Here is a 72,089-nt window from a genome sequence, read left to right as displayed (position 1 = left end):
ACCCTCATTTTTATCAAAGAGCCCAATCAAGACCTATTCACTTACTCTATTAATTCCAGTTTCAATCTGGTTTTAATTATTTGCATAAATAAAACAAGAATATCAATTATTCACATAGACTTTTCAAGCCACACCATTGCCATAGGCTTTGCCTGTAGTACCTTCAGATTTAGGTGAGGTTTCTAAGTTCTTGAGGTCCCTAAAATATCTTGAGGTTCTTCCCATGCCATCTTTCAGGAAAATAACCTTTTTTCTCTTACCTGGGAAGACTGCCATGAACTTTGTGACCAAGGAAGGTACCAGGCCATTTCTCCAAAGGGCTTTTATTGGCTTCAAAGTCAATATTAATTCCTTATGGCATTCTTTTTAAAGTATATTTTATTGATTATACTATTACAGTTGTCCCAATATTTTATACACTTTACCTCCCTCTTCACTGCACCACACCCCTCACTCTTTAGCACTTCCCCCACCCCACAGTTCTTGTCCATGGGTTGTATATATAAGTTCTCTGGTTTCTCCATTTCCTATACTATTGTTAACCTCCCCCTGACTATTTTGTGTCTATCTATTTGCTTCTTATTCCCTGTACCTTTTCTCCCTGTTGCCCTCCTCTCCTTCCACAGTGATAATCCTCCATGTGATCTCCATTTCTGTGACTATGTTCCTGTTCTAGTTGTTTGCTTAGTTTTTTATTTTTATTTTTTAGGTTTAGTTGTTGACAATTGTGGGTTTGTTGTCATTTTACCACTCATAGTTTTTTATCTTCTATTTCTTAGATAAGTTCTTTTAACATTTCATAACATAAGGGCTTGGTGATGATGAACTCCTTTAACTTGACCTTATCTGGGAAGCACTTTATCTACCCTTCCATTCTAAATTATAGCTTTGCTGGATAGAGTAATCTCGGATGCAGGTCCTTGCCTTTCATGACTTCAAATACTTTCCAGTTCATTCTTGTCTGCAAGGTGTCTTTTTAGAAATCAGCTGATAGCCTTATAGGAATTCCTTTATAGGTAACTGTTTCCTTTTCTCTTTCTGCTTTTAAGCTTCTTTCCTTATCTTTAATCTAGCATAACTTAATTATGTTGTGCCTTGGTGTGCTCCTTCTTGGGTCCAATTTCTTTGGGACTCTCTGGGCTGCCTGGAATTCCTGGAAGTCTATTTCAGGAATAGACTTCCTTTGCCAGATTGGGGAAGTTTTCCTTCATTATTTTTTCAAATAAGTTTTCAATATCTTGCTCTTATTCATCTCCTTCCAGCACTCCCATGATTCAGATGTTGGGATGTTTAAAGTTGTCCCAGAGGGTCCTAAGTACCTCCTCATTTTTTTGCACTCTTGTTTCTTCATTCTGTTCCAGATGGATGCTTAGTTTTTCCTTTTGTTCCAAATCTTTGATTTGAGTCCCGGTTCCCTTCCTTTCACTGTTAGTTCCTTATATGTTTTCCTTTATTTCACTTTGTGTAGCTTTCATTTCTTCTTTCATTTTGTGACTGAGCTCAAGCAATTCTGTGAGCATCCTGATTACCAGTGTTTTGAATTCTGCATCTGATACGTTGGCTATCTCCTCCTCCCTTAGCTCTTTTTCTGGAGTTTTGATCTGTTCTTTCATTTGGGCCATATTTCTTTGTCTTGGCACACCTGTTACATTGACACACTCCTTACATGTAAGGGGTGGAGCCTTAGGTGTTCACCAGGGCTGGGAAACCCTCTTTGCTGCTTTGTGGCACTGTCTGGGGGGGGGGGTGTCAGAGAAGGAACAGTGCCACTTGCTCTGTTCTTGTCCCACTTTCTGCCACTTCCCTCACTTCCCACAAGTGGTTTGTACCCTTTAGGTGCTGATTTGCTGGTGGGTGGGTTTGTGCCTGTTTTAGGACCCTGTGAGTCTCTCCAACATACTCTCCTGTGAGGCTGAATTACTCTTTCTGCCACAATCCCCACAGATCTTTTCCTCAAACTGTGGTTTTGAGTCCTTAGTTTACTGTGCTGAAACCCAGGGTTTTGTGGTCCATCTCAGTCCCCCAGTTTCCCCCAGGCTTGTCTTCATGTGACTGTGGGATTGCCTGTGTGTTCCACCAGCTGCTGCCTTGCCCACCCCATCCTCCAGCTGCCACCTTATTGCATCCTCTCCAACCTGCTGCCCTTCTCTGCCCCTCCTACCTCTGGCTGAATGCTTCTTCAACTCCTTGGTTGTTGGACTTCTATGCAAATGTTTTTCTGGCAGTTCTGGTTGTTCTTTGTTTTTAAATTGGTTGTTTTCCTTCTTTTGGTTGTGCAAGGAAGTGAAGCATTTGTGCCTACACCTCCATCTTGGCCCTCTACTGTTCCTTACAGCTTTCTGATGACACCCAAAGTTCAGGCAAGACTCCTTTGATCATGACATTCCAGACAAAGTCTTAGTTGATAAAATCACAACTGGAAACTGGCTTTATGCACCTTGTTATGAAGAAATCAGGTTCTTATTCGGATTTATGCAAACATATTCATTGGAAAGAATAGTACTCATTAAGAGCTTTCAAATTCCATAGAGATCAGGAAGGGAGAAAATATAAATGCCTCAATATTGCTTATGAAAGTATACTTTACCAAACTGTTTTAAGAAACATAAAGTTTTCTTATGTCTGAAAGGCAAATGTTTAAAAATCAACAATATTTCTCATCAAAAAGTTATGAGTCACAATTATCTTCAGTTCATTATGTCCCATAATTAGTTTCTGTTTATCTTGACCACCCAGAAGCACCTCTATAAATCCAGTTATTTTACAGAGCTCCAGCAATCTTAATTCAGTTCAAAGGTATCAAAAAATCCATTTTCAGAAATATGCAATCCAAAACAAGTCAGAGTCCTCTCCATGAACCCTTCCCAAGACATAATATATTTTGCAAATACATTAGAGGAAAACAATGACTGTTTATAAATGACAAAACTTAAGATGACATGGTTATAAAGTTGAGTATAATGCAATTGACAAAGGAATTTGTTTCCTGCAACATTTTAAGATAACTAAAATTACAAATGAAAGTATATCAGAATTTATATAATCTCTAAAATATCTACTTTAGCAATAAAAATATGTGTAAATGAATAGAACACACTTATTATTTCTTTATTTGACAAAACTTCCCATGTACTTTAAGTATATTAAATAGGCCTAATTAGTTCCAAAACTTCTCTTTTATAAAGGAGGGAGAAAAAATTCTTGAGGTATTCCAAGGTCCTATTGGAATAACTGAAATTCATTTCTCAATTAAAAAGTCTCTTAAAATTTAAACTCTGAGAAGGCTGTCAAACTTAACTAGGATTATAACATAAACTTTTTGTAAAACAACGCATTTTATGGTAGTAACTTTAACAGACATCAGTTAAATTTAAAACCAGTTTTAACATCAAATAATTTGTCTAAACCATAAGATAATGTCTAATTTATGTGTGTTTACTTTCTTTAGGCCAATAAAATATTACACCCTAAATATGCCATCTGGAGGCAGAAAACACACCACATATAATATGCAGATGAACACATATCACATAAAGGTCATACACATGAAAAATGAACACATAAAAACTATACACATAATTTTACTTACTAATATGGGTAGAGAAAGCACAAGATGTTCTCATATGCTTGTCTTTTTCTTCTTCCCTCTACACCATCCTCCTGTAACATCCCTAGTTCCTTTTAGCTCATCCAGAAATTAAAGCAATCTAGTTTTAATTCTATTTCCTTCAAAATATATTATTATAATTTACATCTTTTATTACCCAAACCATATATTTTCCCCAACTTAAACACAAGTAATTGGCATTCTTTACATTGACAAATTCATGAATACATTTCATAAAAATCTTACCCTGTTTACTAGACCTTTAGCAAAACAACTCTAATTAGTCTAAAATGTGACCTAAGCTGCTCCTTTCCAAAGAAAAACAAAACAAAACAAAACTCTAAGGCAAAGGCAAAATTTCAAGAAGGGACTAGGACTAGCCTTAGAATCTTATCTCCTTATTTGTCTCTCTAACTTAAGCTCACCCTCCAACTGCCACACTTTTGCTTCAGCAGCTTCTTCCTTTTCCTTCATGAAGGTCATCTACAAGGCCTTCAGCAGTATTGGGTGCATCCCCCCAGTACTGGCTCACCACCCTGGGATTTACCACATTATTCCTAGGATTCCCCTGTTGCCTCCCCTAGCTGGCATGTTATCACATACACTCTACAAGACAGGGGTATTTTCTGGAATATCTTGTTCATGATGCTAATTGTAACACAGGAGCTCCAAACCAAGGAGCAGCTTAAGTGTTCATGATATCTTGGAAAAAATACTATCCAGAGTGTTGGGGACCACTCTGTGTGGTTTTGGAGATTGTAGCCCTGAGAGAGCAGGCCTTGAAAGAGGCCAGTAAGTCTCACTGGAAAACCAGGAAATGCAGGTGGACAGACATGACTGGATGCTAACACTGAGGGGTCCCTTGGGAAATCAGGCCTGAGAAATACATTATATCCTTTGAAGCTTGCTTTGCTTTGTATAGCACTGTTGATATAAACTGGATGTTTAAGTTCAAGGCATAGGAGTAAACTTCTTATCTAATTAAACATGTCTTAAATATCATCTGGCATCAGCATGACTAACAGACCCTGAGGCAGATCTCTGAGTTCCTTCAATTATTATCTATAGATAATACCTGTTTTTGTATGAATAATACCTGTTGACATTGATTGATGAGCCATGCATGCATACTGTATACCCCTGCACATTCCAACCCCAATAAAAGCTGTTTCAGAGAAGGGCTTGGGGCATTCTCCACTAGAAGGAATCTCCATCCCCTTTCCTGCTAGAACAGCAAGACTGTGTCCAGGATGATTTGTTCTCAATGGCTCTTTTGGTGATGGAAAGAGCTCTGCCAGAGAGGGCATCTCCCATGCCAGAGGACTAGCAGATATTAACCTGCCATTTATTACTCACATTGTAGAAGTACACTGATGGCAGTGGGTCAGTGACAGTGAGACCACACCTTTTCCAGCTTGAGGCTCATTATAGAGTCCCAGACAAAGGAGGCACATGTCCTATGCATGACTCTAAACAAATTATCTCAGTGTCTACATACAGAAAGAAAAGGTCAAGAAGTAGTCACAGAACAAGAAGCAACTCCCAAAAGGAGATAAGGAGGGAGTTACAATCCATTCCCAAAATAATACACATTCCTTCTGGCCAACCCTCATCAAAGGTAGTGGGAGAGCTATGTCAGCATCAACTCCACAAGTTCAAAGCCTCAGAGTTATTTCAGTGAAGAAAAGGCTGAAACCCTTGAGCTAGAACACTGACATATTGTCACAAGTATGTTTTATTTCTAGCATTCCCCAAAGGAGTCTTCCTACAGCCATTTTCTAGGCAACTGTACACAGGGGAAGGGGAAATACCCATACCTTTTCATTCTGTACTGAGGACTGGCTCTGAGCTTAAACCCCAAGGACCCAGAACAACACTCTTTTGAGGAGGGTGCCATGTTATAGAGACCTTTTTAAAAAATCAAGGTATCAAGTTTGGTGGTTTTACCTCAGGCTTCCTGTCTAACTAACTCAAGAGGAAACATACGGAATGGGGCTAAGTCCATATCACAATAGTTCTAGTAGGTCCACAAACACATCCTTTGGTGTCTTCCCAAGATCCTGAGTGTATATTGGGAATAAAGACACTCAAGCACTAACAATCCTCATGTTTCCCTGACCTACAGAGTGGGGGCTAACATGATAGGGAAAGAGGGGAATGCTTGGAGCTGCTCTACTAAATGGTGGATCAAAGCAATGTCCCATTTATGGTGAAGAGACTAGAAACACCATCAAAACCTTGGAAGAGGCAAAGAGAAGGATCCCCATTTACTTTATTTGACTCATGTAGAAGGCAGATAGCCCTCAGAACATGATAGAAGACTATCATAAACCAAATCAGGTGAAGACTACATTTGGAACTTCTGTTACAAAAACGATATTTTTTAAAATTTTATTTTATTTTAATTGTTGTTCAAGAACAGTTTTCTGCCTTTTACCACCATCCCAGCTCCCCCAAGCCCTCCCCACCTCCCTCCCATTTCCAACACCCCTTGTTTTTGTCCATGTGTCCTTTATACTTGTTCCTGCAAACCCTTCCCCCTTTCCCCTGAAATTTCCTCCCCTCTTTCCTCTGGTCACTGTCAGCCTGTTCTCAATTTCAGTGTCCTTAGTTATATTTTGCTTACAAACATGATATTTTTAACAGAGTAAATCAACACATACCCTGTCACCTAGTATGTAACTGTTCAGATGAAAGTGATTTTATTTCTATAACAGTAAGAAAAAAACAACATAATTGCCCAGATGGCATAGCTCAGTGGACTGAGCACAGGCCTGCGAACCAAAGGGTTGCCGGTTCCATTCCCAGTCAGGGCACAAGCCTGGGTTGTGGACTGTGATCCTGGCAGGGGGCATGTGAGAGGCAGGTACACACTGATGTTTCTCTCCCTGTCTTTCTCCCTCCCTTCCCCTCTTTCTAAAAATAAATAAATAAATAAATAAATAAAATATTTAAAAGAAAGAAAAAGCATAATTGAAGAGGCTGTTTTCTCCACTCGGCAAAGTGGGAATAGAGGGAGCATTCCTCAACATAATAAAGGCCATATATGAGAGACCTTCAGCCAACATCATTCTCAATGGGCAAAAATTAAAACCTTTTCCATTAAGATCAGGAACAAGACAAGGCTGTCCACTTTCACCACTTCTATTCAATATAGTACTGGAAGTTTTAGCCACAGCAATCAGACAAGAAAAAGAAATAAAAGGCATCCAAATCGGAAAGGAGGAAACAAAACTATCACTGTTTGCAGACGACATGATAGTATACATAGAAAATCCTATTGATTCTACCAAAAAACTGCTTGACCTAATAAATGAATTTGGCAAAACAGCGGGATACAAAGTCAATATCCAGAAATCAAAGGCATTTCTGTACACCAACAATGAAACAGCAGAAGCAGAGATCAAGGAAAAAAAATCCCATTTGAAATAGCAAAAAGAAAATAAAATATCTAGGAATAAACCTAACCAAAGAGGTAAAAGACCTGTATTCAGAAAACTACACAACACTGAAGAAAGAAATCAAGGAAGACACAAACAAATGGAAACATATACCGTGTTCATGGATTGGAAGAATTAATATCATCAAAATGTCCATACTACCCAAAGCAATTTACACATTCAATGCAATTCCTATTAAAGTACCAATGGCATATTTCACAGACATAGAACAAACACTTCAAAAATTTATATGGAATTATAAACGACCCCGAATAGCTGCTGCAATATTGAGAAAGAAGAGTAAAGTAGGAGGGATCACAATACCCGACACTAAACTATATTACAAGGCTACTGTAATCAAAACAGCCTGGTACTGGCATAAAAACAGGCACATAGACCAATGGGAACAGAACAGAGAGCCCAGAAATAAGCCCAAGTCTCTATGGTCAATTAATATTTGACAAAGGAGGCAGCAACATAAAATGGAATAAAAATAGCCTCTTCAACAAATGGTGTTGGGAGAACTGGACAGCCACATGCAAAAAAAATGAAACTTGAGCACCAACTTACACCATATCCAAAAAATAAATTCAAGGTGGATAAAAAGACTTAAATATAAAACATGACACCATTAAAGTCCTAGAGGAGAACGTAGGTAGGAAAATCTCAGATATTTCACGAAGAGACTTTTTTAATGACGTGTCCCCTAGAGCAAGGGACATAAAGGAAAGAATAAACAAATGGGACCTCATCAAAATTAAAAGCTTCTGCACAGCTAAAGAAAACAGTATGAAAATTAAAAAGAGAACCAACTGTATGGGAAAACATATTTGCCAATGACACCTCAGACAAGGGTCTAATCTCCAAAATATATAGAGAACTTACACGACTGTACTCTAAGAAGACAAGGAATCCAATTAAAAAGTGGGCAAAGGACTTGAACAGACACTTCTCCAAGGAGGACATACAGAATATCCAAAGACACATGAAATGATGTTCAATATCGCTAGCTATCAGAGAGATGCAAATTAAAACCACAATGAGATACCACTTCACACCAGACAGAATGGCCATCATAAACAAAGCAACAAACAACAAGTGTTGGAGAGGTTGTGGAGAAAAGGGGACCCTAGTGCACTGTTGGTGGGAATGCAGACTGGTACAACCACTATGGAAAGCAATATGGAACTTCCTCAGAAAACTAAAAATGGATCTGCCTTTTGACCCTGCAATTCCACTGCTGGGACTCTATCCTAAGAATACTAAAACACCAATTCAAAAGAACCTATGCATCCCAATGTTCATAGCAGCACAATTTACAATAGCTAGATGCTGGAAGCAACCAAGATGCCCATCAGTAAATGAATGGATCAAAAAACTATGGTACATTTACACGATGGAATTCTATGCAGCAGAAAGAAAGGAGCTCCTACCCTTTGCAACAGCGTGGATGGAGCTGGAAAACATTATGCTAAGCGAAACAAGCCAGGCAGTGAAAGACAAATACCATATGATCTCACCTTTAACAGGAACCTAAATAACAAAACAAAGAAACAAGCAAAAATGTAACCAAAGACACTGAAATAGAGGACAGGCTGATGGTGACCGGAGGGGAGAGAAGAGGGAATTTAAGGGGACAGTGGGAAGGGTTCACAGGAACAAACTTAAAGGACACATGGTCATAGACTAAGGGGAGGGTGGTAATGGGAGGGGAGTGGGGAGGGTGGGAGGGGGGACTTGATTGGGAGTAAAAAGGAGAAAACTGTATATGACCAATAATAATAATTAAAAAAAAAGAAGAGGCTGTTTTCTCCATCTTTTTGAAGAATTACATCAGTTGTCCAGAGCCATGCCATTTTTTACTCTAAATGGTATGTGTTTCTCAACATTGTGGTGAAGAGGGAGGGTGTCTTTGAATCCTCATGGGGGAAAAAGTTAGGAGGTCAATAAGTGAGTTTCCACATGAAAAATATACTCCAACACTCCTATCTCCCTAACACTTTTCATTCTTCCTTCTACATTGTACCAAAGGACTTCTGTTATTGCTGATGAGAAGTCTGCTGTGGTTCTTTTGTAGTTTATATATCCCTTCCATAACTTTTAGAATTTTTTATTATTTTAATGTTTTGCAGCTTATCTATTATGTGGTGTTTGGAGATTTATCATATTTTATGAAGATTTTATTTATTTATTTTTAGAGAGAGGGAGTGAAATATTGATGAATGAGAGAAACATCAATCAGTTGCATCTCACATGCCCCAGCCAGGGACTGGCTCAAAACCCAGGCATGTGCCTCTTGGCTTATAAGACAGTGCCTAACCCACTGAGCCATCCCAGTCAGGGTAGACACTTATTACATTTAACACAAGTTTTGTAAAGCTGAATGCTCATTTCTTTCTTTTCTTTTAGGAATACACCATTTTACCTTCCATTATTGTGTCTATCTCATTTTCTTTATTTTCTCCTTAAACTTTTATTAAACTAAAGCCCTGGCTGGCATAGCTCAGAGGATTGAGCACAGGCTGCGAACCAAAGCATCACAAGTTTGATTCCCAGCCAGGGCACATGCCTGGGTTGCAGGCCACGTCCCCCAGCAACTGCACATTGATGTTTCTCTCTCTCTCTTTCTCCCTCCCTTCCCTCTCTAAAAATAAATAAGTAAATCTTTAAAAAAAACTTCTATTAAACTATATTGGAGCACCTCATGTATTTTAATTCCTTTCAGATTTTCTATGTTTTAATTCATTGTGATGAAATTCTAAGAGATCTTATGTATTTCCTTATTCATTAATTCTCTCTTCTATGAGAGACATCTATGTTTCTAAGAGAAACATCTATGTTTCTCTTATTTGTCTTATGCACTCCTTACTGGGGACCTGGCCTGCAACCCAGGCATGTGCCCTGACTGGGAATTGAATCAGCAACCCTTTGGTTTGCAGGTGGGCACTCAATCCACTAAGCCACACCAGCCAGGACTCTTTAAGTTCTTTATTAAGAATTATGAGCTTATGCCCTGGTTGGGTGGCTCATTTGGCTAGGGCCTTTTCCCATACACCAAAAGGTTATGGGTCCAATTCTCAGTTGGGGCATATATGGGAAGCAACTGACCAATGTTGCTCATTTTCTCCTTATCTATCCCTCTGTCTGTCAAACCAATAAACATATTCTTGTCAACGATTAAAAGAAAAGAATTTTGAGTTTGTATTCTATGACATTTAAAAAAACCTTTTTATTGTTGTTCAATTACAGTTGTCCCCATTCCCCATCCCCATTGCTCTTCCCTGCCCTGCCCACCCCCATCTCCCACATTCAATCCTCCACCCCCTCCACTGCTGTTTTTGTCCATGGGTCCTTTATATACATGTTCCTTGACTTGACCCTTCCCCTTCTTCCCCATGTTATTCTCCTCCCCACTTCCCTCTGGTCACTGTCAGTTTCCTCTTTATTTCCAGGTCTCTGGTTCTATTTTGCTCACTTATTTGTTTTGTTGATTAAGTTCCATTTATAGGTGCGATCATATGGTATTTGTCTTTCATCACCTGGCTGATTTCACTTAACATAATACTCTCCAGTTCCATCCATGCTGTTGCGAAGGGTAGGAGTTCCTTCTTTCTTTCTGCTGTGTAGTATTCCATTGTGCAAATGTACCACAGTTTGTTTATCCACTCACTTACTGATGGGTATTTAGGTTCTTTCCAGGGCTTGGCTATTGTAAACAATGCTGTTATGAACATTGGGGTGCATAGGTTCTTTTGAATTGGTGTTTCAGGATTCTTAGGGTATAATCCCAGCACTGGAATTTTGCTAGATCAAAAAGCAGTTCTATTTTTAGTTTTCTGAGGAAATTCCATACTATTTTCCACAGTGGTTTCACACAGTCTGTATTCTCACCAACAGTGTATCAGTGTTTCCTTTCCTCACAACTTTGCCAACACTTGTTTGTTATTTGTTTATGATGGCCATTCTGATTTGTGTTAAGTGGTATCTCATTGTGGTTTTAATTTGCATCTCTCTGATGGCTAGTGATATTGAATATTCTTTCATATGTCTCTGGGCCCTCTGTATGTCCTCCTTGAAGAATCGTCTGTTCAGGTCCTTTGACCATTTTTAAATTGGATTGTTTGTCTTCCTGGAGTGGAGTTGTGTGAGTTTTTCTTTATATATTTTGGAGATCAAACCCTTGATCTGAGGTATCATTTGGAAATATATTTTCCCCTATGGTTGGTTCCTTTTTTATTTTGATGATTTTTTTTAGCTGTGTAGAAGCTTTTTAACTTGATGAGGTCCCATTTATTTATTCCTTCCTTTATATCTTTTGCTCTAAGGGACATATTGGTGAAAATATTGCTGTGTGGGATAACTGAAATATTCCTGCCTATGTTCTCCTCTAGGACTTTTATGGTGTCTATGACTTATATTTAAATCTTTTAACCATCTTGAATTTATTTTTGTGTATGTTGTAAGTTGGTGGTTGAGTTTCATCTTTTTTTTTTTTTTTTTGCATGTATCTGTCCAGATCTTCCAACAGTACTTGTTGAAGGGGCTATTTTTACTTCATTTATGCTCCTGCCCCCTTTGTCATTTTCAACAGCTTTATTGAGATATAAATCATCTACCACATAATTCACCTGTCAGGATGGGCGGGGTAAGACAAAAGGGTGGCTGGACTACAGTCAAAATGGCGGCTGGACTACAATTAATCATGGTGGCTGAACTATAACCTGGAAGAGATGGCTGACCAGGACCCGAAGAGAACCACCAATGATATGTTGCCACTTTGTTCACAAGGGACCAATCCCCAGCTCCCACAGAGAGCCAACCCAAAATAAAACCCTGCCATTTTCCCTGCTCAGCATGGCTTTCTTCTGCCCCCTGCTGTGCAGACAGGTGGGGTAGGGGGAGTCACCCAGGCATGTAAACTCCAGATAAAGTTCTATACTGCCCAATTTTATGGCTTATTAGCATTTATTTACTCAGAGAAGCCTAAGAAAACCTTTCTTTGGTGCTGAAACCCGGGAGGATTTGCTATCTGCTGAAGAACCCTCCTATCCCAACTCCCTGAGGAGGCCTCATGGCTATCCCACCAGTCCAAGCACTGAACCAGGGTAAGTGCCACTGTCCCTCAACTTCTTGGTCCTTGGACTTCGACTCCAGGTCCCCGTCCACCAGAGAGGCTGCTCTCCTACCAAAAATCATAGTGCTACATCGGGGGTAGCCCTCCCGGGAGAAACTGTTCTCCCTCTGGGATTCAAGAATGGGTAGAGACGTCCTCCGGCCTTGAACTCCATTTCTGTCCGACTTGGTCGGTGACTTGAGTTTGCAGGACGCCAATTCTTGGTCACCGATCTTCCATCCTTGGGACCAGGAATGGGAGGGCAGGGGTCCAAGCCAGATCCTAAGTCACCTCTAGGGTGTCTCCTGAAAAATTTGCCAGCAATTGACCTGGCCTCAAGCGAACACAGCTGATTTTTCTATCCACTATGGCCTGGCCATTATAGCAGCTTGATAATCGTGAAACCTGGCCCCCTGAAGGCACTTTCGATTTCGCTACCCTTACTGACCTAAATAATTTTTGCAGACAGACTGGCAAATGACCTGAGGTCCCCTATATTCAGGGCTTTTGGGCCTTGCGAACCTGTCCCGAGCTGTGTACCCGGTGCTCCACGGCTCACGTTCTCCTGGTCTGAGGGAGCTCTGAGCCCACATGGCCACCTGAGCCTACTTCCCCAGAACCTTCCTAGTCCTTTTCTGATTGCCCCCAAAATCTTGCTTTCCTCCTCCTTATCAGCTCCTGCCAACAGCTACTCCAGCCCCAGCCCTTCCCTCTCAACCGGTTCTCCCCCTCCCTCTAAAACCCTGTCTTGTCGGTTAGCTCACATACTCACTCCTGCCTAAATCTAGAGCCCCTAGACTCCCGTATTTGCCACCCCACTCCGGGAAGTGGCGGGAGCAAATGGTGTTGTTTGGGTACACACGCCTTTCTCAATAGCTGACCAGCAGCAGTGCAAGGAAAGGCTAGGAAACTTTTCTGAAAATCCCTTGCAATTCATCAGTAACTTCCATATTTTAACCCTTGCCTTTAATATGACCTGGAGAGACCTTTAAATAGTTCTAACTACATGTTGCTCTCCAGAAGAAAAGCAACTAATTTGGGAAGGGGCCTGCAAACATGCAGATCAATTGCATACTGAAAACCCCGGTAATGCGAGGCCTGCAGCCGAGGCTGTCCCAGATCATGAGCCCAACTGGGACTATAATATACCAGGAGGAAACAGAAGTAAATCTGTCATGATACAGTGCTTATTGGCTGGAATGAGGGCCTGTGTCAAAAAGCCAGTGAATTATGATAAGGTTAAGGAAATAATACAAGGAAGGGAAGAAAACCCTGCACTCTTCTACAACAGACTGGTAGAGGCCTTTTAGAAATATACTAATATAGACCCATCGTCTCCAGAGGGACAGGTATTAATAGGGCAACACTTTATAACCCAGTCAGCCCCTGATATTCGTAAAAAAAATCAGAAATTACAAATGGGACCCCAAACCTCTTTGGCACAACTGATGGATGCTGTCTTCTCAGTCTTTATCAATCAAGACTTAGAGGAGAGACAGGCCAAGCTAATTGCATTAGCTCTTAGTGGCTACATTGGCTATAGCCAGCCACCTCAAGGTAACCTGGGAAAGCCACAAAGGCATGGAGGGCACAATGAACAAATGTGCTTTAAGTGCAAATGCCCTGGACACCAGGCAAAGGAATGTATTAAGCTACCCCCCAGGGCCATGTCCCAAATGCAAAGGAACAAACCTTAATTCCTGGCACTAGAAGGTAGACTGCCCCCATTCTCAGAGTGGAAAGGGGTCATCTCCTATGGCCATAGCAGCACTTGAGGACTGAGGGTGCCTGGGAAGCAGGTTGGCCCCCACCTACACCAGCATCTCGATCTCCAGTGAAGAGCCCCGGGTGACTCTTGACATGGCAGGTAAGAAAATTAATTTTCCTGTTGATACTGGGGCCACGTACTCTGTCCTTAATTCATATGCTGATTCTCTCTCTTCTAGCTCAAGAAGCATTATGGGGGTCAAAGGAAAATCTAAGACTTGTTTTTACGTGCCCCCTATCACTTGTTAGTTTGAAAGCCAAATTTTTAAGCATTCTTTTCTGATTATTCCACAATGCCCTATACCATTGCTAGGACAAAACCTCTTGGCCAGACTCAGAGCTATTTTAAAGTTTCAGGAGGTCCCAGATAAGGTCCTTATGATTATGCTAGCTTGTGAAGACAAGAAGGAAAATAATATCCCAGAGCAGATTTTATAAGAACTAAATCCCCTAGTTTGGGACTCTGGGGTTCCTGGCAGGGCCAGCACTGCCCAACCAGTCTAAATCTGCCTAAAGTCTAGGGTAGTTTATCCCCACAAGAAACAATATCCCATCAAGCAGGAGGCTCTAGAGGGTCTGCAGCCCATCATAGAGAAATTTATTACACATGGGCAGCTAGTACCCTGTCAATCCCCCTGCAATACTTCCATCCTCCGTTCTTAAGCCCACAGGGGAGTACCAGTTAGTCCAAGATTTAAGGTTAATTAATGAGGCTGTTGTCCCCTTACATCCCCTTGTGGCCAACGCATATACTATCCTCACCCAGGTACCGGACTATATTCAATGGTATAACAGTATTAGACTTAAAAGATGCATTCTTTTGTATCCCTGTCCACCCAGATTCCCAGTACCTGTTTGCATTTGAGTGGACAGACCCCAAAACAATGGCCCATCAAAAGTATACCTGGACAGTGCTACCGCAAGGTTTTAGAGACAGCTCCCCCATCTATTTGCCAGAGTGTTAGAAAAGTATCTAAAAGATTTACAGCTGTAAGAAGGAGCAGTCTTACAGTATGTAGATGATATCTTAATCTGTAGCCCCTTAAAGGAAGCCTCAGATTGCAACACTATCCTAACCCTAAACTTCCTTAGGGGCTGGGGATATTGAGTCTCTAAGAAAAAGGCCCAAATTTCTAAGCAGAGAGTAAACTATTTAGAATACATCTTAACTCCAGGATCTAAGCAGCTGTCACCAGAAAGAATAAAGGCAATTGCCAAGCTAACCGCCTGCTACCAAATGGCAGCTCTGCTCCTTCCTGGGAATGGATGGGTTCTGCAGGATTTGGATTCCAGACTTTGGGCTAACTGCAAAACCTCTATACGAAGCTACTAAGGGTCCAGACATTGAACCCATTATATGGGAAAAGCAACAAGATCGAGCTTTTAAAAAACTCAAGCAGGCTCTAGTCGAGGCCCCAGACCTAGGCATCCCTGACTTAAACAAACCTTTTTCCTCATACATAGCAGACAAACAGGGAATAGCATTGAGAGTCTTAGTCCAGCGACTAGGAAATGAACCATGACCTGTTGCATATTTCTCTAAAAAGCTGGACAGTGTTGAAATAGGGTGGCCTCCATGTCTTAGAGCAGTAGCAGCCACAGCCACATTAACTGAGGAGGCTGCAAAGCTGACGCTTGGACAAAAGTTAGAAGTTCTAACTCCACATCAAGTCCAAGGTATATTAGAAATGAAAGGGCATCTCTGGTTCACAGGAAGTAGATTGACCAGATATCAGGTCCTTCTCCTAGACAATCCTGAAGTAACTATAAAAATTTGTAATACCTTAAATCCACCCTCCTTAATGCCTATAGGATCATCTCCAGATTTAGTTCATTCCTGCTCAGACATTATTAACCTCACCTATTCTGGCAGGGCTGATTTATTAGACCGGCCCCTAGACAACCCTGATGAGAGCAGTTTTGTACAGAGTGGAAAGCAAAAAGCAGGATATGCAGTGGTTAGTTTACATGACATTGTTAAGGCACAACCTTTTCCACCCTCAACCTCAGCCCAAAAGACAGAGATTATAGCTCTTACCCAAGCTCTCATCCTAGGGCAAGGGAAAAAGATTAATATCTATATGGGTTCCAAAATATGCCTTCCTTGTTCTACACGTTCATGCTGCCATCTGGAAAGAAAGGGGACTCCTTACTGCAAGGAATTCCCCCATTAAGCACCAGCAAGAAATCCTAAATCTGCTGGAAGCAGTTAGATTCCCTAAACAGGTAGCAGTAATACACTGCAGGCGTCACCAGAAGGATATGTCCCCTATTACCAAGGGAAACAGAAGAGCAGATCAAGAAGCTAAAAGGGCAGCTCAGAGGCCAATCACAGAATTGGCATTGTCCATAGACAATGCTGACCTAGAGCCCGATTATACGTCAGAGGAGAAATCACAGGCTATAGAGCAAGGGATCATTCAGGAAGGGCCCTGAATTTGCATTAACCAGAAACTTCTCCTTCCCCAGGCCTCTCAATGGAAGGTTTTAAAGGCCTTGCATGACTCCTTCCACATAGGAAGAGATGCTACTACAGCATTAGTTAATAAATTATTTACAGGGAAAGGCTGATGACTACTATAAAGAATATCTGTTAATCCTGTTCACTATGCACCTACAATAACCCTGGGAAAAGGCTATCTCTCCCCCCACTGCTAGAACCTGTTCAGCGGAGGGGAACATATCCAGGAGAAGACTGGCAGATTGATTTTACCAAGATGCCCCCTTGTAAAGGATACAAGTGTCTACTAGTTTTAATAGACACCTTCACTGGATAGATAAAAGCCTTTCCTACCAGGATGGAGAAGGCCACAGAGGTAGCCAAAACTCTCCTTAGGGAAATAATACCCCAATTTGGTCTCCCACACTCCCTGCAGAGTGATAATGGGCCTTCCTTCACCTCTAAGATCAATCAGTCTCTGAGGCCCTAGGCATAAAATGTTACCTCCATTCTTCTTGGAGACCTCAGTCCTCAGGAAAAGTAGAATGAGTTAACCAAACTTTAAAAAGAACATTAACAAAACTCTGTCAAGAAACTTCTGAGAACTGGGTTAAATTACCGCCTATAGCCCTCATGAGAATAAGGGGCTCCCCTAAGGCTCAGCCCTTTTGAAATGCTATATGGCAGGCCATTCTTAACACTGGATTTACTATTTGGTAGCATGACCCATCAAGCTGTGAAGCATAAATAAACTTGGGACAAGTACAGAAAGCATTGCAGGAATATGGGAATAAAGTCTTGCCTTCTCCTAGAGGTAAGCCCTGGCTATGATCTCTCTGTGAGACTGGGTACTTCTTAAAACCTGGAAAGAAGGATCCCCTGCAGATCAACTTGACCCCAAAGGGAAGAGACCCTACCAGGTTGTCCTGAGTGCCCCCATGGCTGTAAAGCTATTAAGGATCAATAGTTGGATTCGTGTTTCTGGGATAAAGCCTGCTCCTGTTGATCCAGATCATTCCTCAGACCAGCAAAGAAATCCAGACTCCACATACACCTGTGAGCTGGTAGAAGACCTCAAGTTCCTATTCAGAAAGAAGATGACTCAGACAGCAGGATGACACCACCTGCTCTGGTGTACAGGCAGAGGACCCCAAGCTCCTCTTCCACAGGACTACTCCTAAGCCTAATAAGTAGCTTTCTATTTTACCCCTTAATCCCTTTCACTTATGCTAACTCACCACCTAATACCGCCTATGAATTAGCTAATCATATAGCCCAATCATTAAAATTAAATTATTCCTGTATTAAAATTAAATTATTCCTATATTATCATATATCCCAATCATTAAAATTAAATTATTCTGGCCCCTCCTACTGTCTGGTCACTTACCTCTCCACGCAGCTGGATCCAACCTTACAGGGGTGGCAGCCATGTCTCCGTGCCCTGGGTAGTGCTGCAGAGTTAGGCAAGAAAGCCCTCAAGCTGATTCTCTGCCAGCTGGTAATCGTTTTCTCACCCCACCGCCTTACTGATCTGCTCTCACACCAGGCCCTCTCACTACTGAGCCCTTTACGCCTCCAAGAGCTGCACCTTCTATTTATAGAGAGTACTGCTTTAACCCTTCACCTCTCCCCTCGGCTCAACCCGGTCAACCTCTTACCAGTGCCTACCATCGACCCTAAACCCACTCACTCTTGTCCCGAAGCTCTTGATTTTCTCAGGCAGCCCCTAGACAGGGTGTCTGACATTCCACTCCCCAATGCTGACCTCACTCTGTTCGTTGATGGCAGTTCTGTGGTGAGGACTGACGGAAGGCGGAGGGTGGCCTACATGGTGGTCACCCTTGCTTCCACCCTAGAAGCACAACTGCTGCCTGAAGGTACCACCTCAGAAGAAAACAAGCTCATCGCTCTCACCCAAGCTCTCTCTGGCAAAAAAACAACCAAATAACCATCTACACAGACTCCAAATACATCTTTCTCATTGTTCACAGTCACTCTACCCTCTGAAAGGAGTGTGGGTTTCTCACATCTAAAGGCTCTCCCATCATTAATGCATCTCTAATCTCTGAACTCCTCCAAGCTTTAAAATTACCTGCAGAAGTAACTGTTGTCCACTGCAAGGGCATCAAACCTCATAAAACCCCATCTCCCAGATCAATGCCCGGGCTAATGCCACAGCACAAAAACTGACCACTGGAGCTTATCCCTCCCCCATACTCTTCCTGTTCACCCATGTACCTCCTTCCTATACTCCTCAGGAATACTCTTCCCTGTATGCCCAGGGTGGCCACATTGGCAGTGGAGGTTATATCTTCCTCAATGGAAAAACTGCCATTCCCAACAACAGGCTGTTCGCCTCCTCTCAGAAATCCCCCAGTCACTGCACATTGGCCCCAAGGCTCTGTTCAAGTTCCTAGATCCCCTCTTCTCCTTGCCAAATCTTCTCCAGTCCATCAAGCAGGTGCATGCTAAATGCTTGGTCTGCTCTAAAACATCAACCCAGGGAAACCTTAAACCCTGGTTTCCAACTCACCACATAAAAGGACATCTCCCTGGCCAGGACTGGCAAATTAACTTCACCACATACCTCCCCACAAAAAATTCCACTACCTTTTATCTTGTTGACATGTTTTCAGGTTGGATTGAGGCCCAAACCTACTTGTCCCTCCTAGACGAACCAAAAACAGCCAACCTCTAGCCCCTCCCCTCTATGCTCCCCTGACAGCAGGAAGTAGCCGGATCAAACACGGCACCCCTTATCCTATCAAAGAGGTCAGAATGTCAGGATGGGTGGGGTAGGACAAAACGGTGGCTGGACTATAGTCAAAACGGTGGCTGGACTATAATTAATCATGGTGGCTGAACTATAACCCAGAAGAGATGGCTGACATCAAACCAGGGCACGAAGAGAACCTCCAATAATATGTTGCCGCTTTGTTCACAAGGGACCAATCCCCAGCTGCCATGGAGAGCCAACCCAAAATAAAACCCTGCCATTTTCCCTGCTCAGCACAGCTTTCTTTGGGCCCTCCTCGCCCCGCCCCACCCCATGGTGCGGACTGGGGGTGGGCGGGGGGGGACATCACCCGAGTGCGTAAACTCCAAATAAAGCTCTATACTGCCCAATTTTATGGCTGATTAGCATTTATTTCCTTGGAGGAGCCTAAGAAAACCTTTCATCACCCATTTAAAGCATATAATTCAATGGCTTTTAGAATAATCACCTGTATATTCATCACCACAGTCAATGTTTTTCATTGCCCAATTTATGACATTTTGTCCCACATTCACTCCTGGATTATGGTGTCCTCCCTGTGGAGCAGTTTTACAATTTCAGTGCACTACACCGATATAGGTCTTCTTTTTGAGCCTTGGCTCAAGGCTTATGCTCTGAGAAAATAGAATACTACTGAGCCCTGACCTCATAATAAAGATTTATGCCTGAATATTATGAGTGTGACTTTTCTTTCTTAGTCATTGGTAGGCATCTCCAGGAGACAACGTAAAGTTATTTCAACTTTCTATTTTCAGTATCAGTTTGCTCACAGATTCTGTTTCAGATCCCTTGTCAATAACGGAGCTCCTGCCCCAGCTGTTGTAGCTCAGTGGATTGAGCACAGACCTGTGAACCAAAGGGTCACCATTCAATTCCCAATCAGGGTACATGCCTAGGCTGTGGGCTGAGTCCCCCATAGGGGGTGCTCAAAAAGCAACCACATAAGCCCTGGCTGGCATAGCTCAGTGGATTGAGCATGGGCTGGGAACCAAAGTGTCCCAGGTTCTATTCCCAGCCAGGGTATATTCCTGGGTTGCAGGACATAACCCCCAGCAACCGCACATTGGTGTTTCTCTGTCTCTCTCTCTCTCTCCCTCTCTCCCTCTCTCCCTTCCCTCCCTAAAAATAAATAAAATCTTAAAAAAAAAGCAACCACACATTGATGTTTCCCTCTCTTCCTCCCTTCCTTCCCTATCTCTAAAAATAAATAAATAAAATCTTTTTAAAATTATATTAAAAAATAATGGAGCTCCTAGAAAGAGCTCTGGTGGTCTCTGTCCTTGCTTGGGCATTGAAAATGAGGCATTGATGATATTTACATATTTCCTTCAGCTGTGAATCATGAAGCTCTAATCTTTTTCTATGACTGTGGGTATGCTCTGTATATTTTCTTTTTCTGTAGGGTAGCAGTTTTATTTCTGGTCCACAAAGACTTCTTTTTATATTGTTTTATGTATGAACAAAATTTTAAATGTTCTATTTATTACATCTGATGTGGAATGAAAGTGTGAGATTCAGACTGTGTTCAGTCAACCTCATTGACATAAAATTGGTAAACTGTTAAAATAACTCTCTAGCAATCCTCTTAGGTGCTCAGAGTGCTCATCCTGTCCTCGGGCCCCCAGGATGCTACCACTTGGGTACCCCATGCTTTGGATCATCCCTACAGAATAGGCTCTCTGAAAGCAAAATGTGCTTACAGATTTTGATGCAAGACTCCCTATAGAACTGAAGGACCAACCTTGTCTCTCCAATACACTGGCAGGTCAGAACTATTCCTATCCTTTAACCAATTCCTTAGCATGAGAAGATATGAGCAGGGGAAGTGGGCAGCATTTCATAGCACTCTGCTATCTATCTTCATCTATAAATACCTCCTCTGATCTGCTAAGGAAGGAAAAAAGAGAGACTCATTAAAGCCAGACTGTAATGTGACAGAGCACCAGACTAGAGAAGACACATGTAGTGGTAAACAGTCTCTTACTAACTAGCTCTCAGGCTAATGAATGTCACTTTTTTTTGCCTCAGCTTCTAAAATGTAACTAATGATAACAGCAGTTTGTTGGAGTCCGCCCTGCCTGGTCTCAGGAAACTGTAACCCCCCATGACTTAGGCTGAGTGAGAGACCTCTGAACGAAGAGCCACTAACGAGACAAAACTTATTTCCCTGGCATGAATGCTGCCTGTTCTGTGCCTGGCCTCCTATGCTTGATCAGTTAGCCAATAAACGGGTAAGATTTCCCATGGGGGGAATCGCCTAAGACAGGCATGGTCATGAGGAGGCCTCAGGGGAGAGACTCAAGGCTGTGGAAATGAAGGGGTGATGGACATCAACCCTGCCCCCTCGGCCTTGTCGAAGCCTGAGTCCTTGTTTTTAGCTGTGAGAAATCCAAGTCTCCCGGCTGCCTTTGTCTCCTCTGCCCGACTCAGGCCTGTGGAAATAACAGGGGCGGTGCAGTCCAGACCAGAGTCAGCAGACCCCCGGGGTAATCAGGCTGGGACATAGAATATACAAGATCCTGTAAGATCTGCTTGCTGGAGGATGCTATTGAATTAGAATTTGAAGGCACAAGCAGGAAACGAGACTAGCCTTTTAGGTCCTGTAGTGATAAAACCCCAAACTTTGCCCAGAATCCCTGTGGGAGTTCTGTCAGCACCTTTGAAAGTTATTTATTCCTTTTGATCTTTGCTGCCAGACTGAATCCACAAACTGAGTATGTATTCTTAATAAAAAGCCTTCTTGGTGGGGCTCGGCACACTCTCCACTAGAGAGAGTGGCCATTTCGTTCCTATTTCCCCACAGGACCTGGTTGTCTCTGAGTATGTTTTTCTCGTGTTTCAACGAGCATCCTCAGCAGGGATGGATACTGCTGGCCAGTATCTGCCACAGCAGTTTATTTTGGTAGATTGGTTACCTTTTCATTTGTGCAGCACTTATTTCAGAGATGTATGGCTGTGGAGAGATCTGCCACTAATTCTAAGTCATTGGGTGAATTTTTGGACAATTCATACAAACTCTAGGAATGAAAGTTTCAACTAAAAGAAAGCTAAAATTTTCTAACAGAGCTATCTGAAGACAACCTGGGCTCTTTTGGGAAATGGCATAATAATAGTTAACATTTACTAAGTAATCCCTTAATACTAGGCATTGTTTACTTAATTTACTCTTCATAGAACTCCAATGAGTTAGATATTACTATACCATTTTGCAGATGAGAAACAAGAACTCAAAGAAGTTATGTTAATAGAAAGCTGGGCTCTGAGCCTCAGTCTGTGAAACCAGGAGGAATAAACCCAACCACTCTACTACTTTGTCAATGGAAGTGCTCAGGAGCAGCTGATGACCACTGGCAGGCAGTGGATAGAAGGTCAATTAGGAAGTTGGGCTGGATGCATGCTCAGCACTGAGAACTCTTGATTCTCAGTTTCTTGAAAAATAATAGTTATATTTGATTGCTAAGATCTCCTTCCCATTCTAAAATCCTATGAGTCACATGCTAGGGATGGAGGATGACAGAAAAGAAATGTCAGATATATTCTACAGTGTCCCAGGGTTTCGTTGGGAAGACAGTTACAAGCATGTGAACTCAGTTGCCCATGACCCAGTGCTCCGCTGGGTGGCAAGGCAAAGTCAGCAGAGTGGATAGAAAGTATTGGAAGGTGTGAGCAGAGGGCTTGGAATGGCAGGGTCTAAGTGGATGCCAGGAAAAGGAAGCAGAAAGAGTGTGTGTTTAAAAAGGCAGAGGTGTTTCTTATGCAAAGCTTAGCTGCCATCTGAGCAGCTCTATTCATGCCCCAACAGCTGCCAACCCCAGCTGTCGGAGGTCACCTTTCACTGCTTCAATCCATCTGAAGTGCCCCTGCTGTCCTGAACTCAACACTTCTACACACACCATCTCCACCTAAGCCTGACACAGGAGTCCAAGAAAGGCCACAATTACTCTGGCTGCTTCCCACTCCCAGAGAGCCCTTAGGGTTAAGGGTTGCTACAAATATTAAAATAGAGGCCCAATGTATGTGTGCATGTGTGTGTGTGTGTGTGTGTGTGTACTAGTTTTTTATTTTCCCACACCCAAAACTATTTTAGGGATGGGGAAGAAGAGAGACAAGTTGGTGACAGTGAAGTCCTCGATTAACTGGGGAGGAGAGAATAATTTCTTTCTGAACTTTTAAACCATTTCCCACTAAAAATTTGAACAAAACTGGGGAGGAGGACTGTCATGGTTTGTTGGTGGTTGGAGGGGGAATGGGAGAACAGGGATGTCCTGGAAAGCAGGACATAGGAGCATGATAGCAGCAACCAGCCTGGCTATTTCCTAGGTAGAACTGCACTCCTTGGGGGAGGGGAGCTCTTTGCATATATCCTTGTAAAATCATACAGTATTTGTTGGAGTATGGTCACATTCATGCTCATTGGGAGTTTCCATCTGTGCTATTTCACCATGAATAAGCAATATGATGAGGAAAGGAAGGAAATGCCCTTTTGGAAATTAGTTTGTAGATAAAGTGAGGCAGCAGAAGACAATGTGGAATCCAGGGAAATAAAAGAGAACAACTTCAGTCCAACTTTCAGTTTTCCAGCATTTTCTGCCTGCTCAACATTATTCTAAATGCCATGAGTTCCAGGGTCTTGGAGGTAAAGATCTATCCAGGCAGACAAGACTAACATGAGAAGCTGGAATCCCTATAAATGCTGAAGAGAAACTATCAAATGTCAGAAGTTTTTACTATACTCCTATACTTGTTCCATAAGGGAAGTATTGCTATTAACCTTGACGTTCCAGGTTTGGTTTGAATGCTATATAATTCTGAGTAGAGTGAGGACAGCTAGATTACAAAATGAATCATTGGTTCAGCCTGTATTCTTCAAAAAGCAGACCTGAGGAAAAGGCTGATGTGCTAATATTCTGTGTGTACTGTTTCAGAGACAAGAGTGGGGAGTAAGGGGAGAGAGGCAGAGAAGGAGACAGAACACATAGGAGGGTGTGTTATCAAGCTCGATACTGCTAAGTGCACCCTGGAGAAGCCCTATCAACCATGTCTTGGAACCACAAGGGTAGTGGGGTAGGGGAGGAGCAAGGGCTTCTGTCCCCCACTGGTCAGATATTTGTCCTAAGTTGCATTGATTACCCCACACTTCTAGGTTGTTCATGTTTTGGTATAGGTGCTAAAGAGTGTTCCACCACTGAGTCCATAAGGAAACCCTGAAGGGAGGTCAGATGCACCTGTGTGAAGTTGGTCCACAACCACAGGCAGCTGGAACAAGAGGCAGGTAAGGCTTAGAGTATGTAAAGTGATGCACGAAAGGGATCTAATATGCCTATTACCTCTCTACTGCATAATAATCAATGTCTTACCTCAGAATTCTCTGGATTTCCAGGTCCTGGCACTATGCAAGGCAAAGAGCAGGTCCACACAATTTTTTTTATTAAATAAATGTATGAAATCAATTTTGTTGAATAAATGAATGGTCACAGAGACTTGAAACTTCTTAATTGTCCCTGACTTAATTTTCTTAACACATTCCCACCCCATACCTAACCAGTCAACCACCAAGTCACAACAGATGAAGCCCTGTGTGTGTTCCCTCACTTTATCCCTATTCAAAATGGAGCCTCATGGCCTCTCAGCCTCCATGGTCTTCCCTCTGCATTGACTGCTGCTGCCTTTAGTCAGCTTCAAGTGTAGCATTGGGCACCCCACTCCCCAGGTGCCTGAAGACACTCAGAAGTTCCTTACCACCTATGGAGGGAAAGGCACACTTTCAAGAATCCTTCAAATGTGTGCTTCCTACCTCTATGCCTCATCTCCCCCTCAGGATTCCCCTCTAGTTTCCTCCCAGCTCCTGAACATACAATGGAGTCCTATTACTAGTGTTTGTTTGTTGGAATCCATGCTATTTCCTCTCATTAGAAAGTCTTCTCTCTACATAATAAAATATAATTCATCTTTCACAGCCAATTTCAGATGGCATCTACTCTACAAAGTTTTTCCTGAGCTTTCCCCATCCCTAGGTCCTTGATCTGAAAACCTCAGCATTGTTTTTCTCTCCCTTACCACACTGAGCTTCTCCCTTGTAATATGGCATTGTTCTCCTCTCCTACCAAATCTGAGCATCTAAGGTCAGGCTTCTTTCTTACTGATATCCTCCCATACCATCTAGTGCTTGGCCCATGGTTCTGACCTGACATGGACTGGATACCCTCCACCCTTACCACTCTGAGGGTGCACAAGAGCTTATGGGTGAGGGTTGGCCTACCACACTCACTCCAGTGCTCAGTCATTTCCTGGGCTGAGCTGGCAGACCATCTGCAGTTACACAGTCAACAGCCCAGACCCCAGCGTGGGTGCCTCTTGCTAATCTTATTCCATTTAAGGGTGGCAGTCAAAGCCCAAACAAAGAAAAATTTTCCCAGGCATGAGTACTGTGGAAATGAAGAGAGGCAGCTCCTGGCAGCCACCCCAGAGGAACAACAAATTTAGCCCAAAGGTTGAATATAAATATATTTTTAAATGTTTAATTACAACAAAACATTAAAATAGTTTTAAAAGTAAGGAGAATTAAAGCACTCCCAAAGATCCACAATACTGACACAAATGTTTTTATTTTTATTTGTTCCTTTCAGGTCTCTGTTCTTATAATACCTATTTTTACACATTGTCATTATGGTGTACATACAATTTTGCATCTTGCCTTTTAAAAGTATATGAAAAGCACCTAAGAGAATCCTGCTATGGACAGTGATACTGTGTTTGAATCCCAGTTCTACCACCTAGTAGTTGTGCAGGTTACTGAATCTTTTGTTCCCTTTTCTATAAATTGGGATGAAATGTCCTCACAGGATTACTGAGAGTATGAAATCTCTTTAAAAAATAAAATAAAATCTCTTAGTAAAACACCTGGAAAACAGCACTTAACAAATGAAAGTGTGTTCCATAATTATTACCAAAATATGAGGGCTTTTAAAATTCACTTTTCCCCAGCCAACAGCATCCTATACAGGTTCTTAAGTTGATTTCCATATGTGTAATTTTACCTCAAGCATTTGTAAGTCTAAACCCCTCCAAGTTATATTTCAACCCATTTAAACAAGAGTCGCAGGAAGACATGAAACACCTTTTTACCTTGCCCTGAATGCCTGCTGTTGGTTGAACAGCAGCCTGAGGGGATTTAGTGTTGACCAGGCTGCAGTGCCCAGGGCTACAAGCTCTCCTGACCAGGTTCAGGCTGGGCCTTCAGTTTCTCTCTGAGGAAGCCCTTGTTAAAAAGTAAATGTTTCCCCTGGCTGGCGTAGCTCAGTGGATTGAGTGCGGGCTGGGAACCAAAGTGTCCCAGGTTCGATTCCCAGCCAGTGTACATGCCTGGGTTGCAGGCCATAACCCCCAACAACCGCACATTGATGTTCCTCTGTCTCTCTCTCTCTATCTCCCTCCCTTCCCTCTCTAAAAATAAATAAATAAAATCTTAAAAAAAAAAAAAGTAAATGTTCCCCATCCAATTGAATCAGAGTAATGGAAAAGTCTGTCAGGTTGAAGGGACAGAGGGGACTTAAGCCTTGTTTCCAAGCCATGGCCTCCCAGGGTTACATGCAGGTGAAGGAGGTATGTGGTAACTGGGGTGATTTCAAAGCAGTATCAGGTTCCACACCAAAAATCATCTTCCTACTCACCACCATGCTTGATGAGGTGCCTGGAAGTCTCCCAATTGGTCATTCCTTTGGTTTAGAGCTTTGATGGCATCTATTAACATCATATACAGAGTCCAGCAGAAGTAATGCCTTTGAGTGTGGTTGGTAGGGTATGCGAATGTCTTGCACAAAATGGACAGCAATTTGAACATTTCATCTAAAATGCCATATGGTGTGCTTGAGTGTGATATTGTTATGTTGCAGAATTATATGCTTATGATTTTGTAATAAAAGATTTTTATGTAATAAAAAGGGGAGTTATTTATGCCTGACCCTGTATATTACTGGCAATAATTCATCAGCACCTCACTATAATTCTGATAATGGGTTCTCCACTTTGCACTCTGTTTAAGACTTCATCCTGGAACCCGGGCTAGTAACCCAGCCCTAGGGTGAAGTTCTGCTTTGTCCATGTCAGACTCCCTCTTCTGAATCTGGAGGTCTTGCTCCAAAAACAGATCAGTGGCTGTGGCCCTATCTCCAGCTGAGAGATATCTCTTACAGTGCCTGCCTACATGTGTCTTGCACAACTTCTGTGGCCCAGCTTCCCTGCTGATGTGCTCCCCTTACCCTTCTTTCTCCTTTCTCTGTACTCTTGACTTCTTGCTGTTTTGGTCCCTCTGACACCAAGGGTCTCTTGAACCACACCCTGCTGGCTCTTTCCCAGCTCATTTGGATATAGTCTTCTGCTTATCAGCCTGTTCTCCAGGGAACAGGCCTAGTTTAGAAAGCCCCAGGCATGTTACAAGAGTACATACTAGTGAAAAGAGTAGTTACAACATCAAAGAGGGCTTTTTAGAATCTTAACATATAATGTTAACTAATGTGTACTATTTCAAATTAAGACCTTTTATATGCTCCTTTTGCTTCTTAGAATAAAAATATTTCTCTATCCCTTAAGGCTTTGGCTGAAAGAAGTATGTGTGTTTTGTAACAGTTGGTGACAAGCAGTGTTGTTTTAGGTGCTGCTTGAATTTTGTGTCTTTCAAAAATGTTGGGCCAGACTGAGGTCAGGGACAACCGTATTCTGGGGTTTTCTGGAAGGAATTTGAGTTCTCCCACCTGGTTTCTTCTACTCATCAGTGCCTGATTTCTTCTCAGCAATCAGATCTCAGCATCAATGTTACCTCCTCAGGAAGGACTTTCCACCCACCCTACCAGAATAAGTTTCCTCCCTTGCCTTTGTTGCCCCTTTACCTGTTTCCTTCTTGACACTTACCACAATGTGTAGTTATCCTGTTTGTTTAATTGGGGTAGTGTGCCTTCCCCACAATACTTAAGCTCCAGAAGTCAGGAACCATATCATTTTATATAGGGAACCTATCTGAGTGGCATGGCGAATGTAGCCCAGCCCCTAGAAAACCAGTGGGGAGTGAGTCTGCACACAGGAACCGAACCCACAGATCAGTTTTCCATCAGGAATCAGGCCTGCATTGTACCTAGGCTGCTATGAAGCTTGTTTTTTGCTAAAACTCCCTCACCCTGAATGGAGGCAGAAAATGTTTACTGCATTATCTTTAAAGTAACTTCCTAAAATCTGTGCTAAACCTCCAAAGTATGGAGTGTAACCAGTTCAATCATTTTCCCCCTTGATTTGCAATATCCTTCTCTTTGAAGTAATTAGAAACATTCTTTCCTTTGTTATCTGTAAAAGGTATCACCTATAGTAAACCTGTGCATAGTAAATGAGGACCATCCTCTATGTAATGTACCGAGAAAAGCAATAAAAACCTGTCCAGGCAATGGTTGGGGCCCTCTCTCTCACTTAGAGAGTGGCCATGCTGTCCCTTTTTGTCCACAGGACTTCTGTGGTCTGTGTAAATTTGTTTGTAGCAGCCATAACACCTGACCCCACAGGCCAGAGTCCACTTCAATTTTACAAAATTGTATTCCTAAAGCCTAATATAGTCCCTAGCCTGAAGTAGTGATCAATAAATGTTTGTCAAATGAAACTTTTTCTCTTTTCCAATTGAAACAATAATAAAAAAAACTACAGACCATACCCATTTCTGTTGACTGTCAAGTGACCAACAAAAGTAAAAACTACTGATCTTTTTCTATTTACTTATTATTTATAAATTCTGCTATTATTAGGGACCAATATGTGGACCAACTGTGCAGGCTTCCAGCATCTACTGAAGATTAGGAAGTGGGCAACTTATCTTTAACAGCTCCCTCCAGCCTCGCTGTTTTCTTCATCTCCACATCCATGAAAATAGTCCTCCAAGATACCTGCAAGATGCCTAGTGCCTTTGCTCTTTTGTTTTTTTCTCTGTTATCAAGATTTGCTATTAAAAAGAAATATGAAACTCACTCATATTATGATTCTTTATAGAAGTGTTATTAGTATTTTAACCACTTCAACAGTTTAATCATAGGAATGAAACACCAGTATAGAAATTCTGGTCTTATCTGGCACTGGAGGAAGGAAATTAAGAAAAAGGGTCTGTAGGAGCCTACAGCTTAGAGATTGCTCACTGTGTTAGTATCCAACTTACTGTCTTTGGTGGTGAATCTTCAGAGGGGAAAAGGAAGAGAAAATGAGAGTAGATACATGAGATTGAGCTCTTACTATAAAAGGAGTCTCTTAGCTTCTACAGTCTGGGTGTAACATAAACTGTTAAATGTTGATAGCTGTGTTTATTAAACCATAAGATACACTTCTTTTTTTCTAAGGGAAAAATGGATCCCAGATGCTTTTTCCAGTTGGACTCCTCAGGCACCTCTGGGCTGAGCACCTTACACTTGAACAGATGCCACGTGTACCCCTGAGTCTCAACACAGGTGTCACAGTTGTGTTCTATGATCTCTCCGCAAGCTCTCTAAAGAAGCTTTCCTGCCCTGATAAACAAGACTGATTGATAGTTCAGATAATACTTCCATTTGTTTTTCCCAGCCTTTATATATTTCTCTAGGAAATGGCTCCCATTTGTCGGTTAAGGGCAGGGTGGTCCCTTGACCTTTTGTTTGGAGCAAGAATCACTTCTCCTCTTTCAGAAAGATGTGATTACAACCAGAGAGACCAGTGAAAGCTGCCTTACTCAAATCTTAAACCTCAGTTTCCATGTCTATAAAATGGGGATACCAAGACCTATTTCACAGAGTCATCCTTGAGGTCTCTACTTTTCTAAAGCCTTAGCTACTCTTTAAGGCCAAGCTAAGGTCTCTTCTCTTCTATGTACTTTTTTCATATGTATCATTTATGGAGGCATATGGTTCTTAGAATTAATAACATTATAAATAAATATCCATTTAATTCTATCCTAATTATTTTCTCTATGTGAGTTAATTTGATCACCTTAAGTAGATTGTGAGCTCCACAAAGAGAAGTTCTGGAATCATCCCTCAATATTCTACATTTGCAAGTACTATATATTCAACATAATAACAAAAATGTTAAAGATAATAATAGCAACAACAATTACCATTTAATGACAAAGTTATTACCCAGGCACTTGGCTGAATTTTTATATCTTTCATTTAACAACCTTATGAGGTAATCTTACTAGGTTTAATTTACAGATGGGAAAACCAAGGCTCAGAGATTAAAGAACTTGCTGGAATCCAGCTGTAAATCAGCATCTGGAATTTTAACATTTGTATGTCTGATTCTAAAGTTCTTTGCCCTACTGACTGACTGATGAGAAGGTCCATGTGCTTCCCTCCCCAACCAAGTCTTCCATCCTTCTCTTGTAGTCACAGTAGGGAAGACACACAAGGAGAGATAAAGGTAGGGCCAGACTTTATTAAGAAAAAACTACACATAATTCTTTTTTCCTTCCTGAAAGCCTCAGTATCAAAAACTGAACTCATAGCATTTCTCATTCAAGAACACTCATTTTACAAAACAGATTTCAGAGATAGAAGACAGTCTCTTTTGTTTTGTTTTAGAGAGTCTTAGTGCTGGTGATAGACAATAGATAAAAGGGTGTCCCCTCTAGGGATCTGGCATGACCCATCACTCTTCCCTAGATGGCATCCCAGTCAGTTCCTTCCACCTCTCTACACTCATCCTTCTCTCTTCCCATCAGTACCATCCAAATATTAGCAGAGGGACTAGGAGATGGGCAGGTGGGCTAGAGGCTCAGCCTTCTTCTGAGCCTTCACCTTCCTCTGTCCCAACCTCTTATGCCTATCCATTTAAGTTGATGACACAAAGCAGTGAGCTCAGTCCCTCTGTAAAGCATCTGGAGGGGAGGGCAGAAAGACACAAGTTTCTCTAACGTTTCCTTTCCTTATTTCAGATCACCTTTCCCCTTCACCCACCCTACCAGTGAGCACACACACACATTTTAAAAAGTAATTATTTCCCTATATATCTCAGTATATAATTCTGAGCATCCTTTACTTTCACCCAAAATTGCAACCTGTTATAGATGAATTGACTAGAGAAACAAGGTCAGTCCCTGGGAAAAGCAGGGCTTTTCTGAAGTCTCCATCTGACAGTCTCATTAGGAGCACCAGGGAGACACAGGAATCTCTGTGCTCTTAAATAAGAACCCTGTTGAGAAAGCTGGAGATTCCCCAGTTCTTCTGTGTCCCCACCAAATCTTCCAGGGAGAGAGAGATCTGGGGGCTTCCATAGCTGTTATTATACCTATTGGTTTTCTAAGTTGGCAATTGTAGGAAACAATTCTGCATGGCATGGGCCCAGCTCCCACTCAGAGATGCACAGAACCCATCATGCCCACAGATAGGTTCTCCCATTGGGAATCAGGCCCGCAATGCACCTAGGCTGCTTTGGGTCTTGCTTTTGCTAAAAACTTCCTCTCTCTGATTTGCAACAAACATTTACTGCAAAGAAACTTCCTAAAATCTGTGATAAACCTTCCAAGGACAAGAGTAACCTAACCGGTTCAACTACTTTTCCCTTTTCATTTGCAAATATCCCTCTTCTGTGATGTGATTAGCGGCATTGGCTCTTTTGTTTTCTGTAAAAGGTAACCACCTAAAGCCAACCTGTGCATAGTAAATGAGGACCATCATGTAATGTGTGGAGAAAAAGAAATAAAGGACTATCGTGGTGGAGGCCGCAGCTTTTGCTCCCCTTGAGAGCGAAGCCGCCTGCCCTTTTCCTCCACAGGACTGGGTAGTCTATATGAATGTCTCTTCCCCATCCACAATGTCGCAGACCCCACAGCCAGGGTCTGCATCAGGCAATCAGCAACGGAAATAAATAAGAGGTAAAAATCATTTTCCAGTATTCTACCTCCCTTTAATTTTCATCTTCACAGCACAATTATTTTTTCCCAAGGGGTTTCTGAGAAACACAATGTCCTTCTTGTTTTAATAAGACCTGAGGAAATTCCACAGGCCTCTCTGGCTGGTGATCTGGTCAGGATCTGAGAGAAGACAACAGTTTCTTGGGTATCCTGGTCAATAAGGTCTTTGGGGGAGTACCAGGTAAACAGTCAAGGTAGGAAGGGAAGGAATGGTTTCTATCACCAGGTTGAACTATAAAAAGCTACAGGTTGACAGGTCGTGGCAGGAATTTCAGTGGAGTCTGTGTACAATGGCTTCCTAGGGGAGCTTGTACCCCCCTAGACTGGTTTGTATACCAGGGCAGAAGGATATGTTGCAGCATCACCAAGGTGGAACATTTCCCAGACATACATACCAAGGCACTTGTACATGTTTTTAAGTAAGACTGGGTAGAAGGAGAGGCAGCCAAGGGCAGCCCAAGTCAATCTCACCACCTTTTCAAGGTTTGGCCCATGGAGACAACAGATTCAAGAGCACATCTCATGCAAGTTCCTTGATTCATACTCTTTACTGACTAGGAACCTTGGGGTCTTCCTTGCAGGAAGAAGGGTAATCAGGTCAAGAAAGTCATAGGGACTCAAAGAATCCATATGGTATGTGGTATATAGAGAATTATCCTATCCTTCCCAGGCCAGATATTTCCATGGTTCCCATCTTTTACTCCACCCTGCTCAATGAGTAATCTGAAAGTCTTCACTAAGTATACTGGGTAGAGGATGGGGAAGAGACAGCAGCCTTGGTGGGTAGACAAGTCTCTGACTCACAGAGCCCTGCTTATACCTTGTGTAATAAATGAGCAATGCCAAAAGGAGCAGAGCAGTGATGAGAATGAGAGAGGTGGGGTCAGAAGGGACACAGCTTCCCTTTCTGAGCTTTCTTCATTGCCAACTGGTCCTGGTTCCCTCACATTGGAGGGTCACACTGATAGGTCGTCTGACCTGGCCTTGCTGCTGGTCTTGCTGCTGGTCTTGCTGCTGGCCTTGCTGAGTCGGCGCTTGTCTCTCTGGTAGCCTTTGGGGAGGTGGTGACCTGGGGAGATTCCATTGGGTACCTCAGGCTTCTGGGCATACTGGATGTGAATGAAACCTTCCCCAGGAATCTGCTCCTGGCGTCGCACCTGCTCAGTGGCCAGGTTGTCTGTGTTTTGCTGGGAGGCCATCTTGTTATTGAAAGGATTGAAGAATTTCTCCCCAGGACCATTCTCCAGGCATTGACTGAAGTCAGGAGGAGGTGTACAGCTCTGGACTATGCCAGTAGAAGGACCAGGAAGCTGACATTCAGCTGTGCCCTGCCGTGACTTGGAAAATTGCTGTCTGATCTTCTTCCAGCCCAGGTGGTAGAGTTCAGCCAGACTGAGGAAGAGGGACAGTACGGCTACAGCCAGCATAAAGACAATGAAGACATTCTTCTCTGTGGGCCGGGATACATAACAGTTGACAGGGTGGGGGCATGGACTCCTGCGGCAGACGTGCAGGGTGTCCAGGAAGATCCCGTATAGGAGGTACTGGCCCACAATGAAGGCCACCTCCATTGTGGTACGGATCAGGATGCTGCAGACATATGTGTTGAGCAGAGTGCCCTGGAGGATAATCTTGCCATTCACTTCCTCCCAGCAGGACAACTCTGTCTTCTCCACCACTGGGTACCCATAAGAGCCAGGGCTCTGTACCTCTTTAGCCCTCTTAGCCTCCCGTAGCCTCCGCTTCTCCTCCATCCGCACATGGTGCGCGGCATGGCCCATGTACACCAGCGACGGTGTGGAGACGAAGATGATCTGCAGCACCCAATAGCGAATGTGGGATATGGGGAAGGCTTGGTCATAGCAGACATTCTCACAACCAGGCTGAATCGTGTCACACTGGAAGTCAGCCTGCTCATCCCCCCAGGAAGACTCTGCAGCCGCACCCAGCACCAGCATGCGGAAGATGAAAAGTACGGTGAGCCAGACTTTGCCGATCACTGTGGAGTGCTTGTGTACTTCTTCCAGAAACTCTCCCAGGAAACTCCAGTCCCCCATCTTGGCTCAGCAGAAGTCAGGCACCAGGACTCCTGCAAATAGGGAAGTTAGAAAGAGAAGGATGCTTCTGCAAAAGTCTGGAAGATCCAGTCCTGCTCTAGGATTCCACTGATTCATACCAATATGTTAAGAAAATGCAACTAAGTCACCTAAAAGGCAGGCCAAGATAGAGGTATAGATAGAAATGCTTCACTTCTTTACATAACCAAAACAAGGATAACAACAAATTTAAAAACAAAAAACAACAAAAAATTCCAGAAAATCAAACAGCATGGAAGTCTGACAACCAAGGAGTTAATGAAACATTCATCAGACTGGTAGTAGGGGCAGAGAGGGGAAGCTGAGGTAGCTAGGATGATGGCAAGGTGGCAGATGGTGCAGGTGAGACAGAGACTGGTTGACTGCCAGTCCCACATCTGTCTGCAGATAACTCAGGAGGAACAATTGGGGAGCAAAACAGACCATGAAACCCAGGGTTTGAACAAGGGAAACTAAAGGCTCAAAACTCCTGGCTGTAAAAACCTGTGGGGGTTGCAGTGGCAGGAGAAACTCCCAGTCTGATCTCTCCTCCACAGACAGTGCCCAACCCAGTAAAGAAGGTTGCCCTGCCCTGGCAAATACCTAAGGCTCCACCCCTTACAACATAACAGGTGCACTACTGAGAGAAAGAAATATGGTCCAAATAAAAGAACACATCAAAACTCTAGAGAAAGAACTAAGCAATGAGGAAATAGACAACCTATCAGATACAGAGTTCAAAACACTTGTAATCAGGTTGCCCACAGAAATGATTGAATTCAGTCACAAAATGAAGGAAGAAATAAAAGCTAAACGAAGTGTAAAAAAGGAAAATATACAGGGACCAAACAGTGAAGGGAAGGAAACCAGGACTCAAATCAATGATTTGGAGCAGAAGGAAGAAATAAACATTCAACCAGAATGGAATGAAAAAAACAAGAATTCAAAAAAATGAGCAGAGGATTAGAAACCTCTGGAACAACTTTAACTGTTCCAACATTTGAATCATATAGATGCTAGAAGAAGAGAAAGAGCAAGACATTGAAAACATATTTGAACAAATAATGAAGGAAATTTTCCCAATCTGGTGAAGGAAATAGACTTCCAGGAAGTCCAGGAAGCTCAGAGAGTCCCAAAGAAATTGGATCCAAGAAGAAATATACCAAGACATATCATAATTAAGTTACCCAAGATTAAAGATAAGGAGAGAAGCTGAAAAGCAGCAAGAGAAAAGGAGATAGTTACCTACAAAGGAGTTCCCATAAGACTATCAGCTGATTTCTCAAGAGTAACTTCACAGGCAAGAAGGGACTGGAAAGAAGTATTCAAAGTCCTGAAAGGCAGAGACCTACATCCAAGCTTACTCTATCCAACAAAGCTATCATTTAGACTGGAAGGGCAGATAAAGTCCTTCCCAGATAAGGTCAAGTTAAAGGAGTTCATCATCACCAAGCCCTTATATGAAATGTTAAAGGGACTTATCTACGAAATAGAAGATGAGAAACTATGAACAGTAAAATGAGAACAAACTCACAACTATCAACTGAATCTAAACCCCCCCCCAAACTAAGCAAACAACTAGAACAAGAACATTCATAGAAATGTAGATCACATGGAGGGTTATCAATGGGGAAGGGCAGCGGGGAGAATGGGGGGAAAAGGTACAGGGAATAATGAGCATAGTTTGTAGGCACAAAATAGTCAGGGTGAGGTTGAGAATAGTATAAGAAATGGAGAAGCCAAGACCTTATATGTACTACCCACAGACATGAGCTAAGGTGGGGGGAATGCAGGAGGGGGGGTACAGGTTGGAGGGGTATGAAGGGGAGAAAAATATTGGGACCACTGTAATATCATAATCAATAAAATACACTTTAAAAAATTGTTTTAAATTCACTTAAAAAGCTTTCTTGTCCTCTCATCGCCTCTCAGCAAAAATACAAAGAAAGAAGATTGAAAGTGGTTATATTAGCAAGATTAGATCATAATTCTCACACTTTAATGGATCTGGAAGTGAACTGAGATATGTGTTACAATGTGGATTCTATGCTCTTAATCCCAGAGATTCTGCTTCAGTGGGTCTGGAGTACCCTTCCCCCGGGAATCTAGATTTGAAATAAACAACCCAGATGATTCTAACACAGGCTGGCCAAGCACCACAACAGGAGCAACTCCGAAGTTGTGGAAAGAACACAGCATTGGAGTCTGCAAATCTACAAATGTGATTCTGGGCAAAAACTCGCTGTCTGTTTCCTTGTCTGTAAAATGAGGATGGGAATAGCTGCATCAAAGGATTTCAAGGTTTAAATGAAAGAGTATGTGATGTGTTGAAAATCATACCACAAATATCCTATGCTTTGGAATGGCTGTTAGTGGAAAATAAAAATTTTATGGCTCTAGAGGGCAGAACTAGGTGGAGGAGAAAAGAGTGACAAAATTTGACCCCTCAAGAAGCATTCCCTAACTCTCAGAACCATCCCATATGTACCAGCTGTATTGGGAGGTAACAAACAGAAGGTCTTCAGTTACACTAGTTAAAGGTATCACAGATGAGTGCTCAGGTTCCCCCAGCTGGTAAGCAGCTGGAAATTTGAATCTCCTGCACCTCAGTGCCATTGTAACTGTACAACTTGGTTTGTCCTTCTGCATACAAAAAGAGATATCCTACACAGACCTGTTACCCTCACATCTAGAATAAATGCCCCAACCATTTATGTCCCATACAAAACCTTCCCTCATAAGGCCCTTGCCTGCTTCTTCATCCTCATTTTCTGCCTGATATCTTTAGTTTCCTTTATCTAGCCATGCCAAGTCTGGAAGATTCCCAGGTGTCCTCCTCTCTACTACCTCCTACAAGCCCCTTACCCCTAACTGAATTCCATTTACCCTTCAAATTAACCTAGTCATGTCTTCTTCCAGCCCTCTCTGGTCTCCCAAACTGAGCCTTTTCAGCTCCTGTGGTGGCCCTGGGCATACTCACTCCTCTCCTTGCACTTGCCATCTTGTTTTATAATCCTTTGCCTCTCTATCTTCTTTTCCTTACCGCCTGGCCCAGAGCCTGACCTAGAGTGGGTGCTTAGTAAATCTTAGTTGAGTGAGTTAAGTAGAGGATGCCAGGCACTGGTGTTTTCTACCTGGTAGTAAACTGGCCTAGATTCCTTTAGGAGGGTGAAAGGCCAGATATCTCTTTTTCAGTCTTCACATTAGTTAATTCAGGTCAGTGAGGAATAGGAGGAGTCTGATGTGGAGGGAGTGCTCTAAGAAATGTTTTTCCATCCCTTAGTACACAGAGGGAGCCTCACTTGAAGTCATCCCCACCCCCACTCCTTCCTGCCTGTAGAAAGGGTTGTGTGAGCCAAGATGTCTCAAGTTTCCCAGAGAATCTTGGAAATGCCAGCTAGTGCCTTGAGGCCTCTGAAACTCTTGAATATCCTACCTCCAAAATTCTTACTTAATGAGCAATAAATGTCCTCATGGATTAAGCCTCTAATAAATTCTAATCAACAGCATAACTAAAAAAAAAATTAGAAAGGAACTGAACATAAACACTCCCTTCTAGAATCATAAAACCTCAGATTCTGATGGGGCCTTAGGGACTGTCAATTTCAAACTTTGTCCTTCACATTTTTGCTGCCAGTATACCCCTGCTTCCTATCTGAAAAATTTTTATACATAAGAGAAAAGAGAGGGAGGGAGTACACATTTTATGGTCTAGATTTCTTTGGCTCCTGAGTTGATACCTTGATAGAGATCAACCTCCTGGCCTATGTTCTACCAGATCTCCTTCCACCCTTTTATATTCCCCAACCATGAGAGTACAGAGTCTTTGGAAATGAAGGAATTTATGAGTGAGTGGAAGGAACTTATCTCTATTCCCCTCCATATCAAGGATCCAACCAGGTCTTAAGGCCTTTCCTATGCTTTTGATCAGACAATGTAGAAAAATGTAAAGCATTTGCTCAGAAGGAAAATGCCTGATAAGAGTTTAAATGGTCTCTCATCTCTTCTGGGCATGTGCACAGTGTTCAGCACTTTCAGAGTCAGCCACAAGTGTGGGGACGAGGATGTGGTGAGTGTCTTAGAGAAAGGGAAAAAGAGAAGTAGATAGGATAAAGAGAGAGAAGAAACAAAAAAAGGTAAAAAACAAGGGTAAGTTGGAAAATACAGAAAAAGAGGCTATGTAAACTGTTAAGAGAAGATGGCTTGGGGGTTAGCAAAGTGGAGTTCAAAACCCTGTTATCTGCTGAGCATGGAGAAGTTACTGTATCTCTGTCTCAATTACTTCATCTGCAAAATGGGGATAGTATTATTTAGCTCATAGAGTATTGTGAGATAATGGATAAAAAGGACTTAGTCCAGTGCTCAGCATATAAAAACTGAATGAAAGGCAGCAGTTACTGCAAAGACAGTGGTAGGGAAGGACAAGAATTGGACAAAGAGAAAGAAAGAAAAAAATAGAACAAGATATGTATATTACAAAGAAGAAGAAAGAAAGCTGGAAAAGAAGAAGGAGAGAAAGAAAAAAGAACACAAATGCAAACAAAAAGTGAATGAAAGAAAGAAAGAAACAAATATCATATTCTTCCAGGATTTAGGGCAACTTTTATAAACTCTCCTTAATCCCTGAAATCTTTTCCTCTGATCTTCTGACTGTCACTTACTCCTTGCAAGTCCCCAAGGAAGTATAAAAATAGATCTAGGCAAAGAATGTGATGCTTTGGTTTGATCTGCCAAGAGGCTTCACTGCTGATTCACATGTGGTCCAAAGAACCCCACCTGAAAGAAGTAACGTACAGATATAGAAAGGAACATCATGGAATATTAGAAATACAGTATTGGAAAGGATGCCTCCTCAGGAGGGAACAGAGAAACTAGCCCAGGAGAAGTGAAGTGGGACAGGCCTTGATGGCAGCAAATAGGGTGAAAGACCTCTCATTCGTGACTTCCTGAATGACTCAGGCAAGGTCAGAGAAACTTGAAATAGCTAGCATACACCAGCTGCTCACTTTATAATATGAAAGGTCCCTGCCTGAAGTTAGTTTCCCAGTGAGTCCTTTTGGGCCACCCCCATAACTTTAGCCAAAGAAACCTGTTGGGTATTTGGTGTTTAAATGCTTTATAGATTGTTATCCATTTCCTGGCAGGAAGTGTGTTTGGAGGTGCAAAGAAAACTGCCAATGCTATGAATGGATTCTATCAAATACAATAGTAATATATCTCACTGTATTATCTTCAGACTTCACTGACTTCCCACAGCTTATAAAGTCCAAACTTTTTAACTTGTACTTGAGACGTTCCACAGCATAGCCTCACCCTCTTTTTCCACTGTTGCTCTTACATACTCACTACTTAAAGCTACACAATTACCTATATACACATACTGTACATGGTCCACAATTTCTCACTTTTTTACCTTGGCTCCTCATGTTCCCTCTACCTCAATGATCTCAATGTGATTCTTCCCTTTCATTCATTTATAAGTTCAGTTGTGTGGTTACCAGGTGCCAGGCATAATACAAGACACTAAAGATGCAGCAGTTAAAAAGACAAAAAAAAGACTCCTTCCCTTTTCTGAGCTTACCTGCTTTTATTTCCCTTAATTAAGGGTAAAGATTAAACACATAATTGCAATAAAACATGTTGTGTTAATATTAGGAAATGCCAGGAACTACAGGACTATATGGCAGAAGGCTAACTCTAGTTTAGGAGGTCGAGAAGGGCTACCTTAGATCAGGGCCCTCCAGCGAGCTCCGAATAATTTAATTGTGCAGCCCTTTGTAACTGATACAATTTCTGAAATCCCCAAGGCAAAAAGAGATGGTCCCTAGAAACTGGACAAGAGCATCCCAACTCTGAAGTTTTTTCAATCTAAAACCTTCAACATCCTCTTTCAATCTGTCATATCCTGGGACAAAGCAAAAATTTTGGAGAAATCACCAGGGAACTTATTGGTAACAGAATATGGTATTTGGATAAGAGGGAAAAGGCCAAAGGAAGAGTTTTGTGTATAGTGAGCATGAATCATTTTTGTAACCTTACTTCATGTATTCTGTGGCTAGAAATAAAATTCTGTTATCTACATCCTAATCCAGGGCTCCTCTGAGGTTGGCACTGTTGCCTCTTATGCAACCCATGTTTCCAAAGAAAATCAATTTAGAGCAATCCAAATTAACATCATCTTAGCCAGGACCTCTTCCTAGGACTCCACAAATCTAAGTAGACAATAGAAAAGTCTTCTCAAATTGACCTCAGCCCTCTTTGATGTCTCCTGAACTCTGCATAAGGATACATTTTCATGCTTAGTTATATGCTGCCTTACACTTGTTCTCCAAAAGTTCTGCAAGTACTTTTTTGACTCTTTACTATGTGCCTTTCACTGTTCTGGAAACTGAAAATAATACCTAAGAAGTACCCAGCCTGACACTATTAGGCACTCAATGACAGCTATTGAATTAATAAAACCAGGCATGATTTCTGCTCTCAGAGTTTTAAAGGCTTTTCCCCTCAGTTGGGTAGTAGACATCTCAAGGTCCAAAAGCTCTGTTCTACTTTGTATATGTATTGCATTAGATTTTATCATTAGGTACAAAATAATTTATTTTTTAATGATTGAAAAAATGTTTGGTCTAATGGTAAGTTTTCAAAGTGATCCTAGAGAAGCTCAAATCTTTCTTCTTATGTCCAGCAATAAAAAAATAAAACCTTACCCATTTCTAAATGTACTTCTCCAACATTCTTTTGTTGACTCCAAGACGGTAAGACCATATTTGTTTTGTTAAAAACTGAACATCTTCAGGATATATAGACACTCAATTTTTATTGTTGAATGGTGAATCCTTATAACAACTTTGTGGGGTAATGATTGACATATATAGCAAAGAAACAAGGACTAATGGCTATATATACAGGACTTCACTCCAGAGTTTCTCATCAAGTCAGTGCACACCAGAAAGTTTCCCCTCGTTATCCCTCTAAGGACAGAGCCTATCAATTCTTCTCTCTCCTGCTTTGGAACTTCAAAACCCCTCCTTACCCTGGGGCAGTGAGTAATTTGAGAAAGGACTCTGCCATTTAGTGATAAGGCCTGGGGATCTGTTTTTATGTAATCAAGCAAATATTTATGACACTCCCTTGATGTGACCAGCACTAGGTGGGGTGTTGAGAGGATCAAAGAAAAAAATAATTCAGATCAGTATTACAAAGTGAATTATTTGCTCTACTGGCTGTGTATTATCTCTCTAAATCAACATTGAGATCCTTGAAGACAAGCCCCCTATTTGTTCTTCATTGCCTCCTCTCCCTGAAATCCTCCTTTCTTTTTATTGCCCTAGTGCTTAACATTGTGCCTTAAAAATGGTAATTGATTCATGTACTTCTTTTTAAAAAAATAGAACAATGGCTCTGGCTGATGTGGCTCAGTGGATTGAGTGTTGGCCTGCAAACCAAAGGGTTGCCAGTTTGATTCCCAGTAAGGGCACATGCCTGGGTTGTGGGCCAAGTCAAGTCCTCGGTAGGGGGTGTGAGAGAGGCACCCACATATTGATGTTTCTCTCACTTCTTCTCCCTCCCTTCCCCTCTGTCTAAAACAAAACAAAAACAAACAACCTCCCCCCAGAACAATGGATGAATTACAGCATTAGTGTCACTCAAAACACCTAATGATAGCAGTGGGGCCTCCCTGGGAAGATGGCCTAGGGGCACCTGCAAAATGACTATGGTGGCCAGGACATCAAGGAGGCAGAACCTACTGCCAGTGAGAGAGCCCTCAAGCAGGACTGGTTGTGACTGGAGCAGAGACTCCAACAGTATAGACTCTTTCTTTTTTGCTTCCTCCCCTAGATCACTGGGGAGCTGACCACTGAGGTTTGTCAAAATTAGATTTTAAGACCATTCCATAGAGTCTGTATCTAATTCTGGACAATGACACATGTTCTGGACAATAACAGATCTCTGGTTCTCAATAAAGGTTGTTATTCATAGTCAGAATAACAGTCCCCTGGTCCCACCTTGTAATTCTGCTCACTGTATAGTAGAATGTGTCACAGGTCAGGGTTAACTTGCTTCTTAATTATAAGAATTCTTTTGTAAAAAGACCCAAAAAACCTCATTTAAATGATGTCTTATACACAGCACCATGTCAGTGCAGTTCAGTCCAGAAAGTGTTTATTGGGCTGCTAAGCTATGCCAGACATCAAAGAGGCTTTATAAAGCACCAAGTATAACCATCATCTCAAAACTCTTCTGTACTTTAATCATTGATGTACATTTTTTATTTCCCTTCACTTTAGTAGTTTCTCCCTAAAATGGATATGGAAGGAGAATTACATGAGTGGTATTGGTCCTCAGCTACCTTGGGAATCTTCATTATCTTTGGAGAGTCTCAGCTCTGTTTTCTAGTTCACCCAGAGTTGCACAAAAAGAGAATTTGAATCTAGGTGATAATAGTAATAATATAAGCTAACACTTACTGAGACCTTTTTAAGTACTAGGCACTTATAAGTTTCTTTATATATTTTTTTCTCATTTGATTCTCACAAAAACATGAGGAAGTAGGGGCTAACCATGTCTCCTTTTTAGAGGGCTCAGAGAGGGTGACTTTAGCAAGATCACACTGCTACTAAGCCAGGTAGTTGGCTTCAAACTCAGCTCTTGTCTAGTCTGGCAAGCAATGCCGCTGCCAGAACAACTGTGCTAGACTATCTAAATCACCTAAAGTTCCTTTTTTGAAAATCTTTACCAGTCAAAGGCTAGCCACTTGTACCTAACATGACTGCCTCAGGGATATTTGTGAGGTCATGGTTAGAATAGGGAGTTAGTTTGTAAGTGGTTGTGGCAATTCTTACATTTATAATTTTCAGTCTTTTACTGATTTAGGTTTAGGGTAGCTACTTCAGACTCAGGGGAAATGACCAGGCATATGATATAGCTACAGCTATTGAGTTGGGCAGTATGGGCAGCTTTCCCAGAATTTAAAGTCCACTTAGGGACCTGCACCCTGAACCTTGATCACTACGGAGGTAAAAGGAGACAGAGATGAGACAGCATGAGAGACAGATGGCTAAGACAAAGTATCACTTTAGTGTCCCTCCTACTCCAGCCAATGGCAGATAATTAACTCCTCTTTCAATTTATTTTATTTTGTCAAGGACAGAGTGGTCTACTCAGAAACACCCTGCTAACAAACAGTTGTTTCAAAGCCAAGGAGGTGGAAAAGATCAGGCAAAATGGAGAAAGAGAATCTAGGGTAAATACTTTTTTTTTTCTTAAAATGTTGGAAGAAGAAATACTTATAAGGAGTGATGGGAAGGGTGGCAAATGGAGATCTGCAATTACAATAAAATATTGAGAGGTTTTTTTATTGTCCTGGGAGAGCTGATTAGTAGCTATGCAGTTATTAATGAAATTTATATTTTTGAAATGCTTACCTTTCCTTACTATTCCCACCATCTTGTCATAGATTCATAGTACAGTAGAGTAGAAAGAAATCTAGATATCAATTCTTTATTTTTATACAAGATGAAGACAACAGTCAAAGAAGGGTAAGCAATAGTAACAATAGATAGCACTAAGATAAGTGTTTTTCTCATGTGAAGCACTGTACAACTATACTTTCTAGCCCTTATATTAACTCTATTAGGAAAGAAGTAGTATGTCATTTTACAGATGAAAAAAACTGAGGCTCAGAGGTCAAGTAGCTTGTGCAAAGTCTCACAACTAGCAAATACTGTCTAAGGTACTCAAAACCATTATGCCCTCTTCCAAAGCCTACATTTTCTGTTTATAAAAGGTAAAGAAAATCAAAGACGCTCTAGGACTGACAATTGGTGACAGATGTGTGAACAAGAACTCAGTCCCTTAACTCCCCAAACAGGGCCTTTCCTACTTTCTGTAAGAGGGCCAATGTGTTTTCTTTAGCTTCTGGCTATCTCTTACATATGCTGTTCCCAGAATTAATGATTACATCAGGCCTACAGCGCACATTGGTCAGGATTCCCAGACTTCAGCAACTGCCACCATTTGGCCAGGATTCACATATAGAAAATTATTTCCTTTTTTAGCCATTAAGTGCTCTTGGCTGCAGCAGTGTCTACTGCCAGGTTCTCAGCTGGCCAAACAGCAGGCTCTACTGTTCCACTGATGTCAAATGATAACAAGAACAAAGGAAACAGGAATAGTTAGGTAGTGGGGCTCATGGCTCCTAAGGAATAATGAGATTCTAACTCTGCCTCCATTGCTCTCTAGTTGTGTGACCTTAGGCAAGTCACTTAACTTCTTAGTTTCCTCATCATCTGAAAAATAAGAATGTTTACTCGTGGCTATTAAACAATCTGTGGATATGTGGGGTTGCTTAGAACAGTACTGGCACATAGTAGCTACTCAATAATGTTAGGGCTTTTTTTTTCTGACATTTCCAGAAAAAATTCTCTCAAACATGATCCAACTAGCCAACTTGATGGAGAATTTGATAGTACAGAGGACTGGTTAGAGTGACGCAGCAAGGACCCCCATGTGACACCAAGTAGAGAAAGGTGACTATCAGAGAAAGGAAAAACATGGGCAATGGGAAGGATATTAATTAAAATGTAAATTGGTTATTTTACTAGACAGGAAGATCCCTGGAGGCAGGGGTAGAGAATAAGAGAGGTGTGGATCAGGCCTTTCTTGTTTTTGTAATTGGTCCAGTCTGCTCCCCCAATTTTTTTTTAACTCAAGCTATTGGTCCTGGAGCTGGACTCCATATTATAAAATGTGTGTTTCCTGTAATTCTTTGAATCTCATCACCAATCTGAAGGCACATCCACAATGGTAGGTCTGAAACTGGCTCATTTCTACTTGGACAAGAAATAGGTTTTCTACTCTGTGATCTGAGGAAAAAGGGCATCCAGACCCCAAAGACATCTTACCTGTTCTGAAATTCTGACTCATGAAGATGCCAGTGTTGATGAAGAATCTAAAAGTCCTCTCTGTGAACAAAAGCCTCTTAAGAAAGGCTCTTTCCAGTTTCAGCTATTTCTTTATGACCCTAGATAAGACATTACCCCTCCTTGAGCCTCAGTTCACTGATATGTAAAACCAAGTGGCTGAACTGGATGGTTGCTAAGGCAACTCTAGCTCTAAGTTAGAATATCTGAGAAATTTGTGACTCACCCACTTGTCATTGTATAGCAAATTAGTGGCAAAGCCAAGAGGCAAATCCAGATTTTCTGACTCCTGGTTTAAAAGTAAGCAGCAGTAATCCCAGACAAAAAAAAATCTGTGGTCATAAAAACCTGTGAATTACATCTCATAGCAAGCCTCCGTGGTAGAAAGGCCTTTGCATCAAATGAAATGCAATTTGAAGACACCTGGTCCAAGGACATGGGTTCTCCCTGATGTTTAATTGTTCATTGAGCACTTATTAGGTGATAGCCATTTTAAGTTCATTATTTTATTTAATCCTCATAAAACCTCACAAGGAAGGCATTTACTAACCTCTTTGGAAGATGAAGAAACAGAGGATCAAAGACATTAAATATGTCACCAAAGTCACTCAATTGAAACTCTAACCCAAATGTGACTCCAAATGCCAAGGTTCTCCCTTCTGCTTTACCCCTGAATTATATAAACTCCAGGTCTCTCTGTGTTATTTCAATACCTCTGATTCTGGGACCTCTTAACTCCCTTTCCTTGTGAAAGTGAGTGGACTGTTGAAGGCTGAATTTTTCTTGCCCATCATTTGCTAATACATCAGAAACAATTGAGTCACAAAATGGCATTAAGCTGTCATTTGCCAGGAGCCAGCAGCTTCTGACCATGGAAATTAAGTCAACTTCTTTTCTAAGAATCCCAAAGCTTTCCTGGAAAAATGAATGTCTTCCTCCATTGGTCAGCTCAATCCTTAAGTCTAAAAAGGGGCCAGTTCACACAGAGAGCTGCTGGAATTCCTGGTGGGTGAGGTCTTCCCTGGGAAAGAGGGCAGAGCCTAGGCTTGGGGTCTCACTGGTCCTGAGGACAGTAGGTCCTCTCCTGATTGACCCACACAGACAGATTCTCTGTCCTGTTTTAATTGGTTCAGTTCCAAAATGGAGTCAGCCTATATCCAAGAGGCCAGGCTGTATTGTGGTAGCCTGCTGGCTGCTAGAGCTTAGAACTTCCCACAGTATGAGCCCCACAACCAGCCAGCACTGATGACAAAGAACAGTTGGACATGTGGGTGTCCCTGCCAAAAAACAGGATTAGAGAGATGCTTAAATGGAAGAAGCAGGGAGGCTTGGGAAGAGACAGAGGCTCACAAACCACAGCCAAGGACAGAAGTCAGAAGAGCCCTAGTGGGAGTGAGCAGAGCCAAGTGTTCTCCCGAGTGAACTGGCTCTCACTCCCTATGTCATCCCCAACAAGTCACTTCCCTTTTCCAGGCTTTGTTTTCGTTTTTTGTCAAAGAACAGGTTGACAGGCAACCTAAGAAACTTCTAATTCTAATAGCCCAGGACTAGAAGAGGAGACAGGAGTGAGGCAGCTAGGGGACAAGAGGGATGATCAGTTGCAGGAGCCCAGCAAGAACATCTCTGGGGGTTCTGAGGCAGTTGCAAAGCAGGGCAACACAATTATGTTACTGCCATAGCTCTCTGAACATGTGTCTGGGTGAGGTGATGCTCTGGGTGTGCCAAGTTGGAAACCAGGGAACACACCTCAGGGTATTCACTGCCATGCATGCTGTGGTCTCTGGGACTATTCCTTGGCAGTTGCCAAGTGAGAAAAAGACTTAGATGGACAGCCAGGGACCAGGCTCCAATCAGTTCTGCCGCCCTAGGGAACCTGGCAAGAAGGTGGAAAGTTCAGATCCGTCCCTGGAGAGCAGTGAATCAGGGTCTGGGCTGGGCTGGGCTGTGACTCAGGGGCAGTGGATGGAGGAGATGGAGACTGCTTGGTCCGCTGATGTAAAAGTCAGGCTGGGATGTCTCTAAGTACAGGCTTGTGTCCCCAGCTTTGAGCCCAAAAGTCTCTTCTCTGTTTAGTTTTGCTGGGTTTCTCTCAGTTCTCCCAACTCCCTGTCTAGTGCTCCTTGCATTGCCCTTCTTTCTTTCAGGCCAGTTGGACCTGGTGTGCCAGAACCTTGTTCAGGAAACAGCCAAGTGAGATCCTGAGGAGTAAGAACCAGGAATTCCTCCATTATGAGATATGGAGAGGCAAAATAAAGGAAAAAACTGAACAAAGGCACAGTAAGGATATAAAAGCCTTGTGTCAAGCTTCTCTCTTTCAGCTGAGTTGTATTTGAGCCTAAGGAATCATAGCCTTGTACTATGTTACTGCTGAATAGAACCAGAGGGATCCTTCTACTTCAAACCCCTCATGTCTATAGAAGAGGAAACTGAGGCCCAGAAGGGGAAGTGTCCAGAAGTGCCCAAGGTTATCCAGCAACTTAGTGCCCCAGTCTCTCAGCCGCTGAGTCCAGGTTCTTTTGCCACATGCTTAGAAGAGAGGTCAAGGAGCTGACAGAAACCTTTAGCCCAGTGGTCTTCTACCTTGACCTGTACCCAGAAGGAAAGGTAACCTTCATTGGGCATCTCTTCTGGCTTCTTCTCTGGGTCTCACCAGCCTCTCTTGCTTCTGACAGCAAGTGGCAGGCCAAATTGCTCACAGTGCCCAGCGGGACATGATACTCTGCAAGAAACTAAGCAGGGAATATTTTTAAACCATCCAACATGACTTAGGAGGGAAAGAATCAACACACCCTTCTAGATGTTCTGAAAAGCATTTCAAAAAAGATTCCAAGCCTAGAGGAAGCTTTGTAAAACAGTGATGGCTTTTTAAAGGGCCAATTTTATCTTTTAAAATGTGCTTAGAAATGGATGGTAGACCCCTTGCAAGATGCTCTTGGACCACTGCAACTGCACAGGGAGTGAACTAACTCCTAGGGCCCTCCACTCACCTTTCTACAGCTCCTTGTATACCAAGTAAGTCGTTTATCTCATTTAGCTTTGTAAAACAGCCTCTTTAATATATCCAAACCTCACCATCACAGGGAACACTGAGAAATAGGGAAAAAAAAAACACAGGTACAAAGAGCTTTGTTTTTATCCAGCCTGGAATTCAAGGCTCTCTCTGCTGGCTCCTTCCCATCAACTGGTAGTTTTATTTCTTAAAATTCAAGTGCACCCTTACCTTCTTCTTTTCCTCCTCTCTGGAACTTCTGTTGGCTTCTTAGTCCTCTGGCCACCTCTCCTCTGACTGCTCACTATTTCTTGTTCTTGAGCCCGTTAGTTGTTCCTCTTCCACCCTCTTTTTAATCCATATCTGTCATCCACCCTCCTCCCACTTCTTCCTACTCTTTCTCTCTCCACCCCTTTTCCCCACCCTGCTGGTCCCTCCCTCCCCTCTCTCTTTTGTGCTCTTAGAATTTTTGCTCACTTAAAGTTTTCTTCCCTCTACCACCTTGCAGCCTCTCTTCACTGAGTTCTCCCTACTGTTATTGTGGTCACAGTCCTTACATTCACCCTGTCCCTGAGGCTGGTGGTGGTGTACCAAGTCTGGTTTTGCCTGCCCACCCCTCTGCTGAGCCTCCTTAGCCAGGGTAGTAAAACTGATGCTACCCAGAGGTTCTCTTCCTCATCCTTTTCCTGTTGTTAGATAGAAGGGTACTCAATCATGAAAAGGTCTTCTGGGGACTTCTACTATGCCCACATCAGTGAGCTGGGCACCAACTAGCATGGGAAACACATTCTCATGAATTACAACCACCCAGAATGGACACGAGGAGTCACCTGACAGCTCCAAAAGACAAGGAGGAGGCATCTCTGTCACTCTTCCTCTCCTTCTTCTATGATAAAAGAATACCTTCCAGGTACTAAGCTAGGGGAGAAATAACACATACAAAAGTTGTCCTGAATAAGTTTAGCCATTGTTAATATAATGAGAATGATTTGTGCAACACTGTTGTAACCTGGCAGCCAAGGAGAATGGACAGGAATGTCCATGTGTGAACGATGATGACTTCACTGTATCAGTTATTGGGGGTGGTACAGGCCATTGAGTGAGCATGTGTACTGTGTGGCTGTTGCAGTCAAAATGACTGAGAAGGTAGAGCAACGAATCTACATCAAATTGAACTTTAAGCTTGAACATTCCTCCACAGAAACTATTTGGATGATTCAGAAGGCCACAGTTATGGGTGCCTGGTGATCGACAGCTTCATGACAACACATGCTCTTTCATACATTGTCTCATGTAGAGTTTTTGGCAAAACATCAAATCACCCAGGTGAGTCAGGCCCCCTACAGCCCAGATTTGGCACCCTGTGATGCCTGGCTTTTCCCAAAACTAAAATCACCTTTGAAAGGGAAGAGATTTCAGACTGTCAGTGAGATTCAGGAAAATATGACAGGGCAGCTGATGGTGATAGGGAGAACTGTATGAAGTCCCAAGCTGCCTATTTTGAAGGGGACTGAGACATCATTGTCCTATGTACAATGTTTCTTTTATCTTGTGTCTTCTTCAATGAATGTCTATTTTTCATATTACATGGCTGGATACCTTCTAGACAGATGTCATATATTTCATTTTTATTTCAATTAATCATCCAATTTCCAATTCTGCAAGGTAGACAGACTTTGGTAGATCATACATCTGAGGAAGCTGAGGTTCAGAGAAATCAAGTAACATAATCATGGTTAATAACATGACCCAGTTGATAGTGATAGAGTCAGGATTAAAAATTTTAGCCAATGCCAGAATTCTCCTCTTTGCTCTTTCCACATAAGCATACAGATTTGGGTAGGGGAAGGCACAAGATGGTGGTGGAATATCTTTCTTGCACCTCCTCCCAGAACCAAACTGGAACTAAAACTAAAGAAGGGAACAGCTGCCCGAAATAACCAACCAAAGACTACCTGGAGAGGAGACTTTCAACCAAGGACAAGCAGAAACCACCTTGAGAATGGTAGGAAGGGTGGAGACACAAAAGGGGGAAAGCAATTACCCAGCCCTGCTCCCAAGGGTACCAGGCTGAGGTTGATGCACAGCTGTGGGATCTTCCTTCTGAGAGGAATAAAACATGGACCCCAGACTGGGCTCCCAGTTATGGAGCAGCACCAGAACTCAGATTTGCTGCCCAAATAGCATCTAGTGGTGAAAAGCTGTGGGGTTTCTGTGTATTGGGGAGAGATGGAGCCTCCTGGAGGAAAAGCCACTATTTTCCAAAGGGCCAAAGCACCATTTTTTTGCTGTTGTTGTTCACGGGCACTCACCTTGGATTTTAGTGAGGGAAGGGCAGTGCAGGTAGTAGTTCCCTGATGAGTTTGGAAGGGGAGGCATTGGAGAGAGGTGTAGCAGAGTGGCTGCTGGGATCCCTGTGCCAGGACATCCCCTAATACTACAACAGCCATTTTTCTTGAGAAGAGCAAGCCTTTCCCAGGGGAAAAACAATTACCCCACCATATGAGATACTGCTTGCCCCACCTTCTGGAATGCTACTTGACCCATCTTCTGGCATCCAACTAGCCTCACCCTCTGGATCCCTACTCACCTTACCCTGCATCTTTTTCCCTACCCTGCATCTTAACTCCCTGCTGAGGAGATATAAATATAGGCAGACTCAGGGAATGTCAGAGACTGGTTTTAGTGAGCAGCTATTCCATATGCTTTCTAGGAACCTGACGGCTGCTTTCCCCTTCACAAGAAAAATGCCCTCCTGGTTTCCAACAGACCCAAACTCTGGGCCCTGGAGGCCCCATCAGCTTTCCTACTAGGTGTTCCACCCTGCAAAGATCAGGGAAATAATCTGGAACAGACTCAGATGTGTGGCTTGTGGTGGGGAAACATACCCACCATCTTCCCTGAAGTATAAACAGTATCTCTCTGCCACAGGAAATCCAAGGGCTCCATCCTCTCAATTCCACCACAAGTTCCCTCAGAAAATGTTGGGTCAGCAGCTAAGACTGATCAGGCCATCAGGCAGATGCAGGTGGAGGTGGATCCTGCAGTGCCTTGGGATGTTTGTTGACCTATCCCTGGGCCCAGTGCTGATAAAAGTCAGCCTTGCAGTGAAGTGTGGCCCATCCTATGTGCAGCCAAACCTGGAGGAGACAGCCACAAACTGTGGGTCCCTTGTAGTTTCAAACACACGGCCAAAGGCTAGATGTGGATAGCATCTGACATTGGCTTACACCACCTTCAGACAACATTAGAGCTGTATCCAAAGAAAGAAACCAACAGGCAGGCACTACACTTTCTTATAAAAATTTTACTTTGTTCTTTTTCATTATTTATATTATATTTATGGCTGTTTTATTATTTTTTCTTTTTCTTCTTTTCTGTATTTTTCATATCTTTTATTTTCCTCTTTCCATTTCTTACTGTTGTTTTTCTTCTTTCATTTTTTTAATTTTTTAATTTTATTTTAATCATTATTCAAGTACAGTTTTCTCCCTTTTACTCCCAATCCAGCGTATCCACCCAACCCTCCCCTTTTCCCTCCCATTACCACCCTCCCCCTAGTTTTTCTCCATACGTCCTTTAAATTTGTTCCTGTAAACCCTTCCCATTCTCCCCTGAAATTCCCTCTTCTCTCCCCTGTGGTCACTGTCAGCCTGTCCTCTACTTCAGTGTCTTTGGTTATATTTTGCTTGTTTCTTTGTTTTGTTGTTTAGATTCCTGTTAAAGGTGAGATCATATGGTATTTGTCTTTCACTGCCTGGCTTCTTTCACTTAGCATAATGCTTTCCAACTCCATCCAAGCTGTTGCAAAGGGTAGGAGCTCCTTCTTTCTTTCTGCTGCATAGAATTCTATTGTGTAAATGTACCATAGTTTTTTGATCCATTCATTTACTGACGGGCATCTAGGTTGCTTCCAGCATCTAGCTATTGTAAATTGTGCTGCTATGAACATTGGGATGCATAGGTTCTTTTGGATTGGTGTTTTAGTGTTCTGAGGATATAATCCCAGCAGTGGAATTGCTGGGACAAAAGGCATATCCATTTTTAGTTTTTCTGAGGAAGTTCTATACTGCTTTCCATAGTGGTTGTACCAGTCTGCAGTCCCACAAAAAGTGCACTAGGGACCCCTTTTCTCCACAACCTCTCCAACACTTGTTGTCTGTTGCTTTGTTTATGATGGCCATTCTGACTGGTGTGAAGTGGTATCTCACTGTGGTTTTAATTTGCATCTCTCTGATAGCTAGCGATATTGAACATCGTTTCATGTGTCTTTGGATTTTCTGTATGTCCTCCTTGGAGAAGTGTCTGTTCAAGTCCTTTGCCCATTTTTTAATTGAGTTCCTTGTCTTCTTAGAGTACAGTCTTGTAAGTTCTTTATATATTTTGGAGATTAAACCCTTTTCTGAGGTATCATTGGCAAATATGTTTTCCCATACAGTTGGTTCTCTTTTAATTTTGATACTGTTTTCTTTAGCTGTGCAGAAGCTTTTAATTTTGATGAGGTCCCATTTGTTTATTCTTTCCTGTATGTCCCTTGCTCTAGGAGACATGTCAGTAAAAAAGCTTCTGCTTGAAAAGTCTGAGATATTCTTACCTACATTCTCCTCAATGACTTTAATGGTGTCACGTTTTATATTTAAGGTTTTTATCCACCTTGAATTTATTTTTGTATAAGGTATAAGTTGGTGCTCAAATTTCATTTTTTTGCATGTAGCTGTCCAGTTCTCCCAACACCATTTGTTGAAGAGGCTATTTTTATCCCATTTTATGTTGCTGCCTCCTTTGTCAAATATTAATTGACCATAGAGACTTGGGTTTATTTCTGGGCTCTCTGTTCTGTTCCATTGGTCCATGTGCCTGTTTTTATGCCAGTACCAGGCTGTTTTGATTACAGTGGCCTTGTAGTATAGTTTAGTGTCAGGTATTGTGATCCCTCCTACTTTACTCTTCTTTCTCAAAATTGCAGCAGCTATTCGGGATTGTTTATGATTCCATATAAATTTTTGAAGTGTTTGTTCTATGTCTGTGAAATAAGCCATTGGTACATTAATAGGAATTGTATTGAATGTGTAAATTGCTTTGGGTAGATGGACATTTTGATGACATAAATTCTTCCAATCCATGAACATGATATATGTTTCCATTTGTTTGTGTCTTCCTTGATTTCTTTCCTAAGTGTTATGTAGCTTTCTAAATACAGGTCTTTTACCTTCTTGGTTATGTTTATTCCTAGATATTTTATTTTTCATTTTGCTATTTCAAATGGGATTTTTTCCTTGATGTCTGCTTCTACTGTTTCATTGATGGTGTACAGAAATGCCTTTGATTTCTGGATATTAACTTTGTATCCTGCCATTTTGCCAAATTCATTTATTAGGTCAAGCAGTTTTTTGGCAGGGTCTATAGGATTTTCTATGTACACCGTCATGTCATCTGCAAACAGTAACATTTTGTTTCCTCCTTTCTGATTTGGATGCCTTTTATTTCTTTTTCTTGTCTGATCGCTGTGGCTAAAACTTCCAGTACTATATTGAATAAAAGTGGTGAAAGTGGACAGCCTCGTCTTGTTCCTGATCTTAATGGAAAAGGTTTTAATTTTTGTCCATTGAGAATGATGTTGGCTGAAGGTCTCTCATATATGGCCTTTATTATGTTGAAGAATGCTCCCTCTATTCCCACTTTGCTGAGTGTTTTTATCATGAATGGGTTCTGTACCTTATCAAATGCTTTTTCTGCATCTATTGATATGACCATGTGGTTTTTGTCTTTGCTTTTGTTTATGTGATGTATTACATTTACTGACTTGCGAATATTGAACTCTCCTTGCATCCCTGGAATGAATCCCACTTGGTCATGTGTATAATCTTTTTAATGTATTGTTGGATGCGGTTTGCCAGTATTTTGTTGAGGATTTTAGTGTCAATGTTCATCAGTGATATTGGCCTGAAGTTTTCTTTCTTTGTTGAGTCCTTATCTGGTTTTGGAATTAGGATGACGTTGGCCTCATAAAAAGAGTTTGGGAGATTCCCATCATTTTGGATGTTTTGGAATAGTCTGTGAAGGATAGGAGTTAGCTCTTCCTTAAATGCTTTGTAGAATTCTCCTGTGAAACCATCTGGTCCAGGGCTTTTGTGTGTTGGGAGTTTTTTGATGACTGCTTCAATTTCTTTTGTTGTTATTGGTTTGTTCAGACTTTCTGCTTCTTTTTCATTGAGTTTTGGAAGATTATATTTTTCTAGAAAGTTGTCCATTTCATCTAGGTTTTCAAATTTCTTGGCATACAGCTCTTTGTAGTAATTTCTTACAATCCTTTGTATTTCTGTGGAATCTGTTGTGATGTCTCCTCTTTCATTTCTGATTGTGTTTATTTGGGTCTTCTCTCTTTTTTTCTTGATGAGTCTGCTTAAAGGCTTGTCGATTTTGTTTATCTTTTCAAAGAACCAGCTCTTGGATTCATTGATCCTTAGAATTGTCCTTTTAGTCTCTATGTCATTTAATTCTGCTCTGATCTTGGTTATTTCCTTCCTTCTGCTTGCTCTGGGCTGTCTTTCTTGTTGTTCCTCAAGTTCTTGTAGACGTAGGGGCTAGGTTGCTTGTTTGAAATGTTTCTAACCTTTTTAGGTGGGCCTGTATCGCTATGAACTTCCCTCTCAGGACTGCCTTGGCTGTGTCCCATAAGTTTTGGGTTGTTGTGAGTTCGTTTTCATTTGTTTACAGAAACCTTTTGATTTCTTCCCTAATATCATTCTTGACCCATTCATTGTTTAATAGCATGCTATTTAATCGCCATGATTTTGAGTGTTTTTGTTTTTTTTTTCCTTCGGGTTGGTTTCTAGCTTCAGTTCCTTGTGGTCTGAGAAAATGCTTGGTATGATTTCAATTTTCTTGAAATTCTTGAGGCTTGTTTTGTGTCCTATCATGTGGTCTATCTTTGAGAAAGTTCCGTGTACATTTGAAAAGAATGTATATTTAGCTTCTTTTGGATGGAGAGCTCAGTGTATATCAGTAAAGTCCATTTCATCTTCAATGCCACAATATCTTTGTTGATATTTTGTTTAGAAGATCTGTCCATTTTTGATAGTGGGGTTTTAAAATCTCCCACTATAATTGTGGTGCTGTCCATATCTTTCTTGAAATCCTCTAAGATTTTCTTTATGTATTTCGGTGCTCCTATGTTGGGTGCATATATAGTTACAATATTTATGTCTTTTTGATGGATTCTTCCCTTGAGTATTAAGAAGTGACCTTCTGAGTCTCTCTTTATGGACCTTTTTTGGAAGTCTATTTTGTCTGATATGAGTATTGCTACCCCGGGTTTTTCCCCCCGTCCATTTGCTTGGAAGATTTGTTTCCAGACCTTCACTTTCAGCCTGTGTAGGTCTTTTATCCTGAGGTGGGTCTCTTGTAGACAGCAGATATGTGGGGCATTTTTTCTTATCCATTCAGCTATTCTATGTCTTTTGTTTGGAGCATTTAATCCATTTACATTTAAGGTTATTATTGATAGGTACTTATTCATTGTTTTTTATGTACCTGTGTTCCTCTCTCTCTCTCTCTTTCTCTCTTTCTCTCTCTCTCTCTCTGTTTCTTCTCTCCTCCTTAAAGCAGTCCTTTTAGAATCTCTTGCAGAGCTGGTTTGGTCGAGGTGTATTCTTTTAGACTTCTTTTGTCTGGGAAGCTTCTTATTTGGCCTTCTATCTTGATTGAGAGCCTTGCTGGATATAGTAGACTTGGTTGCAGATCTTTGGTTCTCATTACCTGGAGTATTTCTTGCCATTCTCTTCTGGCTTGAAGTGTTTCCATTGAGAAGTCAGCTGTTAGCTTTATTGGGCCTCCCTTGTATGTTACTTCCTTTTTCTCCCTTGCTGCCTTTAATATTCTCTCTTTGTCTTGAAATTCTGTCATTTTAATTATGATGTGCCTTGGGCTGTGTCTCTTTGTGGGACTCTCTGTGTTTCCTGGATTTGTGTGACTTTTTCTCTCATCAAATTAGGGAAGTTCTCCTTCATTACTTGTCCAACTTGGTTTGCGATCCCTTGCTCTTCTTCTTCTCCTTCTGGTATCCCTATTATATGAATATTATTACGTTTCATATTGTCTTGCATTTCTCTTAATCCCTCTTCATTCTTTCTGAGCCTCTTTTCCTTTTCTTGCTCTTTCTGGATGTTGTTTTCTACTTTGTCCTCCAGCTCGCTAATCCGATCTTCTGCTTCATCAACCCTGCTTTTCATTCCTTCTACTGTGTTCTTCAGTTCAGAAATTGTATTCTTCATTTCCTCTTGACCTTTGTTGAGAGTTTCTATTTCCTTTTTCATGTTTATATAGTTTGCAGTGAGATTGATGTAGTTTCCCTCTAATTTCTGAAAGCTCATTGTGAGTTCATTGAACTTCCTGGTTATCCTTGTTTTGAGCTCACTATCTGACAGTTGAGTTGCCTCTATTTCATTTAGCATTTTTTTCTGAGGCTTCCTAGTTTCCCTTCAATTGGGGGTTGTTTCTTTGTTTTCTCATTGTTCGTGGGTTTCTTCTTTTTTCTTCTTGTTTGTTAATTTGAACTGTTCTGATTCCCTGTAATTATGGTGTGAACTTCTGTGGTAGAATATTTGTGTGTTTCAGTGGTGCAATCTCCTTCGTGTATCCTGGTGTTCACAGCTTCCCCCTACTCTTTTTTGGGATCAGTTGGAGGAGTAAGACAAAATGTTTTAAAACAGCAAGGCAGTACACTATGATATTTACTTTTGCAGCCAGTAGAGAAGAGATGGGATATCATTTGGCTCCTTATAGTGTTAACCATGATCCTGCACCCCACTATCCATGTTTTAGAAAGGATGGAAAGAAGGTAAGACTCTTATTGGGGCCGAGAGGATTGTTAGTTGGATCTAGAAAGCTGTGAGGCCGTGGGAGGTCAGCTTCTAAGGTAGGGTTGGACTAAAGATTAGTATATAGGAGTAGTGAGTAAAAAAATAGAGACAACCCCCACAATAGTATAGTTCAGAAAATTGCAAAGTGGGCTGAGATCAGGTAGGGGTATTGAGAAGCATTTACAATTGTATAGACTAGGTCTTACGAGCAGTAATAGTAAAGTGACAGTCTTGTGGCAGAATCGATGAGGTCTAGATAACAAGAATAAAGAGTATAGAACCTTGAGAGGTGTATTAATGGAACACAGATGAAGGATAGTAACTTATCAACACTTTGTGACTGAGATACCAGGGGGAACCTATCAAATGACAGTATCACCAGCCAAGCAAAGAAGATTATACAGAAAGAAAAAGAATATCAAAATATTATTAAAATAAAAAATGTTGGAAAAGTGAGAAAAAGATAATACAAATTTACAGTAACTTGCAAGATTAAAAAAAAAAGGGAAAGAAAAGCAGAAGATGTAGTGCAGGAGAGATAAATTTGGAGTGGGAAGAATAATATTAGGTTGAATGGAAGAGAAACATAAGGGATTGAGAGATAAAAATAATAAGAATTGAAAAAAAAAGTCACATAAAACACAAGATAAAATCAATCAACCAACAGCCAGAGAAACCAAACAAAACCAAACAAAACCAAAAAAAAAACAAAACCAAAAAACCTCTTGTTGGTTTCTAACTGGCCAGACCAGTTTTTCTGATCTTGCTAGCTTCAGCTGGCTGAGGGGCCTTTGAAATGCTTTTCTCTCTTCCAGCCAGATCTCAGCAAGTGTGTCAGGTACCCTGGGCACTCCCGAACACACTGGCATGCGAGAGTCAGTCTTCCCGAAGACGGTGCGCGAGCCCAGCCGTTTCCAGCTCCGTGTTCCCACCGAACCACACTCCGAGCAGATGTTGGCGCCTTTCCTGGCTCCCCCGGTCGGGCTGGCTGGAAATCTCTGAGCCACCACTGCAGGAATGCACCCAGCACCACATCCCTCCTGGGATCGCAGCACAAGATTCCGGGATTGCAGCGCGTGATTCCGGCCTCCCTATGGGGTGCGAGCCGAGCGCAGCCGGCTCGTACTCTCCACCGATCTGCACTTCCGCCGGGCTAGAGATGCCCCTGGTCCTGTCGGCTAGAGGCTCTCACTTCTCCCCGGTCTCTGGGCGGGTGTTCATATTTCCTGGGCGATTTTTTTCTCAGTCCAACTGGCCAATCTGTTCCTTCTAGCAACCCGTTCTCCCCTGGAGTTGCTCACCCCCGTATTCGGGGGAGGGAGGGAGCAGAGACTTCCCTCTCCCGGGAGCCCTGGGGCAGACTCCAGAGCACCGGGCGGGCCTGGGGTCTGTGCACCCCCAGACCCCGCGCTGATCCCTGGGCCCCTTTTGTCCTATATCAGACTCCTTACCATCTGGTTTTCCAGTGAGTGCAATAATTTCTGATGTCCTGCTTTCAAAAGTGATTTGGCAACCCAGCCCACTTGCTCAGCCTCTCCACCGATCCGCGAGTTTCGCCCCTCTTCACAGAAGCCGAGAAAAACGCTGCCTAGAGTAAAGCCTCCATCTTCCCTCTCCCTAAACAAAATAAGTCTTAACAAATTCAAGAAAATTGAAATTATATCAAGCATCTTCTAGGATCACAATGTCATGGAACTAGAAATCAACCTCAATAAAAAAATTATAAAACATTCAAACACATGGAAGCCAAATAGCATGTCATTAAATAATGAGTGGGTTATTGATGACATCAAGGAAGAAATCAAAAAGTACATGGAAACAAATGAAAATGAACAAACAACAACCCAAAATCCACAGGACATAGTGAATGCATTCCTGGGAAGCAAGTTTGTAGCATTAAAGGCTTACCAGAAAAAGATAGAAAAAACTCAAATAAACAATCAAACTCCACACCTAAAAGAACTAGAGAAACAATAATAAACAAAGTCCAGAGTGAATACAAGGAAGGAAATAATCAAGATCATAGTGAAAGTAAATGACATAGAGACTAAACAATAATTCAAAAGATCAATTAATCCAGAGGCTTTATCTTTAAAAAAATAAAAATTGATGAACCTTTAACCAGACTCATGAAAATAATAAGAGAAAGGACACCCAAAAAAAATCAGAAATAAAGGAGGAGAAGTAACAACTGATACCACAGAAATACAAAGGATTGTAAGAAAATACTATGAACAACTATATGCTAAAAAGTTGGAAAACCTGGGCGATATGAATAGATTTCTAGAAACATACGATCTTCTAAAACTGATCAGAAAAGAGCAGAAAACATGGATAGACCAATAACAACAAATAAAATTGAGCTGGTGATCAAAAAACTCTCAGCAAAAAAAAAATGTCTTGAACTAGATGGCTTCACAAGAAAATTTTACCAATCGTTCTAAGAAGAACTAACACATGTTCTTCTCAAACTATTGCAAAAAAATCAAGAGGAGGGAAGACTTCCAAGCTCTTTTTTATGAGGCCACTTTTATCCTAATTATCAAACCAAGAAGGGAATTATGGGAGAAACCATACCACCACAGCAAGACTGATAGGAAGTACAAAGTCATGAGAGGGATAGCTGGGCTCCCTTGGTGGCAGCTAAGTTCTGGAGGGACATTTCAGTGGCCCAGGGGGTTTTCCACCTGAGAAGTGTGGAGTTTAACATCTAATCTTGGCTTCCCAGTGTAGAGCACCAGAACCAGGAAAGAAACTAAAATAACATTTGACTGTGAAAAGTAGTGGGATTTCTCTTTACCATGGAGATGGCTAGAGGTGTAGAGAGTTTCTTAATGGGCCAATGCACAGAATTTTGTTTGCAGCCACTTACCCTTGGCTCCAGCAGAGGGAGAACAGAGAAGACTACAGGCATTTGAGAAGATTCTGAGGTTGGTAGCTCTAAAGAGAGAGCTGAGGGTCAGCCAACAGGATACCTACACAAAGTCATTCCCAATATTGTATAAGCCATCTCTCATGAAAAGCAATCCCATCCAAGCAGCATCAACCTGAGGAGAAGCAGTAGCCCTACCCACAGAAATCCCTCCAGCCCTACCCCATCAAACTAAAGCCCTGATGAAAAGTACAGCTGGAGGATATTTCAGAGATCAAGTCTAACAGAAAGACTGCAGGCCAAGACAGATCTCTGGGAGATCTGAGACCTTGGCTGACCCTCCCCGCACTCCAGGCTTCATGCTGGTAAAGCTGACCTTAGTGCAAAGTCTGGTTCTTTCTGCACACACTCAGACCCACTAGAGGAGACACAAGCTGTGGATCTCTGATAGCTCCAAACAAATTGCCCAGGGCCAGTCACCCACAGTGTCTGACATAAGACTGCACCAGAGTCTTTGTAGATCTACCTAATATATAGATACAAACACAAAGAGGCACACAAAATGGGAAGGCATAGAAACAGGACCCAAATGAAAGAACAAGAGAGTTCTCCAGAGAAGAGCTAAATAAAATGGAGACAAGCAATTTATCAGATATAGAGTTTAGAGTAAGGATTATAAGTATACTCAATGACATGAAAAAAGACATAGAAAACATTTTTTTTAAAAAAGACCAGTCAAAAAATAAAGAATGCAATATCTCAAACAAATAATACACTGGAAAGAATAAATAGTAGATTAGGTAAAGTAGAGGATTAAATCAGTGATTTGGAAGACAAGCTAGAAAAAAAAACACCTAAGCAAAGCAGCAAAAAGAAAAAGAAATTAAAAATATGAGGAGAGTTGAAGAAACATTACAACATGAAGTGTTACAACATCCTCATCATGGGGACACCAGAAAGAGAAGAGAGAAGGGACTGAGAACCTATTTGAAGAGATAATGACCAAAACCTTTTCTAACCTGGTGAAGGAAAAAGACAAACAAGTCCAGGAAGCACAGTGTCCCATACAAGATGGACACAAAGAGGCCCACTCCAAGACTCATCATAAATAAGATGGCAAGGCTTAAGGAAAAGGAGAGAATCTTAAAAGCTGCAAGATAAAATCAGTCAGTTACCTACAAGGACACTCCCATTAGACTGTCATCTCTTTTCTCACAGAAACACTTCAGGCCAAAAGGGTTTGGCATGAAATATTCAAGGTAGTGAAAAACAACAACCTGCAACCAAAGCTAATGTGCCCAACAAAGCTATTATTTAAAATTGAAAAAAAAAGAGCTTCCCAGACAAGAAAAAGCTAAAGGAATTTGTTACCACCAAACCAGTATTTCAACCAATGTTAAAGGGCTTGCTTGAAGAAGAAGGAAAAGGAGACGAGGAGAAAAATAGTTAAAAATAAAATGTCAATAAATATGTATCTATCAATAATCACTTTGTAAATGGCTTAAACACTCTAATGAAAAGACATATGGTAGCTGACTAGATAAGTAAAGAAGACTTGCCCTGGCTGGTGTAGCTCAGTGGATTGAGCGTGGGCTGGGAACCAAAGTGTCCCAGGTTCGATTCCCAGCCAGGGTACATGCCTGGGTTGCAGGCCATAACCCCCCAGCAACTGCACATTGATGTTTCTTTCTCTCTCTCTATTTTCCTTTCTTCCCTCTCTAAAAATAAATAAATAAAATCTTAAAAATTTTTAAAAAAGGACAGAAAACTGTACTTGAACAATGATTAAAATATTTTTTTAAAAAAAAGAAGACTCATATACATGGTATCTTCGAAAGACCCACCTCAAAAACATAGATACACACAGACTGAAAGTAAAAGAATAGAAAAAGATATTTCATGTAAATAGAAAGAGAAAAAATGCTGAGGTAGCAATACTTTATCTGACAAAAATAGACTTTAAAACCAAAAGCTGGTAAAGGCACAAAAAAGAAAATTAGAGATGAATATCCCTGATGAACATAGATGCCAAGAACCTTGACAAAATATTAGCAAACTGGATCCAACAACATATTAAAAAGATCATACACCAATGTCAAAAAGGATATATCTCAGATATGCAAGGTTGGTACAATATTCACAAATCAATAAATGTTACACAACACATAAACAACACAAAAGACAGAAATCACATGATTTTATCAATCAATAAAGAAAATGAATTTGATAAAATCCACTACCCATTTATGTCAAAAACTCAGCAAAGTGAGAACAGAGGGATCACACAACATATAAAGGCCATATACAAAAAACCTACAGCCAACATTATACTCAATGGGTAAAAACTAAAAGTGTTTCCCTTGAAATCTGATACAACATAGAGATGCTCATTTTCACCACTCTTATTCAACATAGTACTGGGAATTCTAGCCATCATTGACAAGAAAAAACAACACATCCAAATTGGAAAGGAGAAAGTAAAACTGCCATTGTTTGCAGACAACATGACATTGTACATGGAAAACCTATAGGCTCCACCAAAAAACTACTAGACTTAATAAATGAATTGGCAGGATATATCTCCAAAAAGTAGTGGATACAAAAATCAATACTCAAAAATTGATGGCATTTTTATACACCAATAATGAACTATTAGATAGATAAACTAAGATAATAATCCCATTTACTATTGCAACAAAAAGAAAAGGTACATAGGAATAAATTTAACCAAGGAGGTAAAAGACTCAGAAAACTACAGGAGACTGAAGAAAGAAACAGAGGAAGTCACAAATACATGGAAGCTTATGCCATGTTCATGGATTGGAAATATTAACACCATTAAAATGGCTATACTACCCAAAGCAATCTATAGAGTCAACACAATTCCTATTAAAATACCAATGGTATATTTCACAGAGCTATAAAAAATATTCCAAAAACTTATATGGAATCAAAAGGATACTAGATAATCTCAGCAATCTTGAGAAAGAAGAACAAAGTTGGAGGGATCACAATATCTGGTATAAAAGTGTATTAGAAGGTCACTCTAATCAAAAGAGTCTGACACTGGCATAAAAATAGACACATTGATCAGTGGAACAAAATGGAGAGCCTAGAAATAAACCTCTGCCCTTATGGTCAATTATGGTCAATTATTTGACAAAGGAGGCAAGAGCAAACAATGGAACAAAGACAGTCTCGTCAATATATAGGGTTGGGAAACTGGACTGGTACATACAAAAAAAGTAAACTAGACTACCAACTTTCACCATATGCCAGAATAAACTCAAAAGGGATAAAAGACTTAAATATAAATCACAATAGCATGAAAATCCTAGAGGAAATCATAGGCAGTAAAATTTCAGATATCTCACATAGCAATATTTTTGCTGATATATCTCCTAGGGCAACAGAAACAAAGGATAAAATAAACAGATGAGACTACATAAATTTAAAAGCTTTTGCACAGCTAAAAGAAACATTAACAAAATGAAAAGGGAGCCTACTGTATGGAGGAACACATTTGTCAGTGATGTATTAGAAAGGTTTAAACTCCAAAATATGTAAAGAACTTATACTACTAAACACCAGGAAGACAAACAATCCAATTAAAATGGGCAAAGGAACTAAATAGACACTTCTCCAAGGAGGTTATACAGATAACCCATAGACATGAAAAATGTTCAACTTCACAGGCTATCAGAGAGGTGTAAATTAAAATCACAATGAGTTATCACCTCATGACTGCCAAAATGGCTATCATTATACTAAATCAACAAATAACAAGTACTGGCAAAGATGCAGAGAAAAGGGAACCCTTGTGTACTGTCGGTGAGAATTCAGACTGATGCAGCCATTGTAGAACACAGTATGGAATTTTCTAAAAAAAATTACAAATGGAACTGCCTTTTGACCCTGTGATTCCACTGCTGGAAATATATCTTAAGAATCCTGAAACACCAATTCAAAAGATTATATGCACCTCTATGTTCATAGTGGTGTTATTTATAATAACTAAGATTTGGAAACAGTCTAAGTGCCCATCAGCAGATGAGTAGATAAAAAAGCCATGGTACATTTACACAATAGAATATTATGCAGCATTAAAAAGGAGGAATTCTTACCCTTTGTGGCAGCATGGATGGAACTGGAGACTATTATGCCAAGTGCAATGAGCCAGTCACTAAAAGACAAATACCATATGATCTCACTCATAAGTGGAATCTAATGAACAAAATGAACTAATGTGAAAAAGAAATTCAGTCACAGAAACATGAAACAGACTGACAAATATAAGAAGGAATGGTTGAAAGAAGGGGAAGGTATTAGTCAAAGAACATATATGGATGACCCATAGACTTGGACAATGATGTGGGTATTGCATGGGGGAGAGGAGGGTGGCTAGGTGGATCAGGGAAAAGGGAGAAAAATTGGGACAGCTGTAATAACATTAAAAAACATTAAAAAAACATAGAGATGTCCCAACTGGAATTCAGCCAATTGAAGTAAGGTTGTCTGTCTCCTGTTAGATCACTGTCACTGGTAAGCAAATTTGAAAATTTTGAGGCAACCCTCCTTATTGTCAACTCCTTTCCTCAACTTCTCAACTGAAGCACATGGCTATGGATGCACTAGAGTCAGATAAATATCAATGACAGAGATTACTGTGAGTGGACAGAAACCAAAAAACCAATGACCAAGAGCCCACTGATTGTGAGAACTAGAAGAAAACCCCAGAGTTCATCTGAAACAGCCAGAGAAACTGAGGCCCAGAAAGTCAAATCCACTTGTCAATGTTATGCACAGTAAAGTGAGTGGCAAAGGCAAGATCAGGATCCAGATCCATTCCTTTGCTCCACATTATCACCTTCACATATAGCACCATTCAAAAACATTCCAATGTTCTGCAAAACTGTTTCCTCAGTGGGCAATATTTTTCATATGTGAATAAACTTAGGATCCTCAAAAGGGTAAAGAACATGAGGTCAAACTCCCTGTGTCCAGGTATGCAAAATCCCTGTTGAAAACAAACCCAAGTCACCACATATGTAAGAAAGAAATCATGAGCAGATGCCTGATGCCCCCAAAATGAAGGGTAGGGCAAGGGCCAAGGGTAGAAACTGAGGATCTCTCCTGATCTTCCCTTATCCTCATGTTCAGGTTAATAAAGGGTCTTAAAAAAGGTGCTAAGATCTGTGTTCCATACATTTAAAAATGTGCAGAACTTGGAGAAGATTCATAGAGGAAACCAAATCTGGTCAAAGAACTGGTAAAAAAAAAAAACACCTGTAAGGAAAGGCTGTAGAAGTAGGATAGCAAAATATACTTCATTCAACATGTGTGCCAGGCTTTGATCAAGGCACACTTTACATTCTTTTACTTAGAGATGAAAAAACAGGAAGATGGCTTTCTGAAGACCACAGGAACCATCTGTTAGGGTCTCCTGGACACGGATTCATTGGCCACTCTTCTGGGCCCAGCCTACCCTAAGAGGGAGACAAAGGCCATCCCTTGTCCACAAGAAGTTGACATTTTAGTTGTAGAAAAAAGGCTAATTACACAAAATAATTAGTATAAATGGCAATATTCTATACATATTTGTCCTCAATGCATAATGATGATAATGTTGGATTATGTGAGGAAAAAGGTCATTTGGGAAATAGGTTCATGGAGTATCCAACCCATGGCACATGGGCTGCATGCGGCCCAGGATGGCTATGAATGTGGCCCAACACAAAACTGTAAATATACTTAAAACCCTTTTTTTTGTTCATCAGTTTTAGTTAGTGTTTGTGTTTTTAACATGTGGCTCAAGACAACTTTTCTTCTTCCAGTGTGGCCTAGAGATGCCAGAAGTTTGGATACCCCTGGTAGAGTAATCTCTTTGATGTGCTATAATGAAGAAGATGGAGAAAGGCATATTTATTGAAGGAGTTTTATGTACCAGGCATTTATATCTCACAACACTGCAAGACAAATACTATGGTAGTATTTCCATTTTATAGAAAAAAGTTCAGACTCAGAGAAGTTTAATAACTTGCACAAGATTAATAAGTGAAAAAAACGTCTGCCTGAGGTCAGGTGCTTTCTCTCCCTGGCTGTAGAAGACATTGTCATGAAACACAGGACCTCCAGGTGGGTGCACATAGACCTTCAGATGGCGAGTGTGCACACGTGCGCGCGCGCGCGCACACACACACACACACACACACGGACTCCAACCCTAGCAAGAGATTGTGTTTGGCCAACTCTTCCAGGAAGAGACACAATCACCTTTTATACAAGTCTTTTAAAGGTGGCATTTTGAACATTGCTTCTTTTGCTTCTCCTTAAAGGCAAGAGAGCAAATGAGGAAACCTTTTAATGTTTCCTGTACCAGATGAATCTCTAACTCTATGAGTACCCTTCCCAAGACACTGTGGTCCACATGTTTAAAGGACCTTCTCCCTTACAGCCTACAATGATAACACATGCAAATAAGTTCTGTCAGCATCTAATTGCAAGAGCAATGAGTCCCTTGTGCCTCATTGGAGGACATAAGTGGGTAATTGGAGCCATGGTTAGTGGGCTGAGATTACACTTTTCTGCTGGTGGAGGTGCAGACATAAATAAACTGTCCCCTTTAAGACTTTTATTATCCAGAGAGTGACTGAGGTGGACAAGAACACCCTGTTCCAAAAAGCAGGAAGCAAGAGAAACACAGACTTCCTTGTTCCTGGTTCTTTGGCCTATGAATCTACTCCCAATACATATCAAGATCTCAAGTTTTAATCCCAAAGAAAAGGTTAAAGTCACATCCATACCTCTGTTTGGGTGTAAGGCAGATATGATCTTTTGGGATCCCAAACTTAACTTTTTGTGGTGAGCTTGGGTCAAAGGCCACTATGGATATAAGAAGAGGAGGAGAAGGAATCTGGTATTGACCAAGCCTGATGCTCTCCTAGTGAAGTCAGGACATGAAGGTCACATATGTATGCAGCCTCATTGGAGTTCTGCCAGTCCCAAGTCCAGGGACTGCATCATGAGGCAAAAGCTGGGACCTTTCCCTGGAGATGTTGGTATGGCCCTCTAGATCTGAGGCAGGAGATAGTCAGAAAGGAGGAAACTCCAGAGGTGCCCCAGGACTAAGATAAAGGACAACAATATAGGACAGAGACCCCATTCTAAGACCAGTTGTTTCTGCTTTCTGGAAAAGTGCTGAATCATGGTGAATCATGAATGCACCTGTGCAGAAGATGCTACATGACCCCTGCTTCATTATAATAGCATTATGATAAATAAACATTGTGTGACCCCCTTCTCTGGTGGCTAATCAAGGAAAATCATGGGAGACCACATGCCCAGTAGCTTTAAAGTAATATAACTACTTGTACATGTGCAATAAAAGCCCACCAACACTAACCAGAAAATATCCACCCTGTAAGAAGAGATTCCCTCCAGCCCCTGAGGCCAATCTCTGCTCAGAGCTGGCCCACTCCCACATTCTGTGGAGTGTACTATCACTTAATAAATCTGCTCTCTCCCTTTCTGTTATAAACTTTCTGTGTGTTCAGTTCAATTTTTTGTCTGTGATCACCAAGAACCTGGTTACCTGTGCCCACCTGTAACAGATCTGAAGAGGAGTGCTGGAAAGCAAGAACATTGAGTGTCTTATGACATTTTAGTTTAATTATAAGCAATATCTAGGTTTTGCAATGCATACCTAAAACACACCTTTTTCTCCTCTAACAAATTCTTGGTCTACCCTCACCTCCTACATCACAAGGACTAAAAAGAGCTTGCTTATCTTTTATTTTGAATGATGTTTTCAATCAAGTCCAAGGTATAATTCCATGGGCAAAAATCATAAAATACAATGTCAAGAAACTTTCTGCCAAATGTGCTACTAACTGAGGTGTCTTCAGACAAATAGAGTCAATACCCTATGCCTGTCTTGATAATTTAACCAATAACAGTCAAAACCTAATTCAAGAACAAGGTTTCACATCTCCTCCCAAACTGGTATCTAGATTCAAATTTAGGTCCTAAAGTCAAGTTATTACAGAGGATTAGAGGCATTTAGGAGATTAAGACTACTCCCTGTTTTTTCAAGATTAGTCTCACATTCAGTCAGCTAAATCAACAAGGTAGAATGAAGTAGGGGCAAATAACCTTGTGATTAAGAGTGAGATGTGGACTTCACCATGCAGCAGCTGTGAAGCCCTCTTTTGCCATATGAGGACCCATTTGGACACCCAGAATTGGTATGAAGATTTTCAGGTTGAAGATATTTGAGGGTCATCAGGTATAGAAAGAAGCTTTTTGGTTCTTCCCTTATCTGAGTGAAAGCAGCAACTTTTGGGAAATAAGACTGCCATAAATCCCTTCTCTGAGGGAGTTGCAATGGCCATGAAGATGGGAAGACCACTAAGCCTTCATGAATAAACATTAATTCTTTTATCTCTCATTAATTTTCCTAAATCTCATTTGTCTTTCCTTAAAAAAACTTACTTATTCCTCCCATAGAATCCATTTTTCCTCTTTTTTCCCTACTACCAGTAAATTAAATATATAAGCCTCTAACTTTAACCATTTAGTAAACCAGCGGCTTCTGTTAGCTCTCTTTGCAGATGAGTAAACCTTTTTCTCTCCTGTTAATTATCTTTTGTTGGTTTAATTTGCATGTCCCTAAGTAATGAACCTACAGGGTAGAGGATTTTTTTTTCTCCCTTACAATTGCATCTGGCACACTTATAAATTAGGATAATGACAGCAACTGTAAAATTTATAGATTGGTTATGAAATTGAATTTTTTATATATATATTTGGTATGTAGTGAGTGTTAAATAAAATATTCAATAAAAGGACTTATATACATACAGTACACATATAAAACATGCATGCCTAGATAGATAGATGATAAATAGATAGACATGGAAAAATACATAGCTACAGCATAAAATGAATCATACATCTGTTCTGAAGATCAAAATTACATTATAGATGACAGAGTACTTTGGAAAGAGTTAAAAGTTTTACCATGGAAACTTGGTGCTACTATTATTATAGCTGTAACCATTATGCCCACATTCACTGTCTCCTTTGAGCAACGCTACCAGATACAGCTCTGCAGGTTGTACACTGCATACATCCAAAGGTAACATTTACATATAACTGTCCCTTTGTACCTAAGAACATGACAACTACTTTTCCAGGTAACCTACACTTCCCTCACAGCATTCTCTTCCCAGAGTCTAAGGAACAACACCTGTTTTGTAAAGTTATTCACTCACTAATCATTAATTCAAAGACAGTATACTAAGGATATACCATGTGCAAATACTGAGTACACAAGGTAAATGAGCATACAAGGCAGGGAGAGAGCTCTATGCACCAATACATAGAATGCAATATAATGAGTGCTAAAATAGGCACATATACAAAGTGGTACAAAAGATCAGAGGGTTACCATCTTTACTTCTAAGGGTAGAGGACAGAGTAGTGATAAACAATAGCAAAAAGTAAGAAAGTCCACTTTCCTTTAAAAATAAGTCCCATGAGCACCATAAAAAGGAGTCAAGGTGTCTTTGTAACGGGGTTCAGAGTTCCAGAGAAAGCCAGTGGGGATCATTTGTTATGGTCCGTAGTGACCAGTCACTCAGCTGAGAACCTCCATTGTGCCTCTCTGGCAGGAGGAAAGTTAGGAAATAGCTTCCCCAACACCATATTCAATCTAACCCCAGCTTTGGAATATGTGAATATTAGGAGAGGAGAAGAAGGGACAGAGATCTGTCACTTAAACCCCACACCCAGTGAATTTCAAATGTAGATTTTTATCTAACATGAAGATGCATTTTTCACATGATAGACCAGACTCTGCCAGCTCTGGACAAATGTCTTCCCTTTGCATCTGCATGACCTTTTAAAAAGCTGTCATTAAAAGGTTGTAACTCAGAGTCAGAAGACTGGAGACAGAATCTCAACCCTGTCCTTTACTTGTGTGATCTCAGGCAAACCACTGAGTCTCAACATCCTTGTCTGTAAAATGGTCATAATAACACCCTCTTCACAAGTTTGTTCTTTGGAAACTATACACCTTCATAATCATTACATTTTGGGGGGTGGAGGTGAGATCTCAGGACAGAAGCAGAGGCACAGAGATCCCTTCCATTCCCAAAGGGGTCTTCTGTCTTCAGAGCTGCCTTCCCTCCACCCCCACAAAGCCTCCTAACTTGTTACAGAAAGGGGATCTTGCCCTGGAGCATTGTGCTACTAAGTTGGTGAGTTCAGCCCTTCCTTGGCTCCAGTGCTTTAATTTTTGTAAAGAAGGAATTCTGAGGCTAATCTGAAAGGAAGTCTAATTGTTTTTGGAAAACAATAGCAAAGTAACTACAAGTCATTAGCTTCCTCCCTAGGGTCTGAGTAACTAAAAGGGCTGGTAGCACTGCTTACTTAAAGACCTCTGGACAGGACTCATAACTTCAATTCCTGTGCAAGACTTGCTGGGATGAGAGGAGGTGAGTCATGGAGGTGGGAGAATGCCCAAGACTGGTGAAGAGATTTCTGTTTCTTCAGGGCATAGCTAAATCCCAGATGGAGGCCTGCCTTTTCTGGTTCTCTGAGCAAGGATTTCATTTATATACATATATGTGCCCAGGTGGACATCTGCCTTCTAAGATGGCTCTTAATGAGTTTCTTCCCAGAGCAGAGCAGAAAACCCAAAAAACCTCTGTTCCCTTCCCTCCCTTTAAAGACCTCTAGGAACCAAATGTTTCTCAGGCAGATTGCTCTACAAAATTTCTCTCTGGACAGAAATTTTCTCAGTGAGATCAGCAGACCAAAGTTAGAATCCAGAATCATGACTTCTTAAAAGGTTGTCTCAGTGCTACACAGGTATCAAGGACTCACAGATAACAAGATACTGGAACTTGAAAAGAACTTAAAGAGTGACTAGACCAGATGAGGATACTGAGGCCAAGGTCAGGAACAGAAGACAGATTTCTCAAAGAAGGAAGGAAACTTGGGGACTTCCCTTAGGGCTTAACAGGCCAATTAAATGATAACAGATCCTCTGACCTCTCCTGGGATACTTAACTGAAAGTCCATGAAGATTAACTTAAAAATTAGAGAAAAGGCACGATCTCTTGACCTCTCTATTTCCTGAAACAACGTGTTTCCAAGATATTGAGAGGACCTTACATCTTAAAGGTTTTTGAGAGAAGATGCAAAAGTTTTGCTCTTGAGCTGTTTGTAAACATGTTTGGCCAAATCATGAACTTGGTAATTTGAAGTTTAGCCAAATGATCTTAATGTTACATGGATGCACCCCTACAAGATTTATAGTGGCCTCAAAAACCTTGCATTTTTGCACAAAGACCATATATAGTCTTGATGTGATTCACAAAGCACTCTTGACCCAGAAGAGGTCAAAGATCAAAGATCTACAAGGTCAAAAATGATTATTTTTCCACCAACTTCCTAAGTAATTATAGCAACATATGAATCTAACAGAAGTCAACAACACCTTCCCTGACCTAGAAGCCTCTTATTAAATAGGTTGAAATCTGCCCACAGACATGAGGTGAATGGAAAAATCCTCTGAGATCGACTTGTCCATTCCTTGGTTTTGTAACTTCTCTAAACTCACACAGCTAGCCAAGACCAGCACCCAGGTTTCATCACACCTAGTCCAGTACTCTTTCCACTGCCTCAGAAGTTTTCCAAGTATTTATTAGATGCCTTCTAGATAGTCATGAAACTGTCCCAAGTACTATGGGAACTTCAGGACAACAGGACCTAGCCCTGAACTCACTGAATTTGTAGAACTCATTGAACTCATTGAATGTTTTGGGAAAATGTGTACCTAGCCTTAAAATAGGGATTTCTTAAAGCCTCTCCCAACAATTTGGGAAGGGTAAGTGAGTGTATTAGTCAGGGCTCTCCAGAGAAACAGACCAATAGGTGATTGATACATAGATGATGATGATGATGATAGATAGATAGATAGATAGATAGATAGACATATAGATAGATATTATGAGAATTGGTTTACATAATTATAGAATCTGAGATATATCATGATATTCCATGTGCAAGCTGGAGAAGAAGGAAAGCCAGTGGTATAGTTCAGTCTGGAGGCCTGAAGAACAATGGAGCTGATGATATAATTCCCAGTCTAAGGCCAAAGATTGAGAACTGGTAGTGTGGAGCAAAGTGTGAGGTGGTACTGATATAAGACCCAGAATCTGAAGATCCAAAAATCAGGAGCTCCAATGTCTGAAGGCAGGAGATGATGAACATCCCAGGAGAGAGAGGGAAAGGGCGGGGGCGCGGAG

The 72,089-nt window shown here is 41.3% G+C and overlaps 1 protein-coding gene across 1 annotated transcript; it reads right to left on the bottom strand.

The window, feature by feature from the left end:
- Positions 1 to 31,819: 31,819 nt before the first annotated feature.
- On the bottom strand, positions 31,820 to 48,389 carry GJA5 (gap junction protein alpha 5). Its single transcript, XM_045816821.1, has 2 exons — positions 48,274 to 48,389; positions 31,820 to 34,145 (listed from the first exon to the last, which is right to left on the bottom strand). The coding sequence occupies exon 2, from the start codon at positions 34,111 to 34,113 to the stop codon at positions 33,013 to 33,015; it is 1,101 nt and encodes a 366-aa protein (XP_045672777.1). The 5' UTR covers positions 34,114 to 34,145; positions 48,274 to 48,389; the 3' UTR covers positions 31,820 to 33,012.
- Positions 48,390 to 72,089: the final 23,700 nt, after the last annotated feature.

Source organism: Phyllostomus hastatus, unplaced genomic scaffold (genome assembly GCF_019186645.2).
Source record: "Phyllostomus hastatus isolate PE091 unplaced genomic scaffold, TTU_PhHast_1.1 phas_scaffold_216, whole genome shotgun sequence".
Taxonomy (NCBI): Eukaryota; Metazoa; Chordata; class Mammalia; order Chiroptera; family Phyllostomidae; genus Phyllostomus; species Phyllostomus hastatus.
This window is presented reverse-complemented; position numbering and strand designations above follow the sequence as displayed.

Bases quoted from the DNA above. Each gene is read 5' to 3' on its own strand.
- GJA5 (XM_045816821.1), bottom strand. From the start codon at position 34,113: ATGGGGGACTGGAGTTTCCTGGGAGAGTTTCTGGAAGAAGTACACAAG.